Source organism: Ananas comosus, linkage group 10 (assembly GCF_001540865.1).
Source record: "Ananas comosus cultivar F153 linkage group 10, ASM154086v1, whole genome shotgun sequence".
Classification (NCBI taxonomy): domain Eukaryota; kingdom Viridiplantae; phylum Streptophyta; class Magnoliopsida; order Poales; family Bromeliaceae; genus Ananas; species Ananas comosus.
In genome coordinates this window covers 2,617,432-2,674,577 of record NC_033630.1, presented here as the reverse complement: position 1 = coordinate 2,674,577, position 57,146 = coordinate 2,617,432, and the positions used below count along the sequence as shown (strand labels likewise).

The 57,146-nt window shown below is 34.2% G+C and overlaps 7 protein-coding genes across 12 annotated transcripts; 3 read left to right on the top strand and 4 right to left on the bottom strand.

Annotated features, from left to right (window-relative positions):
- Positions 9,388 to 12,659, bottom strand: LOC109715980 (probable inactive dual specificity protein phosphatase-like At4g18593). 5 transcript variants are annotated; one of them, XM_020241240.1, is made up of 5 exons: positions 12,557 to 12,606; positions 11,247 to 11,379; positions 10,871 to 10,938; positions 10,579 to 10,786; positions 9,388 to 9,929 (listed from the first exon to the last, which is right to left on the bottom strand). In XM_020241240.1, the coding sequence occupies exons 4-5, from the start codon at positions 10,781 to 10,783 to the stop codon at positions 9,775 to 9,777; spliced, it is 360 nt and encodes a 119-aa protein (XP_020096829.1). In that variant the 5' UTR covers positions 10,784 to 10,786; positions 10,871 to 10,938; positions 11,247 to 11,379; positions 12,557 to 12,606; the 3' UTR covers positions 9,388 to 9,774. The 5 variants fall into 5 exon arrangements, with proteins under 5 accessions (XP_020096829.1, XP_020096830.1, XP_020096827.1 ...); XM_020241241.1 differs by lacking the exon at positions 12,557 to 12,606 and adding an exon at positions 11,751 to 11,853; XM_020241238.1 differs by lacking the exon at positions 11,247 to 11,379 and having other exon boundaries at positions 12,557 to 12,659.
- LOC109716815 (transcription factor bHLH30-like) lies at positions 13,449 to 16,839 on the bottom strand. The gene is made up of 2 exons (XM_020242394.1): positions 16,346 to 16,839; positions 13,449 to 14,285 (listed from the first exon to the last, which is right to left on the bottom strand). The coding sequence occupies exons 1-2, from the start codon at positions 16,577 to 16,579 to the stop codon at positions 13,827 to 13,829; spliced, it is 693 nt and encodes a 230-aa protein (XP_020097983.1). The 5' UTR covers positions 16,580 to 16,839; the 3' UTR covers positions 13,449 to 13,826.
- Positions 30,217 to 32,060, top strand: LOC109716626 (ervatamin-B-like). The gene is made up of 2 exons (XM_020242163.1): positions 30,217 to 30,547; positions 31,471 to 32,060. The coding sequence occupies exons 1-2, from the start codon at positions 30,217 to 30,219 to the stop codon at positions 32,058 to 32,060; spliced, it is 921 nt and encodes a 306-aa protein (XP_020097752.1).
- LOC109716625 lies at positions 35,967 to 38,755 on the top strand. The gene is made up of 7 exons (XM_020242161.1): positions 35,967 to 36,080; positions 36,264 to 36,537; positions 36,625 to 36,717; positions 36,806 to 36,916; positions 37,271 to 37,336; positions 37,898 to 38,175; positions 38,466 to 38,755. The coding sequence occupies exons 1-7, from the start codon at positions 35,967 to 35,969 to the stop codon at positions 38,646 to 38,648; spliced, it is 1,119 nt and encodes a 372-aa protein (XP_020097750.1). The 3' UTR covers positions 38,649 to 38,755.
- Positions 40,970 to 42,091, top strand: LOC109716623 (ervatamin-B-like). Its single transcript, XM_020242159.1, has 2 exons — positions 40,970 to 41,408; positions 41,505 to 42,091. Exons 1-2 carry the CDS (start codon positions 40,970 to 40,972, stop codon positions 42,089 to 42,091), a joined length of 1,026 nt encoding a protein of 341 aa, XP_020097748.1.
- On the bottom strand, positions 42,342 to 45,142 carry LOC109716014 (GDSL esterase/lipase At5g45910-like). Of its 2 annotated transcripts, none has more exons than XM_020241281.1 (5): positions 43,947 to 45,142; positions 43,636 to 43,851; positions 43,422 to 43,570; positions 42,986 to 43,262; positions 42,342 to 42,845 (listed from the first exon to the last, which is right to left on the bottom strand). In XM_020241281.1, the coding sequence occupies exons 1-5, from the start codon at positions 44,239 to 44,241 to the stop codon at positions 42,622 to 42,624; spliced, it is 1,161 nt and encodes a 386-aa protein (XP_020096870.1). In that variant the 5' UTR covers positions 44,242 to 45,142; the 3' UTR covers positions 42,342 to 42,621. The 2 variants fall into 2 exon arrangements, with proteins under 2 accessions (XP_020096870.1, XP_020096871.1); XM_020241282.1 differs by having other exon boundaries at positions 43,422 to 43,489.
- LOC109716015 (GDSL esterase/lipase At5g45910-like) lies at positions 45,549 to 47,804 on the bottom strand. The gene is made up of 5 exons (XM_020241284.1): positions 47,511 to 47,804; positions 47,132 to 47,353; positions 46,885 to 47,033; positions 46,088 to 46,364; positions 45,549 to 45,889 (listed from the first exon to the last, which is right to left on the bottom strand). Exons 1-5 carry the CDS (start codon positions 47,749 to 47,751, stop codon positions 45,675 to 45,677), a joined length of 1,104 nt encoding a protein of 367 aa, XP_020096873.1. The 5' UTR covers positions 47,752 to 47,804; the 3' UTR covers positions 45,549 to 45,674.

Below are 57,146 nucleotides of genomic sequence, written 5' to 3'. Positions count from 1 at the left end.
GCTCTCTCTCTATCTCTCTATCTCTCTTCTCTCTTTCTATTAAAGTAAAAAGAAATAATACGGTTAAAAAAAAAAAAAAATACTTCGAAATTTTAAGCAAATAAATAAATTATAATATAATAATATAATCTTACTTACCGTTTTAGACCAAATCCGCGGCAACACGTGTCGACCTCCCGGATCCCAAGGGACTTACCCGGTCGACCGTGCGGGTGGAGGGACGTCTCTCTCTCTCTCTCTCTCTCTCTCTCTCTCTCTCTCTCTCTCTCTCACGAGCAAGTTTTTTTCTTAATTTTAGTGGGGCTACTATAGTACTAAGTAAGACTGCATTAAGCCTATTTTTGAAATTGCCGGAAAAAATACGGTAGGTCTCAATTAACGATTTTGTTCGGACATAATTTATGCGATCGTACCGAAAAATTCAACGACATTAGATAGATTTTAGTGCCAGATGGGCCCGCGGAGGGGAAGTCGGCGCCGACTCGTTGTGGCCTGCCGAGTATTAGGTGCGGGGGCCAGCGGAGGCGCGCATGCATAACACTTTCGTTAGTCGCATCGCTTTGTTGGCAAATTAATTGATTCCATCTCAAGGGAACGCCCACATGAGTCTCGGAGAAACTGTAGCGGCAGGTCAGGTTAGACCGATTCACGTTCAAAATATCGGGAAGCTAGTTTGGATCGATATCATGTTTGAAATAACGAAGGGTTGGACTGAGTCGAATCGCAATCGAAACTCATGATAGGCACAGTGTCAATACATTTTAAGTGAATTGGTCGTATCTTTCTAACAGTGAATGGATATCATAAGTGGTATCAGAGTTACGCACAGTATATTTTAAGTGAATTGGTCACATCTTTTTAAGAACGACTGGATATCATAAATGGTATCAGAGTTAGAAGTCACGGCATAATTCTGTAATCATAACAAATTGCAGTTTATGATTACGGATGGTTGTGATTGCTTGAGTAAATATCACGCGCGATCGAACCCACGCTCTTTCTCTTATGTAAAAAATGTCTTACCTTAATGGAACTAGCTAGTGATGTATGCACATATAAGTATACATTAGTTAACTAGGATCTTGGAGTACTGATTCATGGAGAACTTATGAGAAGATGTACAGTGCTCGACACATTTAATTACTTCTCATAAAAGAGTTGATCTCCTTATCCAGGTAATAAGTGCTTATTAAATCCATAGCAAATTAATTATCAATATTTATTACCAAATTATGTGATCCTTAATGTACTCATGTACAATAATACTTTATTAGATATAATGTCAGGAGTAATGAATCCTAGTAAAAGAAAGATCCTCAGTACAAGATACAAAAAGATACAATCAACTAGTCATATCTCTGAACCACAACATAGTTATTTCTCTTATAATAAAATGGCTCTCCAAATATCTTCAGTAAATTTTTGTCCCTTTTCTACCTCTTTAAACATTTATGAGCAGGTAAATTTACATTAATTGATATCCTATTAAATCTCAGAGCATTGTAAATAGAATATTCTTTTTCGAGATATCTGAGCATTGATACAGCTTAATATTTGAAAGGTAATTAATGCCGGATATACTAATCCTCAGTGCAGTTGATGAGTCAAATTTTAAATGTGTTGTGTAGAAGATCAATAAAAAATAAAAACCTATTTGGTCTGCGGGGCCGGCTTGCAGGCTTGCATGCGCAGCATACTCGATTAGTTCAGAATTCGAATTGGAAAAATAGAAAGTTTAGTGTATTTTGAGTTAGCTACAGCATTACTATTGGAGAACAAAAAGAAAAAAAAAAAAATCCTTAGAGGAGGATCGATCATCATTGTAGTGGAGCTGCATATCACATGGATGAACCCCTATTTCGATCATGACCTTATTCTTGTGATCTAATTAACCTTAATTTATTTACCAGATTCCAATAGCACTAAGCTAGCACTTTAATTCTGTGGCTGTGGTTGGCAATGAGCTTTAATACAATTATTAATGTCCCAATTTGTTAACAAACCCATGGACCATCCTAACACTAATCACTGTATGGCTCACAAATGGATTACAAAGAAATAATACTGTGTACTATTGTCCAAGAGCAAAATGATGACAAAGAGTACTATTAGTTAGCTCCTTTATGTGAAAGAATAAACCCTAAAAAGCACATGTTAAAGCAGGATATGAGACTTTATATGATAGCACTTGCTTTACCAAATTGGTCAATACATGATTAATTCAGTGTGACCAAGTTGAGGGAGAAAATCTTAAACAAGTGGATTTTCATAATCTTGTGATGGTTTTAGCAATTAAATTAATGCAATCCACTGGCACTCTTAGATTAAATTAACTAAACAAACATTGCAAATATTTTTAGGAAAATGCTACATATTTTACTGTATGTAAAATAGTTAAATGGTCATTTATGTAATAACAAATAACGTCTCGTGTTGTTTTAATTGAAACAAGCTAAAGTTTAATGGCCCAAATAAAATTTCACTAAAATTTTAATTCCAAAAACCAAATATTTAAAGAACAATTACAAGAACCAGCTTATAATATGAGTCCGGCTTTTATACTATCGATAGTATCAAGTGCTTGGTGCTATTGAGTTTTCATCCGTTAGATTATATTATTCGATCAACCATCCGCTCAATTTTAGAAAATTATTATTATGCTAACCGCACATTTTTTCATCTAATGATTGAAAATTTAATAGCATCAAATGCTTAGTATTATTAATAGTTTAGTAATCTAATTCTCATTAATATTGGGATACTACAGGGATTATCCGAGTACATTACTCAATAATTTTTAGTATATTATAATGCTCTGTACGTCACCTCAGCTTTATTCTCTAGAGTATTTCCCTCTTATGGAAGTGTGTTGCCGTCATGCGACGTCATACTTCGCTGAAAAACTTTTATTTTTTCCTGCAGTTCTGACAGCAGCGCAAGATGGGATTCAGATCTTGTGGGAGAGCCTGCAGCAATGCTGAAAACTGAGCATTGCTAGTTCTGAAACTAGTTGTAATCTTACAATCCTTTAATCCAAGAATTCATACATCTTTACTAGTTTTACCGGTTTTTTATTAAACGTACAGAACTTATCTAAATTATAAATTATTTTGAATCGGCTATTCAATCGTTTAAAATTTTGATTTACTATCCAACGTTTCAATTTATTTGATTTGAGTCAATCAGCTGTACTTTGACTTAAAAATTTAAATGCGTCGTTTATTTTTACAGGTTCGTTTAGTATACTTTATGCAATTTTCGTAACTATAAATTTATCAAAACAAAAAATTAGTATAAATTTTGAAGTTAAAATACTGTTGACTTACTCAAATCGAACAAATTGAATTGTTGGATGGTAAAATCAAAATTTTGCAAAATCGAATAGTAGATTCAAAATGGTCCATGTTTAAGTAAGCTCTAATAAGTTTTTACCTTTAGAACAGGATTACAGTCCAAGGGTTAAGGATTGTAATGCTACAAACCCTTTTTGTTGCAATTAAACTTACCATTTCTCCTGAAAAATTTGCCCTTTTATATGTATCATCATCATGTTGAAATATAATAAAAAACATCATTCTCTATAGTCTAAACTTTTGGAGTATCGTTAGTTGAAGAAAATTAGTTGTTTCCAAGGCATGAGAGTTGAATCTAGCATAAACATCATTCTTTAACGGCATAAATTTTTAGAAAAAAAGATTATTAATTTTACATTACTTTAACAATCTAACATTTAAATCAACCCTTCACTAATTTTATTTTTATTAGTAATGATCATGAAATAAATAATTAATTAAGGTTTAAAATGATGAGTAGATAGAGCTAGCGAAATTAATCATACTACTGTTAACTCTTATTTTAAAATTTTTTAGTTTACAAAATAATCATTTAACATATATGTTTGTATGTTTTTAATTTGTAGGTTGTCCTTCATTTGTATGCTATATATAATACAATTAAGCAAACCCTAAACTATTCAAAACTCCAAGCATAAGAACTTTTCTCAAAGGCAATGAACAATTGAGAGGAAGAAAGAAACTTTGTATTATACGATTTATTGTATAGTTTGCTAACATTTTGAAGCAGAAAACAAGAACACCTATTTTTAATGGTGTAAACTAAATAGACTTAAAAGTTGCCATTTAAAGCTATTAAAATGAGGTAAAAATGTATAGGACTTATCTGAACTATTGATCATTCTTAGTTGATTATCCAACCCTTCGGAATTTTAATTTTACTATCCAAATGTTTAATTTATTTGATTCGAGTGAGTCAACGGCATTCTGACTTCAAACCTTAAACTAATAATTTATTTTAAAGAATTTATAGTTGCAATAATTGCGTAAAGCATATTAATTAACTAAACATGTAAAGACAAATGACGCATTCAATTTTTTAAGTCAAATTAAGTGTCGTTGACCGATTCAAACCGAATAAATTGTACATTTCGGTTCCCAAAAGATCAATATAATAAAAATACCTGCACTGCTGATTGAAAATGTCTTAATAAACGATGCAAAAATTGAACTCTGTGTTTATTGGAACGAAAAGAGTTCGGGCCAACTTTGATAATATGTCATCCAAAAGATCAATCTCTTAGCAATCGACTCAAAATTAATCTTCTCCTGTTCATTGCAGATTCTAATGTGCAGCAAAAATGCTCAAGGTGATTTTACACGTTCATAAATTAATTGAGAATATTCGTACACAAACATCTTTCTATATATATATAAACATTGGCCAATAAATATATATATGAACCTAATAAGATTAAAAGGAGAATTTAAAAAAGAAAATAAACAAACACACAAGTTATGTAGAGCACGACTGTGCCACACTGGAACCACATGCATGTTGGGGTTTCAAAAAGCCAATGAGAGAAAGGAAAATCTACTTGTCCAAACTTAATAGTAGTGCTGCGTCTAAGCTCCATAGTTTTGTTTTTCCAACAATTCCTCATTTTGAGCTCTCGATGAATAATTGGTGTCGGTTTCTGCTGAGCTGGAATAACATTATTCTCAGAGTGAGAATAACTTCAAAATTTTTTACTGGATAATTGACCACATCTAGCGTCGTTAGCTAAAAATTTAGTGATTAGTATTCGAGATTTCAAGGTAGAAGTGCAGTTGCTTCACATTTTAATTAACTGAGTTTAAAAATAAATAAATTTAACAAATAATTGGCTAGCATTTTTTTTTAAAAAAAATGAAAAAAAAAACTTTGTAGGATAAGATGGAAGCCTCAAAGTGGGGCTTCTCAATTGCACGTACATATAACTTTTGCAGGTGACAAAAGTTTTAGATAAAGATTCCATTAAATGTGGGACTATGTTTTGTAAGTTTGTGCACTTAGAAAAATACTTTGGTGAGAAGCTCCATACGAAGCCTCGTTGAGAAGAGATTATAATCCTCCTCTTTAAAAATTATTATTTTTTTCCAAATTTTAGTATTGAAAATCATTCACTGAATCTTTAATAAAATTCGACTTCAGTTTGGAACTTTCGACTCATCGACAGTTTCGCGGTGTGACAATTTGAAAATAAGTTTGCGGAGAAAAAATACATGTTTGTGGTGGGTAGTGAAGGGTTGGGGCCGATAGGCCCGAGCTCGTATATCGGATCGGATCCGAAATCCGTTAGGAGTTTTTTTTTAAAATTTTTGCGGTAGCGGCAACAGATCGTGGTTGGTTGTATTTTAAACATTGCATTCTCTTTTCGATAGTGAAGTTCTCTTCTCTTTCGCCCGTAATTTTTTTCTGTAAAAATTTTTTTACGTAAATCTATATGTTATTTTTTTATTTCTGCTTATGATTTATCTATTTTGTGTTCGTTATTTTTATTTTCGCTTGTGCGTTTATCTATCGTAACAGTTTATCCTGCAGTTTGGGTTGCTTGAATTTCGACTGGACAGGTTGTTCCACTTCTTTGGCGAAGCCAATTTTCTTTGCTATTAATTAACTTCGGTGGAGAACTATTTATGAACAGGGTAAGTGCAAAGTGTTTCATCTTTGATTAGACATCTCAAAAAAAAAAAAAAACAAAAAAAGGAAAGAATAGTCATTCAATGAGATGTCTTATCCATGTCCCTTAAGTAGTACTAAGGTGCAATGATTCTATTATCTTGTTTAATTTTAGAATGTAATGAAGTATTAATTATTAATAAGTAAAGTGCACTAGTCGCAAAACTATTAAACAAAGATTCAATTTGGTCTATAGACTTTGATTTGCATATTGTACGGTTTCTGAATTTGAAAGCATTTGGATCTTAATCTCGCAATTTGTTAATTTTTATTGGTCAAAAAAATTATAGTATACCAGTGCTAAGTCAAACTACGGTTCTTAAGCCGTGCGTTTATATGCCCATATTAAAGTCGCCTTGATTTGTGAAATAAAATCCTTCAAAATTCTCTGTAGTTCTTTAATTATTATGATATGACGATCATCATTTATCTCATATTGTATAATAATCCAATTTTATATTAAAAACTTTCTCCTTCTCACAATTATTGGTTGTGTAATATATATATATATATATATATATATATATATATATATATATATGTATATATATATATATATTATATATTATATATATAGAACACGTATATTCAAATTTTGTCTGTCGAGAGACTAGTTTTTTGGCCGGAAAAATTAGCGCCCATTTTTTTTCTTTTTCGTACGAAAAATTTTAAATATAAGAATAAAAATAGAAATAGAAACAGCAATGAATACGTAAATTCCATATAACAGATTACTTATGTAAAATTCTAAATATAAATTTTTCTATTTAATTTCAAAGTAAGTTTTCTATAACAGATTGACGGGGTGTGAAAATCCTATAAAGATATTTCTTATTTTTATTTAAAATATCTTTTTTAGATATTATCTATTTAATTTCAAAATATATTTTCTTTTTTAGATAACGGATTTTATTTTCTATTTAATTTTTAAAAATTATTTCCAACAGATTTTATTTTTCTATTTAATTTCAAAGTAATTTTTGCATTATAGATTATTATTAATTATTTATCATTAAAAGTATATCTTTTTAATAACCGTGATTTATTATTTTAATTTTTTAGATACATATTTGGCAATCATATAAAATATGGCCTAAATATAAAAAATAATTTAAAAAAATTATAACTTTTTCTAATATTATTTACGGCATTTGCACGTATATTTTACTATATATATATATATATATATATATATATATATATTATATATATTATATATATATATATATATATATATATGTTGGTGGGCCATTTGTATTATAATAAACTCAACGTACCCAAAAAAAAGAAAAAAGAAAAAAAAGGTATTTGAGACAAACATGGAATACCCAGAACCCAAAAAAGCTTTTGGTTCAACTTTTTCTCCAGAACAGAGCATGCATGGGTGAGGCTCAGATCTGGGGAGTGTTGTTTGAAAGGTGCATAAATGGAGGGAAGGTGGGCACGTGCGGTGGGGAGACCTGACACGTGCTCCACATGGGATGGTGTAGTTTGTGTTCATGTGGTTGGCCTTATTCTATGAACTGGAATGTGTAGGCCTTTTTTGCCCTCTATTGTAGCTTCTCTTGACATGACCACTACCACATCCCTGTTTTCATTTCACACAAACAATGCACAAATACAAACTCTCTCTCTCTCTCTCTCTCTCTCTCTCTCTCTCTCTCTCTCTCTCTAGAAACTATTTGTATATTTCTATCTCATAATTGATTTTTCACACTAATAATATGAACATATAATAATTAATAATATCATTATTCATCGACCATGTCTAGTGCAGTTCACTAAAAATTTAATGATTAATATTTGAGATCTTATCGTATTAGAATACTGGTGAAGCAGTGGAAGGAGCGGGCTGATTTTTGTAGAGTTGGGTGAGGTCGTTTTTTTGGTAAACTTTATGCTCTTTTCAGCTTTTTTAAGTTCTTCCTTTTTTTTTTCTAGTTTTTCTTTCTTTTGTTCCATCGCCTTCTGAAGCTCTAACGGTCTCACCTTATGTAATTAAATTTATTTACATAATGAATGAATCAGATAGCGTGCTACCTTTTTTTCAAAAATAAATATATTTGAGATCTCTGTCGGATCGTTGGTGCTAACCATTAATTCCAAAATCTCGAACTGTTAGAAATACGCAACCAATTCACTTAAAGCGTATAGATACAGCGCTCAAGGATCTTGATTGTGACTTGGCCCAACCAGCCTCACGCCACTTTGAATATGACTCAACCCACTCAGTCTCACGTCCTTTTGAACATGACTTGGCCCAACATAACCTTCTGCCACATGGTAGAATGCTGACCCATTTAAGTCAACAATCTCAACTTTAAACTCTTATTTCTGGGAAAAGAAATACTATTTTACAAATTTATTAGGGAAGCGACTCTTTTATTAATCTGAGTGGTTATTTTATTGATTTATTTTTTTCATGCTAACATAATTGTGAAAAGAAGGTAATTACTAAATTAGCTAAAAGTCACATCAGTAACTCCACATTAAATGTTACCCAATAATGAGGCTTATTAATTATTGCTGCTTTGGTAACTGTTACAGCATCCCCCCTGCGAATAAATCTTTCACATCAAACTGTTTATTTATAGCCAATCAAATTGCCACTTTTCCATCCTGGCCTTGTATTATATTATTATTATTAACCTTGGACTTGTTTGTATCATTGACTCAGTTCAACATGGTAATTTCCGAGTACGTTGATTCCAATTGTCGTACCAAAATGAGAATAGTTAATACAGTCAAAAACAAAATGTGGTGACCCAAATATACAAGCTTTTTCATCGTTATCATATATTATTTACAACTACTCCTATCTATCGTTGCTGCTGCTGCAACAATTATTATTATTATATCTTTTTCGAATGTTATCGTATACGGCCGCAATAATTTATTTAACCTTAGTAGTTTAATTTTATGTTATTTGATGTTAAAACACAAAAACCTGTATTTCAAGTTATTTAGCAACACTTGGCATTCCATTGCAACATTTTTAGTGACATATATACCTATTAATTTTTGCTACATACTTTTCAAATAGAATGTGAACACCAAATGTTAAATTAGTAGGCTTTTCCCACCAATAGTACTCCGTGATCCAAATAACACACGAAAAATTACAAGAACCTTTTCACCAAATCAACCTAGGCCATATACGAATTTCCTTTTTTTCTCTTTTTTTTTTTTTAACCCCTCTCACAAATCACATTATTATATTTGCAGGGCTAGTATAGCTTCACAAGGAATCAAGGAACAGCATTTTCCGTCAAAAAGAAGCTCGGTAGCTATTCGGCAACGTACTTCCCAATCTAGCAACAGATGAAAAGTCCAATCACTTAAACAGATGTGTATGATATGTCAATTATTAGATAATAAATACAAAAAGTTAAATCAAGAGACTATAATATGCATGCTTCAAACAAGAGTTTTGTCTCGGTGCATTCCCTTAGCTTTTGACCTATGCTAAGCAAAAACCCACCAAAAAAAGAAAAAGAAAAAAGTCCTATCCCTTCTTGGTTTGTACACATTTTCTAGTTTCTGAGTTTTGTTTCAGCTAACAGATGCTTCTTGAATAGAAAAGCTGTCGTAAAGCTAGACTCATAAGATTTATCATAGTCTCAGTGATGCAACCTTTGCTCTCATTTTGCATTACTATGTCTACTAATAAACCATAACCGCCATAAACATTGACATGCCGAATGTTCTAATTTGACAAACTAGTGTTTTCACAGGGAAAATGAACAAAGAAAAACCACTTCAAGAAGCGGATTCGTCTATCCGACTTTTATGTATCTGAAAAGCTGGGTTCACCCACGCTCCGCAGCTGCATTGCATGCCGGCCCAGTTGAACGAACCCAAGCGAGCCTTGCAACCCAAGCACCAAAGTTTCTCCTCCACATGCCCTTCTTCCACTGCACAGAATCAAAGTTTGCTTGCCGTGTCGCAATTCAGAGTACAACATGTGAAGGAATGTTTAAATACTCAAAAGTAGACTTCAATTAACAGCAAGAGTAGTTGGAATGAATTCAGCAAGTCGATTGAGCTATCGTCGAGTTTTTTAATGTAAATAGGCAGCTTAGTTCATTACCATCATACACATTCTACCGTGCAGAGAACTAGATATTAGTGATATTATATTCATGAGTACAAGATTACTATTCGCTTTTCTAACATTTGGCAGGGCATGATGTAGAACAATTTACTTTATCCCATTATGTTTACTTACATGGCCAATTTTATTATGGCATACTCCCACAAGTACAAAAAGTCAGGATACAAGGTGCCTTCAATAACAGTGTGGAAAATCTTATAAATAGTTAATCAACGAATTAATCAGATTCAGTCCGAGTCCTATGCTACTTAATGAGTTTAACAGAAACTGAGTGATTCTTAACAATGTCTTGCATGGCCCAAGTCTGTATGAAAATTGGCCCAAAATCCAATTGAATAAAAGTTGAAGTCAGTCGGCTTAGTTTCGAGACAAATCGACAACATTCTTAAGCACTGCTTAAGAATCCTATTTTACAAGTGAAAGATGAAAACTATGGGAATTCTGCTTACCGGCTTGCATCCACTTCATGGGCTCCACAAATATTGACGAGCATTCAGGTTTCTTATCTGTTCCCTTTGAGTTATCTCTTTTGTTCCATTTGAAGCACTTCTCACCCTCACCCTGTTCATGAGAAACTACGTTCCCTTGAGAGGCAACAATTCTTCGACATCTTTTGCAGCGGTAAATAACTTGTGGTTTCTGATCAGTTTCCATATCCTATTTGCCAATTGACATGTTAGAGATCTTGACGTATACTGACAACCGTATGTATTATGTGAAGATGAAAATTTCTCGACTTACCACAGAATCTGCTGTATGCTCGAGTCAATTTATCAATTAGAATGAACCAGCTGTCACTTCAGTTGTTCCTGCATTAAAAAGATGGAACAAATACAAGGTATTTTACACACACAAAATGTTGGTAAACTTTTGCTTATTGTAAAGGCCAAAAAAAAAAACATCTACCTTGGTATTACTTGATTACACATGAAACACAAAACAAACAGGGAAAACAAAATGATAGGAAAGAACAACTCCAGAAGATGAACAACATATTTTCAGAAAGTATCAATTCATATCAAAGAATACTTACTATAAGATTAATATTCTCTACGTCTTCGCAGGGAAAATTAATATATCACAGATGTTCTAACAGCAAATAATGTATGCATCTCACCTTTCAGCCTACTGCTTTCATTTATGAACATTCTTGCGCTCTCATCGATATCAAATCTGCCTTTTGTGAAAAATCTTCCTTGTTATTGACCCTTGCCTGTGGTCCAATTACTTTCTAAACAACAAGGGTTCACCTATTTTACAATCAGTTCCGCAGAATATGAGTTAAGCGAAGACATTTAGAGTCCAATTAGTTAGTTTCCATTAGGATTTCGAGCTGAGCTTTTGTACAACTTTTAAAATCAAGAGTAAGAGTATGTTAAATAGTTCTTTTACAAATTAAAGACAACCTAGTACCCGTCAACCGACAAGCAAATAATAAACATTCTAAATTTCTAATAGTGAATTTGGTTCAGAGGTAACACCAACTAAGGAATAAGAGTGAATTAGCATGCATTCATCAGTAGATAGTTACAACAGTTACAAAGTATATAATATCTAATACAACCCCTTATAATTTAATACAATTAAATATAAGATGAACATTTATCGCTAGAAACACCACCTCAAGGAAGTCTCTCTCCTATCATCCTATCTTCATAGGATTCATCAATCAACATTCTTGATAAACATCATAGCCCCCTCCGTCCATAAGTATCCATTGAGTCCTTAAGCAAGACCCAACCACTTCTATATATCAAATAAATACTGGCAAAAACTCTTTGTCTTTAATCGTCAAAGCATTCGATGAACAGCATGATTAATGTATCAGTAATCAAAATAGATTTAAAGTATTTGCGCAGTTTCCATTTGTGCTCAATAAATTCTACGCATATATGTCACCTCTATCTCACATGCGTGTATGTGTGTTTTTTAGCGCACGAACATAATGCCCATCCTAATTGCAAAACATAGGAGTTAAAAATTGCTAATTTTGGTTACATAATCCATTGCAATATTCCCCCAGAAGTGCCTTCAATTATCACACTCCGCAACTCAAGATCTAAAATTTGCACTTATTATAACGTCCATTCTCTATCTAATTATTTTTTTCAACAGTTTAAGAATGGTCATGTACCGGTGTTATTCACAAATCACAAGCCTATACCTCTACAAAGTTAGAATCTTAAGACCAATCTTTTCTAGGGTGTTTATAGTTCACCAACTAATTCATCACTACGTAAACCTAAAATTTACCCTAAAGATCCTCAACTCCATTCATATCCCATCCAAAAACCCTAGCTTAGAATTAAACACAGAACATTCCCATGGCGTGTAGTGTGAAAATTTTTTATCCGTAATCAACATAGAGCGATCAATAATGAAGATGAAAAATACGAGAAATCCGAAAAAAAAAAAAAAAGGATTTACCTCACGCTCGAATTCGCAGGCGACGAGAACGAAGGGGACGCGCCGCGGCATCGGATTCGACGACGCATGTTATCGCGAAAGGCGATCCGACCCGAAGCGAACTGCACCGAACCGGAGGTGTCGAGAATCCGCCCAACCCGATCCGAACCGGAACGGGGACAAACTCGATGTAGTCGATGTCTCCATCCTAAGTGGCCAATTAAGCCTATATATTGATGCATATTATTGTACTGTTTTATATCTTATACAGCTTATACATTATATAATGTGATTAGTGATTGTTTTTAATATAATTTGTATATATTATAGCACAAAATATATATTTATTTATATTTATATTTACATATTTTTTTTTAAAAAAAAAAATGGGCCTAGATAAGGCCTGATGGATATCGGACTTTTTAGCATAGGAGTGGGCTAGGTTTCATTTTCTAACCAAAATTTGGGCCACAGTATGGACAGAAGCTTACTGAATTATTATTCTAATAATATTACACTTAATTAGAAAATATTGATTGTTAGACTAAAATTAAGTAGATACAGTTTTCAAGTTTTACTTTTCATAAATAAATAGAAACTAAAATAAAAAAAATCAACCATAAATTTAAATTAAAAATTTATAATAATAAAGAAATAATCAAAAAAAAAAAAGCCAGTCTATTTAGAACCAGAACGGTTAACCGGTTTATTGCCGCAACCACCGGTTTGAACGATTTAAAGACAGTATTTGACTTATTCGGTTAAGGGTTGAACAAGAACAAATCATTTTATTAACTGGATCACGTTCGAAAACCGATAACTATCGGTTTTTAAATATGGTTTTGACCGTGCATCTGACATGCATTAAGCATGTAAGGATGAAACCTCAAATCTGAAGAAGCGAGAGAAAATGGAAGCAAAAAATGCCTTCGTTGTACGAGAAACAAGTACACTTACAAATATCCATTCACATTACATCCATTTTGTTTATTTACATCAATAGAAACCAAATACATGATCCCTAAAAACTGGAATCAACCTTTCTACACAGACAAGCAACACTGTTAATAAGCTAAAGGCTCACTTAATCCGCTGCAGCATCTTTTCCTCCGAATATCGACGACCACCATAGTAATAAAATGATATATCACAGAGCCTTTCCTCATTGTGCATTTGTATACAAAGAACACTGCTGTAACTACAACATTGTATGAACGCAAACAAACCGAAGCCCCATGATAGAAGTGTGGAATGATGTACAATTAGTGCCACTTAAAAAGCTTTTAGAGCCTCATGACGAGGAACATGAAGATTCAAACATTGAGATCCTTCGCCTCTTTGCCCGTGGATAAAAGTCAACTGTTGAATTAACCCTATCAAGAACGGACTTTAGGGCCTGGTGAACGGAGGCCGTGTAGATGTGCCTGTCAATGTCGTTGGCATTATCATCACACCTCATTATTAGTATGTTTTTGACTCGACCGCTCAAAGTAGAAATCTCTGCCCTGATTAGCTTTAGCTGTAAAGTATCTAATGTTTGTCTTAACTCGGCAAAGAGTTCGGGGCGGTCCTCGCAACAAAGTGTTGCCCTGATATAGAAGCTCCCGCTGTTTACTGCATTGGCTTCAGCTTCAACTCGCACTTCGTCTGTGTCGGAGGGGATATTGTAGCCTTTGCTGATTTCTACTGCTTTGCTCTTTAGTTCCTTCACGTGATTGATTACTTGAGCGAGTATCGCAGCTTTGTCCATCTGCAAGTGAAAACATTATCAGTTCAGTTTTTCTTTTTTCTTTCCCTTCTTACTACATGCTATGAAGTTTCATTTAATTAGAAGAAACACAACAAAAAATTTAGTTTCACAGAGTGGAAGCAAAACAAATTTATTTCCCGCAAATTCAAAAATTAAGACGCTAGTATTAGCATATAGGGAAAAAAGAAATATGATAAGAAAGAATTGGTTGCTGAATTAAATAAAAAAGTGGAATCGAAAACAAATGATTAGATATAGGATAGTAATTCTTATAACATGAATCATCACAGTTTCACTGCTCTCAGATGTATGTATAAGAAACAGGTATTTGACCTTAATGTGAAAGCCAGATTATGCAAATTAAGTGGAGAACAGAAGTTAGGGAAAGAAACCACTTAATATAACTTAAAAAGCAATCCCTGTAGATTAAAAAAAAAGAAAAGAATGTGCAGTACTCAGGCAATAGTTTTAGAATAGTCATTTCCCAAGTCACACATGAATTCAGATGTGAAGTTATGCCGCATTGCAGAGAATGCAAGGGTAATACATGAAAACTTAAGCACAATATAAAAGAGCACGAAAGAGAAGAAGGAATTAATCTAAACACTTATTTATATCCTGCCATGAGAGGATTAAAAGAAGCACAAAAACAGTTGGTAATCCAAGTTCATCTTTCTAGGCAAGCATTTTGAAGTTCAAATACCTACTAAGGCAGGAAGCTCGAGGTATAAATAAATAAATCACGTGTAAAGTATTGTTCGGCAGGAGATATGATAAGAAAACCAAAAGAAAAGACTATCTCACAACTAGCAGCAATAATCTAACCGACAAAGTTTTATGAAGGTTGCTCTCATCTAAGTCAGGTATCTTAAAAGGGAAAGTAATAACAACTAGCTATTTCATATGGAATATACTAACATCATGACAGCAAAAGCCACTGACAGCCTTTTATCTAGTGAATTGCATCTGCAAGTAACAACAACAATTTTTACTGCTTTTCAGCTGAGAATAAGAATACAAGATACAGTATACAAACAAGATAACAAATGAAATAAGTAGCAAAGCAGGAGAGAGGTAGTCAATTTTAAGTACAACTATAACCAAGTTTAGGAGCACTAAGGAAACCATTGTTTGTCTCACTGAGGAAGAAGTAGCAACAACTGAGCAGCAAGAGTTATCAATTGACCCAAAAAAAAGTTAGCTCTCCCAAACTGACCATAGAACCGGAATTATCCATAAGTTTTTCAATAAAATCTATCTCACTTATAGATATCAATAAGATCTTAACTATTGCGCAGATGCAAGGACAACTAAGAAAGGAATTGCAGTTACGGCTTAAGGCCAACTTTTAAGAACAATACACAAGAATTGCAATTACAGGGAACGCACAGAGACATTTAGGCTCAGTTTGGATGTCCGAACATATGAGGATCTTTTCGTGTGATTGGAAGTAAGGTGTTTAATTTTTACTCCTCGAAAGATCTTAACATCTATAATTTGATAGAGTAGCATATTTCACCTTTGAGGTGAAAAAAAGGATTTGAAGGCTGAATATGATACTTCATTCTAGACATCTGATCACACAGCTCAGCTATCAAAATACCGCAAGCTTCTCGAGTAAATCAAAGAGATAGGCTAAATAAGGGTAGCCTGTTCGAAGCGAACAATCAATTAGTATTGCTCAAAATTATATATTCACACGCAACCAACGATGACAAGAATCCAAAGATACTAGTCTTTTCAAGGAAAAATGTACCGGGCGCTCAAAACTCGTCCCAACAAGATATGATCAACCGAATCTTAAAAACGGAAGAATTAGCCTACACAGAACAGTTTTCTATCTGTTATTTAGACTATTCTTTCTTCGAACCATCAATCATCAGAGAGGTCATCTGATATTCAAGAGTCTTGTGACACTCACGTACTAATTTTTGTTACCGAAATCAACAATCCACGGAAGTTAGTACGGGATGGTTGATTGAAACAAATTGATTGTTCACTCAAAAGAGTTAAAGTAAATAGAAAGGTGAAGAAGAAGAAGAAGAAGAAGGAGGATCAACCTTGTCGGAGCAAGGCACCATGGTCCGGAGCGTGGCGAGGTGCGAATTGATGCGCTCCCTCCGCCGCCTCTCCGCCTCGCTGTGGTTCTTCAACGCCATCGCCGTCTTCGCCTCCGGCGCTCCCCGCCCAACTCCCCCCTTCTTCCCCACCCTCTCCCCGTCATCCACCACCAGCGACGCCGACGAGCTCTCCGTAACCCTCACCCCCCCTACACCCACAGGAACCGTGCCCATGACAAACCCTAGACTTCGAATTTAAGCTCGAGGAGAAGAAGAAGAAGAAGAAGAAGAGGAAGAAAGAAGAGAAATTAGGGAGCTATGAACCGGGAGGCCGATTCGGAGGGCAAAACCAGAAGCGGAGTTTGGGGCGGCGGAGGTTCCTCCGATGCGCGCCTACTTCGAACGCATCTCTGCTGATCCTTGTACAGCACTCAACTGTTTCCATCACGAGGAAAAAGAGAGGTGGGGTGGAGGGTTTTGAACGGAGGGGGGGGNAGTTTCATCTTGAACCTGATCTCTTTATTGAACGTAATCATCTCCTACTATCTCAATTATCCTAATTTTGCTTTTTGTTTTGTGTGTTGTAGTTTTGGGTATTGTGTTGGAAAGTAAGGGGGAAACTTTGTTAGAGAGATAGAGAGAGAGAGAGAGAGAGAGAGAGAGAGAGAGGGAGAGAGAGAGAGAGAGAGAGGGAGGAGGAATTGAGTCTCAAGTCTCAACTCTCAACAGCTTTTATGGGGAAGTTTGATGAATAAAATATTGTAAAGAAGAACCAAGTCTTATTATACTATCATATGTTTCTTTAGATTGACATCACAATTTTTTTTTTTNTAATATTAAAAATATTTTTTTTACGTTTCTAATTTTATTATTTCTATTAAATTATTATTTTGCCCTTTCAAATATACCATTCTATCAGCACCGATTGTTCTTATTTGCCCTTAAGTTAGGAGCAAAAAAAATATTTTACTTTTTGATCTTTTCAAATATGCCTTTCTATAATCACCAATATTTTTTATTTGCCTTTAAGTTAAGAGCAAAAGTGACATTTTTATTTTTTTTAACTATGGTAGATATTTAACTCACGTTTAATCCAATTTAACTTAATGTGTGATAACTGTAGGGATATTTTAGAATAACAGAATAATATAAGGAGTATATTGAAAAGAAAAAAAAAGTAGAAATAAATGAAATATTTCCGAAATTTTGAGAGGTATATAAGTAATTATATTTTTTTAATCTACGGTCCCTAATGCAAGTGTTAAAAAATCTTAATGATTGGTATTTGAGATTTCAAATTCGAAATTTAGTTACTTCACATTTTTCGAAATAAACGGATAACATGCTACTTTTCTCTCTCAAAAAAAAAAAAAAAAAAAATTCATTACACTTCTTCTTTTTGGATTGGCGAAAAACTTTCCAATTTTATTTGAGACAAATGGGGTTTTGGACTGTGAATCATCTACATTTGTTCTTAATCATCTAAAAGTTTTAATATTTTATAATCTATAATTTTAATTTTTAAATTATTATAATTAAATTTAATTTATTGAATAATAATATATCGTTAATGTGACAACGATGTGGCATTTAATTATTAAATTATCGTACAATCAATTGCCAAAACACGAGTCATATAGTAAAATTATTTAATTTGACTTAATTCTGAATTTCTCTAAGTAATTTTGAATCATGCATATTCGTGTTCGCGTGTTAGCTGGTCGTGTTTCATGCCTTTTGGGAACTCCAAACTAGGAGCCATTTAAAGGCAAAGGACAAGCTTAATTGGTACCAATACCATTTAGCCCCAGGCATTTGATATGGCCATTTTTAACTCTCTTCCTTGGTTCAAGCCTCCAATAAACTAGATTACCCTTATCATCGTCATCATCATTTTGGCTATCAAAAGCCGCCTTTTCTCATTAAAATAAAAAAGGTTAATTTTATACAGATTCCTACAAACATAGTGAATAATAAATATATTCCTATAAAGTTTCACTTTCGTATGTTGTTTCTATTAAGATCATAATATTTTCAAATATATCTCTCTAAAGTACTGTTTATTTTATAAGTGAATTGACATTTTTGCTATCACAAATATGATCCTTCAAAAATTTCAACTATTAATTGAAGAGGAGTAAAAATGTCAATTCATCTTATTAACTAATTAGGATTAAGTTTTGTATCTATGGTTAATTAATTTTTCTAACGGATCCTAACGGCAGAGACATATTTATAAACATCAGGATTTTTGCAGGAACAATATATGAAAGTTGAACTTTGTAGGAATGTATTTATAATTCTCTATATGTATAGGGATCTGTATAAAATTAATCCAAATAAAATATACGACGATCCACTCCAAACAAAATTATATATTTTATATGATGTGACTAGTAAATATACATTGATCTTTGAATGAGTGAGCTATATGATTTACATTCACTTTTAAATGAAGTACTAGTTTTGCTCATTTCAAAACATAGGATGTAAATCTTAAAACTCACCCCTTCAAAAGTTTAAATCTTTTAACTTTTTAATATTAAAAAAATTTAATAAAACTAGTAAAAAAATATCCATCATCCAATGATGAATAGGATATAGAGTTTACACATATTTTTAAATATACTGATAAAATTTCCATTATAATAATGCATAGGATGATGTTTAATGGAGATGACCTAACTTTGGAGCCAACAAGCAGCATTTATTGACCTGTTATTGAATGCTACTTAAAAGATTATTTAAAGAATAAGATTCGATTTTATTTGTTCTTTTGTTGGACTTCCACTTTCAACCATTTATCTATATATAATAGGTACGTATATTGCTCTTATATATCTAATATTCACCAACCCATCTAAGTACCAATTTTTTCACTTCTCAACACAATTAACTATAGGCTACATTTATTTGGCAATATACTCATGGATTTAATTTGTTACTAAAAATCAATCAAATGGGAAGAGTTTAGAAATTATTTTAACACTTTATTTATGTAGAATGCGAAGAATAATAAGATAATAAAAGTTTGTGTCACTAAATGGTGAATGCTAGAAGTAAATTTCAAACTTTTTAAATAGAGAAATTATAGAACTAATTCTAATATCATATTATTTGAAAAAAAAAAATTGATTCAATACAAGACAATTTCAAATATGACACATGTGCATGCTTTTTTAAATAGTGTCAAGAGAGAGTCATAATCATACACTACAAATAACAAAGAAAAGATCATCAATAGATAGATAAACAATTCTTGGTGTGGCCAAGTGGCCATGGGATGAGGTAAACCTCTATTGCGTGGGCATGGTTTTGGGGGACCCACCTGCCATGCAATCACCAATCATTTATTGCCATGCAATCACCAATCATTAGATTGTGTCGCATAAGGTGGTTTAAATTCAAAAACCATGTAGCTTAATAAGTTAAAAAGAAAAAAATATATATACAATAGTGAAAAATAATTGTCCTTTTCTATTTTTTGAAAAATAATTGTCCTTTTCTATCTGGTTGCAGTTCTAATTGAGGATGCTTATCAAAGTGTAATAATACAATGACTTTACCTAAAAGGTGCATCAACAAAATAAAATGAAAGTTTCGATCGTAGCAGTTTTATTCATCATCTAAGGAAGAGTAAAATGTATACTTTCAATCTTGATTACAAGACTTCTATCATCATTTTTTAAAAGACATTCATTTTCAGCCGTACAAGAAAACAATATAAAAAAAAAACATAAAGTTTGGTTTCAAAATATTTCAAGTGGTATAGATCATGTTTCATGATGTCAATCATCGATTTAGGGGCTCTATCATCGAAATAAATAGGTGGCAATAGAGTCTCTTTGTTACTGATAGCTTGCTAGTTTAACTCATATAGTGTAGAACTACCGTACTATCGGAAGTATAAAAGATTTGATGCTTTCGATTTTGACCCTCAGATCAAGAATTGTATGGTTGGAATGATTGTAGTTCCCCTTATAATTGAGTAGTACTCCTAGGGATGAGTGGTCCCGACATGGTAATAATATTAATCCAAAGGTTAGAAATTATTAAAGTGACTGATCTAAGGGTCAAAAAGTCAGAAGCACCAGATTCTTTATGCTTCCAATAGCATAGTAGCCCTACCATATATGAATCCGGTTATTATACTATCAATAGCACAAAGCGTTTAGTACTATATATAAGTGCAGAGCTACTATACTTTTAGAAGTAATAAAGGAGTTAACGTTTCTGGTTTTTAGCCCTTAGATCAAGAACTATACGGTTGGGATGATGGCGATCTCCCCTAAGGTCGAGTGGTCCTCCTAAGATTTAGTAGTCCCCCTATAGGAATAATATTAATCTAAGGATTAGAAATGATTAAAAGATTGATCTAAGATTTGGAAGTACCAACTCTTTTATATTTTCAAAAACATCATTATCGGACTACATATATATATATATATATATATAGAGTGGACTGGTATGCTTATGGAAGTATGGAGCCCTCTGTGCTTCCAAGTTGTTTTTGATGTTCGGACTTTCCAATCAACGATCGGCTCCGTTAGAGTTGATCTAGAGTATTTGAAGTACCTAGAAAATAAATTTTGTGATTTTTCAATATCATTTGCCTAGTGATCGAAGGGGTTCAAAATCAATAATTTTAATAGCCGTGGTGAGCCGGTTGCAAGTTTAACGGTGTAGAAATATTCAAATCACATGAAATTTTGATAGAAAATTCTTTATACCATATAAAACAAGATCAATAACTTTGATCTAAAATTTTAATGTCATATCATCATATTTTGTAAGATTTTTATTTTCAGCCGTTGATTTTGAGCCACTTCGTTCCTTAGGCAATAATATCGGAAAAATCCCGAATTTATTTTGAGCATACTTTCAAGTTATCTAGATTCAAGTTCTACGAGCGCCGATCGTCGCATGAGTCCGACTCGAAACAAGTGGAAGCACGGAGCCTCCGTGCTTCCCTAGCATTTAGCCGATCTCTCTCTCTCATCTCTCCTCTCTCTCTCTCTCTCTTCTCTCTTCTCTCTCTCTATATATTTATAATATATTATATATTATTAGATGAACTGCGGCTACTATTAGTAGCAAATCCCATTGTTGCTATAGTTTTTTAGCTCTTGAGTCAATCTCTTTTTTTATTTATTTTCTAACATTGGATTAAATACTATACCGAGTGGAGACCACTACTTAACTGACTAATTATCTCATATTCTATAATTTTTCATCCAGGGGTTAAAACTTGATAGAAAATAGCGTTTTACTTATTAACTTATTCAGCCTAATTCTCTCTCTCTCTCTCTTCTCTTCTCTTCTCTTATATATATATATATATATATGAACACACACTTTTGAGGAAGTTAGGTAGTTAGGTAGTCCAATATATCAAATTTTGCATACTTTTTGGACAAGTTAATTTCTTTGAATTTATAAGTGACTGTTCATACCCATAGTTGGAATTCCATGCTAAACCACAAAATAATAATGATTTAAAAATCGGGCTGAACACGTTGGTTTGCCTGATCTGACCGTGATTCAATCTAACCGACGGTGATTCAATCTATGAAGCAGTTCAGGTTATACTCTCTGGATGGAATATGTTAAAAAATTATTTTAAACAGTTCGAACCAATTAATGGATCAACCATCAAACTAGTGAACAGGTACGATTTTAATTAAACCCGGCCAGATTTTTTTTTTTTTAATCAAGTCACATTTCAACGGCTTAAAATTAAGTTAGCTAATTTTATTTATATTAATTTTATAAAAAAAAAATGAAAACTTTAATTCATTTAATTTGACCTGAAAATTAGTATTTTATAATTAAGTATGTCACGTGAATAATAGTATATATATAATTAAATTAAAATAATAATTAAATATTTATAATATCATGCTGATAGTACTGATTCAAACCCGTTGTTGGTTTACTTTAAATGGAATTAGAGACTGTTAACTTAGTAATAGTTTCAAATCACTATTTAATCATATTTTTAAAACATTACAAAATGGTCCTTTTTATAGAATAATTGCCTCAAGAAAACTATCTTATCAAATTAATAATATGTACGGGCAAGTGTTACGTGTGACCTTATGCAAGCAACTCATTATTCAAAGAAATGACGTGTTAAGGAGCCAAAAAACAAAAAACCTATTAAAAGTGATTGTATTAGTTTATTGAGCCATAAATACAGAATAATTAATGTTATGTTTGTTTATATTTACTTTTGATAAGATATTATGATGAAGCGATCAATCACTATCAAAATTTAAGATCAAAAATTAAAAAACTTAGTACTACTGATGAATCATATCAATCACGATCAGTTCATCTTGTTTGATCTAAAGTAATTAAAAAAGATAACATAACATGAAAAAAAAAAATTTCACAATAAAAATGCTGCTTTTGGATAATGTTACGCTTATAAACATCTTACAAATTTTTACAAAGACATAATCCAATTTGACTTGTTATAGGATTTATTGCTTAGTTTTGTGATTTTATGAACATTCATCAATAAAATGCAGCCAGTTAAGCTTGTTTGTAAAAAGTGCATAAAAAAGTTTGTTAGGATTTTTTTTTGCAATTTAGTCCTCTCAAAAAAAAATATTTTTACAAATAATCTCACTAAATTTATAATTATAATTTTGATCTTGTCCCCGCCACGCAGGCACCATGCAAGCATCACGTGAGTAAGAAAATAAGATGAACATGGTAATTCATTCACTGTATCTAAATACGGTGAATGATTCACCGTATCTAGGGAAAGAAAAGATATATGTATTGCGAAATGTATTGTGAAAAAATATAAATATTAAATAGGACAAAAGGTAAGTATGGAACACGATCAACCTTTCACCGTGTTTGAACATGGTGAATGGTTTAATGTATTTAACTTAACGCCTCAACGCACTTACGTGGCGCTAATGTGACGTCTGCGTGGTAAGGATAGAATTAAAATATAATTATAAATTTAATAAGGCTATTTATATTAAAAAAAATTGAGAGGGCCAAATGCAAATAAAGCCCAGTTTGTTAGTAATAGCGTTGCTGTTGGAGTAAAATAATGCTTTAGAGGAACCAAAAAGGATTGACTTGAACATGGAGAAAAGTTATGACCCCAACCAGTTAAATTTAAATATTGAAATTAAAATAAAAATAAAAATTTGAAGTTTAAATTCAAAATTTAAATCAGATTTCAAGAAGAAACTTTTTTCTGCTTTTGATTCTGTGGCCTTCAAAATTACTTTTCTGATTTTAAAAAACAGAATCAGATTTTAAAAATGAGTTGCCAAACACTCTATTGAGCAGAAAATTACTTTTCAACCCAAAAGCGCTTTTTAAATTAAAGCTAGGCCAAACACCCCTTACTCACTCACATGGCTTTTCTATGGCCAAATACATTTACATTTATTATCATCAAATAACTTCGCTTTCATGGGGCATTTCAATTTCACAATTTGGGCCCTCATGTAAGGGGAATTAATCAAAAAGCAAATTTTTATCAAAGATATAAATTTTGGCTTCTTCGACCAGCAATTTTGTGTGATCCAAAAGGCACAAATCGACGAATAAAAGTTGCAATTTTTGGCTTCTTCGATCTCTACAAAGAGTGCTTTAATTGTCGTGCCAGGAAGTCACTATACATAAATTTCGTGTAACATGAAATTCGACGAGTTGTATTTCCCAATATTTAATTAGTTCACTGTGTATGTACGCATCTATTGCTTATTGAAAATTTTATTTTGTTTATTTATTTATTTTCAATAGAATTGGGGGAGTTGGGCTCCTTAATTAGATTCCACTCACTTTTTTTCTCCCCCTCTTGAACTCATTTTTTTTGTGATTGGATTCGTAGGAAAACGACGCATTAAAATATTTTATTGAATATTAGTTTTTATTTTTTATTTTTTTTTTTGAGAGATAGGTAACACGCTACCCGCTTCGTTTATTTCATTTAAAAATAAACTTTGCTGAAAATATGAATCAACTAGGATTCGAACTCGGGTCTCGGGTACCAACCATAAAATTCTTTGCCACTTGCTTTAGGGACGGTCGGTTATTAGTTTTTAAAATTAAACACACTCTCTCTCTATATATATATTTTATTAGTTTTTAAAATTAAAAATATATATAGAGAGAGAGTGTGTGTCTATCTCTCTTTTTTTTTTTTTTGAGAAAAGGTGTCTATCTATTATGTATCCTACCTCTATAAATTTTCATTCAAAAGCCAAAACCTATAAGCAACAATAATTTGGTGTTTTAAAATATATAGGAGCTCATCGACCGTCTCTAGAGCAAGTGACAAAGGGTTTGGTGGCTGGAATCCGAGACTCAAGTTCGAATCCTAGTTGATTCATATTTCCAGCTAAATTTATTTCTAAATGAAATAAACGAAACAGTTAGCATGCTACCTATCTCTCTCACAATATATATATATATATATATATATATATATATATATATATATATATAGAGTTGAGATAGAATACTTGTAAAAGTATTATGTGAGTGGTGCTTTTGAGTTTTTAGCTATTTGATGGAGAGATGTGAGGTTGAGATGATGGTGGTAGGTGATGGTAGGTGGAATAGTGTTTGATCCAAGGGCTATTAGTAATCAAGGAGTAGATCCAATGGCTAAAAACCTAACAGCATCATGGGGGTAATACTTGTAAAAGTATTTTAGCTCAATTCATATATATATAGCCTGACTAGAATACTTTCGAAAGTATAAAAGAATTGGTGCTTTTAAAATTTTAACCCTTTAATTAACCCATTTGATAATTTCAAATTATTAGATTAATATTAGTTTTTTGGAGGACTACTAAATTCTAGAAAGACCACTATCATCTAACCATACAGTACTTAATCTAAGAGCTAAAAAGTTAAAAAGTCAAAAGCATCTAGAGAGAGAGAGAGAGAGAGAGAGAGAGAGGTTGGCTATGATACTTTTAAAAGCATCAAGCATTTAGTACTTGTAAGTTTTTCGCCGTTAGATCTATTCATTTGACCATTTTTATCTGTTAAATCGTACTATTCTACCAACTACCCACTTAACTTTAGGGGACTACTATCATCCTAACAGTACATCCTTTAATTCAAGGGTCGAAAATCTATAAGCATCAATGAGTTGATACTTTTAAAAACATAGGAGCTCAATTCTATACATAAATATATACTGTATATATGTATATCAAAATAAGGCCAAAACTAATTTATTTCAAATGTTCTTTATTACCATGTATAGTCTTTTTTTTCCCCCCTATTATGATGATATATATCGGTTAATTACTACAGATCACAACTGAAATGTTCAAAAACTCATATTATCTTTCTTGTGACTTGAGAAGCCTTCTATTTCCATCACACTCAGCAACCTACACAAATAAACTCTTTAACTCCCAAGTTCTTGATTCCATCTTATGTCACACTAACAACTATAAAATATCACTTATTACCAAAGCAAAAAATATAATCAAATATTCCGACGAAGCTTCTGCGAAGTTTCCAAATAGAACTAACTGTTGGTTTGTTAACTAATTTTTCTGCATACACAAACCCTAGATAGTATTCTTTTTCCTGTACTTTTATACATTATCGGTTCTACATGTCATGAATATTTTGATGTGTTCAGTGACAATCTAACCACCAATCGATCACTGTGAATCAAACATTCATTTAAGATATATACAAAGATTATGGTCAAGATGATCAAAGACTCAGTCTTAAGTTCCAATATTCATTTTATTCTTTTTCAATTTTTGTTTATGTTAAATGAATCTTTTGACCTGTTTCTCATCAGATTGATTTTTTGAATTTAGTATGATATTAAAATTAATTTTTAATCTCTTTCACTCTAAGAGGTTATGGGTCATTAGAGCTAATTCTAAACATACTAGCATTAATCTTCATATTACCGGAGATAAAAATTGAAAAAGGCTCAGCTTCAAAATTATGAACAAATTAAGTCGAAGCATATTTGTACCATTAACCAAGAAAGAAATTGCGTAATACCTCAGGAACAATTATATAAAAAGTGGAGCTCTATGCGAACCGTATCTAACATAGTTGGCGAAGAGCTTGATGATTAATTGGTAAGTTTATTATTATTATTTTTATTTGCTGACACTCTCTTAATTTTATGTTTTTTTTTTTTAAATATTTGAGTGGTTATGGTTAGTGGAATCTAAAATTCCTACAAAAGATTATTTTTTGGGAATTATGATTTTATAATTGAATTTTTTAAAGTATGTAGGATTATATCATTTCCCTATTTTATTCATGAGAATAATTGGGTTATATTATTAAATTAATTTACAAATAGTATACTTTTTAAATAAGATAGATATTATATATTATTGCATATTGAATATGATGATAAATGTCAAAATTAAAGGAAGTACTTTAATAATATAACTTGAACAAACAACAAGCCGATCGAGGTCAACCCTTTTTTTTATTTTTTAAAATTTTAATATTTTACTATATATTAATATTTATTAAGTATATATATATATAGAGAGAGAGAGAGAGAGAGAGGGAGAGAGTTGAGCTAGAATACATGTAAAAGTATTATGTGAGCGGTGCTTTTGAGTTTTTAGCCATTGGATGGAGAGATGTGAGGTTGAGATGATGGTGGTAGGTGGTGGTAGGTGGAATAGTGTTTGATCCAAGAGCTATTAATAATTAAGAAGTAGATCCAATGGCTAAAAACCTAATAACATCATGGGGGTAATACTTGTAAAAGTATTCTAGCTCAATTCATATATATATATATATATAGCCCGACTAGGATACTTTCGAAAGTATAAAAGAATTGGTGCTTTAAATTTTTAACCCTTTAATTAATTAACCCATTTGATAATTTCTAATTATTAGATTAGCATTATTTTTTTGGAGGACTACTAAATTTTAGAAGGACCACTATCATCTAATCGTACAGTACGTAATCTAAGGGCTAAAAAGTTAAAAAGTCAAAAGCATCTAAAGAGAGAGAGAGAGAGAGAGAGAGAGTGAGTCTGGCTATGATACTTTTAAAAGCATCAAGCATTTAGTACTTGTAAGTTTTCCGCCGTTAGATCTATCCATTTGACCATTTTTATCTGTTAAATCGTACTATTCAACCAACTACCCACTTAATTTTAGGGGACTACTATCATCCTAACAGTACATCTTTTAATTCAATGGTCGAAAATCTTTAAGTATCAATAAGTTGATACTTTTAAAAGCATAGGAGCTCAATTCTATACATAAATATATACTGTATATATGTATATCAAAACAAGGCCAAAACTAATTTATTTCAAATGTTCTTTATTACCATGTATAGTCTTTTTTTTCCCCCCTATTATGATGATATATATCGGTTAATTACTACAGATCACAACTGAAATGTTCAAAAACTCATATTATCTTTCTTGTGACTTGAGAAGCCTTCTATTTCCATCACACTCAGCAACCTACACAAATAAACTCTTTAACTCCCAAGTTCTTGATTCCATCTTATGTCACACTAACAACTATAAAATATCACTTATTACCAAAGCAAAAAATATAATCAAATATTCCGACGAAGCTCTGCGAAGTTTCCAAATAGAACTAACTGTTGGTTTGTTAACTAATTTTTCTGCATACACAAACCCTAGATAGTATTCTTTTTCCTGTACTTTTATACATTATCGGTTTTACATGTCATGAATATTTTGATGTGTTCAGTGACAATCTAACCACCGATCGATCACTGTGAATCAAACATTCATTTAAGGTATATACAAAGATTATGGTCAAGATGATCAAAGACTCAGTCTTAAGTTCCAATATTCATTTTATTCTTTTTCAATTTTTGTTTATGTTAAATGAATCTTTTGACCTGTTTCTCATCAGATTGATTTTTTGAATTTAGTATGATATTAAAATTAATTTTTAATCTCTCTCACTCTAAGAGGTTATGGGTCATCAGAGCTAATTCTAAGTCTCATTTTATGGATGTGATAGTTTTAGGGGGGTAGAACGGGCCGGGCAGCCGGGTGGCCTGTGGGCCGCCCGGCCCGGCATGGTCTTGGGCAGGCTGGAGCACGGCACGGGTGCCGTAGCATCCGTTCCGGCCCGGCTCGGACAGAGTTTAAGGGCCGTACTGGGCCTCTCCTCTTGGGACCGACGGTTCGGCTCGGCATGGCCCGTAACGGGCCTGGGCCGTGCCGGGCCGAGGAGAGCCCAGCACGGCACGGCCCATGCCAGCCGGGCCAGCACCGCCCGACCCAAGGGGAGAAGGGCCTTGGGGTTGGTGGATCCCCTGAGGAGAAGGGCAGATCTCCTCCCAAGGTCTGCTCACAAGGTCTGCTGTGAGCAGACCTTGGAAGGAGGTTTTTTCGTCCAATAGACCAAACATTTTTGATCCACTAGACCAGAAACACTTGAATTTTTTTTTTTTAAAAAATAAAATTTGATTATATATATATATATATATATATATTTATATATATATATATATAATATATATATATAATATATATATAGGATAACAAAATTTAAATATTTGTTATATTATAATTATTTTGATAAATTTTAAAATTTTAAATAGAAATAATTATTTTTTATATTTTAAATTTTATATATTTTTTAAAAAAATAAAAAATAAAACTTTTTAGGGGGTCGGCCTGGAGCACAGCTTGGCCCGACACAGCCCAAGCCTGGGTCATGCCGGGCCTGAGATTTGGTAGCTACGGCCCGTCATGGCCTGGCTTGAATTTGAAACCGGGCCCGACCGGGCCGGGCTAGCCCCTAACCCCAATTGGCACAAAAAATGTGGGACGTGCTGGCCCGGCACGACCCACATTACACCCCTAGATAGTTCCTAGGTCGAATGTGATGTTTCATACATTGAGCTTACCGACCATTTTAGAAAATATCCAACAAATGATATAAGTACATTCTCTTTTAAGGACGTGTTTGGTTCAGATTATACTATCAGGATTACATGCAATTTTGTTAGAATTACTGTATTTAGTTCATTCAGTTTATAATCTGGTCGATTATGTAGCATTACAAATGGTGCAGATTTATTCCGAAAATATTACTAAGTGGGAGAGTGGGTATCTCGTATTACCGATTACAGATTATCTTGCATGTTATATAAAATTACAAATTTATCTCTCCAACTGTTCCAAACCTTTTCAATACATCAGTTTTAAAATTTTAATTTAAAATATTGAATTATCAACTTTGAAAATTGAATTTTAAAATTTTTAAATTTTAAACCAAATTTAGCTACAAACTATGAGTTTACTAGGGCCTCAAAGAAACCAAAAAAAAAAAAAAAAAAAAAAGAGAAAAGATAAGATAAAATGAACAGAGAACAGACGTCATGTTGTAAAGAGATTTAGAGTCGGTGTACTTAGCAGTGGTAATTAAATTAAAAAATTTGAATAGTTAGTAAGAGGTAAATAAACAAAAACCCTAAAATATTAAAGTGAAGGAAAAAAAAAAAAATTGTGTGGAACAAGTCTCATTTTATAGGTATGATAGTTCCTAGGTCGAATGTCACGTTTCATACATTGAGTTTAACGACCATTTTAGAGAATATCCAGCGAATGATACAAGTACATTCTCTTAATAGTTCAATTATTAGATTACTATCCAACTTAGATAAAACTCTTTTGCTCTACTTTGTAAACTCAACTTTCGCATGCCTATATATATAGGAGAGTACAATCATCTAATTAAGTGATCTTATAACTTACAAAATAACATTTGATTAGCTAATTGTAATCATGGCTTATTCATTTCATTACATTATTCTCATCATATCAGCCGTTGCTCTGCATTGGCCTCAGCACGCTGCCTCGCGCGGTGAACCGCATTGGTCGATGGCGAAGAGACACGAAGAATGGGCGGCGGAGCATGGGCGAGTTTACGGAGATGCGGATGAGAAGCAGCGCAGGTTTGAGATTTTCAGCGACAATGTCAGGTATATTGACTCCTTCAACATGGAGAGGAAGTATAACTATAAGTTGGGCATTAACCAGTTCGCTGATATGACGAACGAAGAGTTTGTGGCGACCCACACAGGGTCTCGCCCTCGGAATGGTCCAAGATCGATGACGGAATTTCAATATGCTCGTGTGAGTGATTTGCCCTCCAGCATCGATTGGAGGATTACAGGTGCGGTTACCGATGTAAAGAATCAAGGCTCCTGCGGTAAGAATATTAAACAAGAGTTTTACAAATATACTGACCTTTCCTATCACAAGTGGCAAAGGATTTGGTAATTGATATCCGATGTTTTAAGTTCGAATCTTAGTTTTGATTCACATTAAAACAATAAAAATGTGTTAAACTCATGTGACATTGATTTATACTGCGTAGCTGATTTTGCTGTAATTATTAGTTTTGTGGGCCCAATTTGCTTCCTGTTTATCCTAAAACAAAAAAAAAAAAAACATAAGCCCAACTTTTTCGATAGTTTTTGCCTGGCCAAGCTGTTCAAGCCCACCGGGCTTATTCCTTGTCCTATTTTAATAGAAAGAGGAGATTATCGTTATTAAAAAGAAAAAGAAAAAAAAAAGGCGTACCCATCATATAAAAGCTGGTTAATTTTTTCAATGCCCTCCTCAAAAATGATAATTTCATAAATGCTCTTTCAAAGTATAAAATATCATGGGTGTACCTTCTATACATATAATAAATTATATTATATAGAATGATTTAGAAGTTAGATTGAGGGTTTGAGGTCTTATATGTTTAGATTGGTATTTTTGATAGGTTTATGTGTTTGGAGAGGCATTGATGATATTTTAGATTTTGAAGAAGCATCTATAATATTTTGAAGGCGGGGAGATTGTGTTACGTGCGGTGAGAAACGACGATAGAAAAATATCGCTTATTTCCGTACGTAATATTGCGTTTCGCATATTGCGATTAGTCGGTTACGATATATTTTCTGCGGTCTCATTGTAGATCGCAGAAGTATATCCCTATTATTTTTTCTCTATTACATTCTATCTAGTAGCGTTAGATTGATCTCAATATCAAACTAAGCCTGATTGAAGTTATCCAAAAGCCATTCATGCACGCATTGGTGGGTGTACAACCAACACGATCTTCTCCATTTCATGAAACAGGATCGTGCTGGGCATTCTCTGCAATTGCAGCTGTTGAAGGGATCGTTCAAATAAAAACAGGACAACTGATATCTTTATCAGAGCAAGAGCTCGTCGACTGCGACTACACCGATAACGGATGCAACTGGGGCTGGGTCGACAAGACCTTCGACTTCATCGCGCGCTTTGGCGGCGTAAGTTCGGAGGCCGAGTACCCTTTTACTGGAGCTAAAGACAATTGTAACATTACAAAACTGTCGCAAAATAAAGCGGCTTCCATTGGCGGCTACGAATACGTGCCTTCGAATGACGAAACCATGCTCATGAAAGCCGTCGCTAACCAACCGGTATCGGTTAACATCGACGGCAGCGGGAGCCCCTTCCAACACTACAGTGGCGGTATCTTCGACGGGCCTTGTAACACTACAATGAATCACTACGTTACCGTTGTCGGTTACGGAGAAGATGAGAGGGGCACAAAATATTGGATAGCAAAGAACTCGTGGGGCGCGACGTGGGGCGAGAATGGTTACATAAGATTTAAGAAAGATGTCGAAGCGAAAGAAGGGGTGTGTGGTCTTGCAATGTATCCTTCTTACCCCACATTTTGAGAAGAAAATTAATGACCGAAAAAAGCAAAAAAGAAAAAAAATGGAAAACTATTAATGTACACATCTATGTGGATTGTTTCTCATATTTTTGACGAATATATCTACAAATAATGATCATGATCGTGATTAGTTAATCATGTGTTTTCCCAAGTGATTAAGATTGTATTTATTTTACGGTTTTAATCAATATTAAATTGTCACAATGTAAGATAAGCTACGTACAAGGGATAGATGAAAGAAACAACTCTCTCACATGTAGCCTCGACCTGGGATGATGTGACGAGCTTGGAGACCACCGAGCTTGGAGATAGGGGGGATGATGTGACCTCGACCTGGAATAAGTGGATGACGTGGAAGGGATCACAGAAGCCGAGTACAATTTTATCCAAATTGGTAGTCTGTTCGTGAATTATTTGGAAGGTTAGGAATGACGTGATCTTTAGGAAGACGCTACCAGACGCCATCCTTGCAGCCCACAAGATTAAGCAGCTGACGATGTTTTGGAACGAAGTTTTGTCTGCCCTTTTTTTCTTTTCTTTTTTTTTTTTCGCTCCCTTCGAGGCCTAGGTTGCCTCATCCATGTAGCCTAATTCATCATTTCAATAAATGAAGCGGGTAGCGTGCTACCTTTTTCTCAAAAAAAAAAAAAAAAAAAAAAACAACTCTCTCTCTCTCTCTCTCTCTCTCTCTCTCTCTCTCTCTTTCTTTAATAAACACTCTAGAATGCTCTTTTTTTTTCTAATTCTCTACTTGCTAATGGAGTATTATAGAAAACTCTAGAAACAAGTACTCTCTATTTACTAATAGAGTATTTTAATTAGAAAGTTCTAGAAATAAGTGTTATAGAGAATTCTTGAATACTCAAGTTGGTGGGTTGGGGCCTATAAATAGGTGTGAGGTTCCTACACCAAGGAAGCGTGAAATGAAGTGTGAGATGAAGTGAGTGAGTGAAGCAAGGTGGGAGTGGTGTGTTGTGAGGTGTAGTGAAATAATGAGTGTGTGAGGCTTGTAGTCTTTTAGGTCAATATATTAGTGAGTGTGTGAGTTAGAATAATTTATATGTGAGAGTTGTTTTATCTGTAATAAAGAGAGTTTTATTATTAGTTTGGTACTATCGAGTTTTTCGCCGTTAGATTTAACTCTTTAACTATTTTTACCCATTAAATTATATTATTCAACCAATAACTATTCAACCCTAGAGACCACATAATTCAAGCTATTGATAGCATGTATATATATATATATATATTTATTTATTTACAGAGACAGAGATTGATATATCTTATATTGAATCAAATAATATTGTATGTAATCTTTAATTCTTATCTAAATCCGATTTAAAGTTATCCAATAAACTTCAATTCTAGAACATGATAGAGCAGTACGCGAGTTATAATTTTTTAAAGAATGTAAGATCATATTTATATATAATTTATTTAATTATAAAAAGTTAGATTAATTTATTCACACGATATCTTATCAATAAAGAAATTTAAATATAGATTCAGAAAAATATTAAAACGTATATCCCCACAACTCAAAAAGAAAATAAAAATAAAATCCAAAAAAAGACAAGCAAAAAAAAATGATAATTTCTCATGATCTATTACAATCTTAACTGCTATAAAATTACTCCGTCCTATCTAAACTTTAATTTAAAATTAGATTAAATTATATAAAATTATTATATTTTGGAAGTCACAATTATTTACGGCAAAATTTAATTTTAGTGATAAATTTTTTAAAATAATAAATTATGAGATAGAGATATAAAAAATAAAGGTAAAAGATTAGTTTAAATAAGATTACACAAAACAATCTTGGATAAAATTTTGAATAGTTCTATATAATTTCAATTAGAATCTAATTTTTTACCCTCCCAAAAAAAATTCTCTCTATGTATTCCCCTCGTGCAATTCGGCAAATTTTTCTTCGGCTTCAAACTTTCAATTCGGTATTTATATTTATTTTGCTTTAAATATTTATTCTTCTTTCTTTATATAAATAGTTGTTTTCTTAAATTTTTTTTTTTCGTGTAAATTATATATTTATTGCATTTTTTTTATTGAAATTGGTTAGTATTAAGCACAACCACTCTATGCATGATTTATGATCCTGTAATGAGAAAGATGGATTTTTGCTCAAAAAAATTAAAATTAAATTCAGAGGATTGTATTGGTTGTTTAGTTATGTTAAAGCAATTCACTTCCTTCTTTGTTTTTGTTTGTTTGTGTTAGTAGTTGTATTTCAACAATTTCGGTGTTCTAAAATATTAATTCGAAATTTGTGATTATCATGGATTCAAGAAAAGGAGTTAAATTGCGATATGTGATTCTTTTTTCTTTTTTTTTTCTAATGTTTTCGTTGTAGTGAAAAAAAAAGGAAATAAAGAGAAATCATGCAACACTAGGGTTTAAGATCATATAAGTTTGTTTTCACTAAAGCTTTTCTTTTTGTTAGGATTTGGTTAGATTTGTAGTTGATTTTCTAGTTGGATAAAAATTAATATTTAAATCTATTGAAGATAAATTAAAATTTAAATATTAATTAGAGCATAAATTTAACTAGATTAGAATAAATATTTAAATCTATCGGAGATAAACTAAATATAGATGCTCCATGTATGCAAATGGATAAATGTGCCTAAGTGGTGTACGGATGAGAGAGAGCTATTTATGGTGGTGACTATACCGTGGAGAAGCCTAGGCCCGGTTGTTTGCACCGAGTGCACGGATGCATGTGAGAGAGAAAAAAAAAAATCTTTTTGTGAATTTATAGAAAACGAGAGAAGAGTAGGAGAGATTCAAAAAGAGAATTCAGGTTGTAGCTACTCTCTTACAATAGGTGTAATCTTTTCTTATTTAATAAATTTTATACGTACATTTTCTATTTGGTTATTTTCTCCCTCTTATGATTGTATTAATTTTTACTGAGAAGACGAATTTATGATAAAAATTCGATTCAACGCTTTCGTTGCAGAATTCTTGTTTTATATTGAGAATTCGACTACTAAGATGTATAGAAAATCATACTCTGAATCATAGTTCTAGGGTTTCATAAGAAAATCTTCGAATTTTTAAGAGATCTCATCAGGAAAGAGAGAAAAAGTAGAGTACTATTAATAATAAAGAAATAGTATTTGTTATCATCTTCTTTATCCTTTGGATGGATATGGTTTACTATACGGTGGTTGTACGTACTGTTATATAGTCAAGCTAAGTTGATAGTAAATATTAATTAAACAACTATCAATATATACTATCAACTCCGCATGAATTCATATTATCGTTATGTGTGAGGAGTTCTCAATCAAAATTTTTGAGGACTAAGTTTCAACTTAACTCAAAATTCAGGACTAGTAGTGCGAGGCAACGTACAAATTGCAATGGCCATGGTTTATCAATATACATGCCAACTGATTGAATCGTAATATTTCTTTTGCATGTTAAGTAAAATTTTCATAACTGAGAGGGCAAATTGTGTAATCCAAATTTAATTAGAATTTAACTCAACATTTAAAATTTGATTAGAATTAGATTCGAGTTTATCTTTAAGATTAAATAAACTATCATCTTTTAAATTTTGTTCTATGCCTAGTTGATTAATAAAATATTGATATACAATCTGTATCATATCATCACCAAGTCCGATTCCAACAAGTAATATCAGAGCCGAAAAGTACGAGACGACATCAAACCGAGACGACAACAGAGCCAGAAAGACGCAGACAGAGCTAGACAGAACTAGTCAGAAATTTGCTACGTTAAAGTCAGGCGGCTCATAACAGAGTTGTGCGTCTTGTCGCCTTATTGACCATGTTCAGTTTACTATGTAGATATTCATTATATTTTTCATTCTTATAAGCTAAAGTTTATTACAGTTTAAAGCTGCGAAAACATAATGGCAATGGAACTTACGGAGGTGGTTTTGCTCGATCGTCCTAATTTTCTAGAGGAGATTGAATCTGAAGAATTCGGAGATTTTTGCCGGAATTTGATAAACATGAATGAGATTATTCAGGTATGTATGTCATAATTCTCATGACAGGTTCTGTTTCAATGAGTACTTTATTTTTCTTCTCTCTTTCTCGATTCTCTTTGCTGTTTCATTCATAACGAACTAGGATTTTTCACACTTTAAATTCTTTTCTTAATTCGGCAATTCGTTTTTACGTTTCTAACACTCTACTTTCCTATTGGATAGGCCCCGCGCAGATGGTTCAATTCTGTCAGTGACATGTTTTCAAGGCTACTTGATGAGGGAGATAATTCATCTGCTACTGCTTCTGACGGAAGTGCAGACCAAGTTGTTGACGGGCGAAATGATGAAGAATCTGTCGCTGCTATCTGTAATAAGCCTGAAGACGAACCTGCCGAAGTTATTCTCGATAAAACTTCATCCGGTAGTGTCGAAGCCGACGATAACACGAGCGCATGCGATGACGAAGGAAAGGAATTATGTCCACTCAACAATCCAGGTATTCTGGTTTCTTGGCTTAATTTTAGTCATCGAAGTTTTCTTCTTTTTGTTTCTTAACTTCTTGCATATACGCTTCGTTTGCTAGACAATGAATTCATTTTGTCTGCTGACGCCGAAGAAAACGAAGAGAGTACTGACACAAACTCGTCACACTGCTCGTCGCCAAAGAAAACTGATGGTATGCATTGTGTTCTACCTATTCTATGGTGTTCACTTGCTGTTCTTGGACTTGTTTTACCTTCTCGAACTGATCGATCTCATGGCAGAAACCTGCGCATCTCAGGAGTCGGCATCTGTTCAAGTGTGCAGTAGTAATGAAGGTGATGAGCCAGCCGAAGTCGACAATTTAGAGCCTTATGTGCAGCCACAGAAAGACGGTCAGCATTTAATTCCTTTTAATGCTCATGTTCTTGTAATGTCTTTTGCTTATATAAGCTCTGTAATATTCTTGTGCGGAATTTGCATATCGTTAGCCCCGTTTTACCTTTGCTGTTTTTCTTTATTCTGTTGCCGCTGAAGCTATTTATGCTCTTTTCAGATTGAATTTTAGCTGGTGAAATATAGTTTAATCTACATCCTCTATTTAACAATTTGACCTGATGGTTTAACAGTTTCGTCAGATTGCATGCTGTACGCATGATTCATGATTGAGCATGATCTCATAATTATTGTTCTCTCATTAGTTAAATTGAATATTTTCACATTTCTTAACATCTATGCTGCTTTGCTAGGCGATGTCCTTTCGTCAGAAGATGCAAGCTTGATAGAAGACTATGCGTCACCGAATAAAATTGATGGTATGCAGTTCTCTCCTCATTTGCTTTCTTCTTTTTTCTTTTTCTTTTTTTTTTTTTTTTTTTTTTATATTGCTTTGTGGAATCTACTTCTTGAATCTGTACCAAAGATCTATTTCTGTTGTTTTCTTAAACATTTCCTGTTGTAGCCGACTCTACTTTTCTTGTTCGTAGAGGATACATGAATTAAAAGCCTAATCTACATCCACTTCTTGATGAGTAGACCTTTCGATCTTCCAACTCCGTCAGCTAGTTATGCTGAATGCTTCATTCTGCACTGAGCATATGTCTTACAGCCATTGTATTCCAATTAACTAATTGATACTTCGATATTTCAGCTTTGATCCTGCCATGTATGGACTGTAAAATTTCATGCTTAGACTTTTTCCTTCTTAATCGATTTCCGCTTTCTGATTTGCTTATAGTCTTTATCACATCGTCACGCCGAGTTCATGCGGCCTATAGAATCTACTTTTGTTGTTCGCCTATCATGCATATCAGAGTGTGTTATGTATTAATGGCTGTCCTGTCCTGATAGGCTAATAAGTGCTTTAACTTGTGCAGCTGCTCCGGAGAAAATCAGCATGTTAAATAGTGCTGATGTTGCCGATTTGGAAAACGAAGTCGAGCACGAATTCGAGGATGTTGATCTGCAGGATACTGACGATGAAGATTATGATCACACTCTAGAGAATATCGACATTTCAAATAGTGCTGATGCTGCTTATTTGGAAAACAAAGTCGAGCACAAATTCGAGGATGTTGATCTGCAGAATATTGATGATGAAATTTATGATCACACTCTGGTGTCATACAGTGAACACAAGCATAAGCCATACAAGGTAATCGTTACATAAACCTGAAAACGAGCTGAAACAAATGGAAACAAACCAAACTTAAATTGTTTCGGTTCGTTTGAATCTTAACTGGCGACTATCTAGACTTTTTCTGAACCCTGGCCTTATAATTGTTGTTATTACATGAATAATCTGTATAAGATAGCCAAAATTGTTATACCGCAAACATGATATAGTATGTTCATAAATTATTTGAAGCTATCTATATATAATCACACACACCTATTTGAAGTTTTCTATGTAAGAAATGCTAAAGATGATTTTATTTTCTGCAGTTAAAATTTGGGGCATCCTTGATCTCGAAACTGCGATGGCTGAAGGCCAAGAAGCATGCTGATAATAATGTGCAATATGACACAGACATGGAAACACACGGCACACATGGATTCGCCCGATCTACGCCTTTAAATATGAAACTTCTTGATGATTCCTTGGACTCAGAATGGGAGCTCTTGTAAATTTCTGAGTGAGTTTTGCATGTTCATAGTCTTAGTTCTTGATTAGCTTCATAGGAGAGATTAGGGTGCTGTTCAAACTTAACCACGCAGCCCGATTAGTTCGATAACACAGCTTTTTTTTTTTTCTTTTCTTTTTTTCTTTTTTTTTTATTTGTGAAGTACGTATAATTAATGTTGGAATATTGGACTACAGCCATAACTTTTTGTGATAGAGGGTACACAATCATTCTAGTTTAGTTTCTTTGCTTTCATTTTGTCTGTGTTGCAGCCACTTTATTCTTTAGTTCATCTGATACCTGAGAAATGCTCTGCTACCTATTTGATGCCCCTTTTTTTTCCTTTTTTTTTCTAGCAATATGTAACTTGTAGGTATTATTTCTTTAATTTTAGCTTGGAATCAATGGCTTTGGTGCCTCGGGGAGGCATGGTTAGCGACTTAGTTTCTGTATCTTTTACTAAAAGGTTTTAGTGTTGAACTTTCGCGCATATTACACTTTAGTCCCTATCTGGTAGGGGTGTAAACGAGCCAAACACGAGCTGGCTCGTTAAAGTTTCGAGTCGAAAAATTCGTGTTCGCGAACACGAGCTGGCTCGTTAAAGTATCGAGTCGAAAAATCCAACTCGTGTTCGGCTCGTTAATAAACAAGCCGAACACGAGCTAGCTAGCTTGCCAACGAACAATAAGTTAAAAGGATTAGATTAAATATATATATAAAAAATAAATTTATAAAATCTTATCCATTAGACTTTGATCTAATAGTTGAAACTTTACATATAAATGAATTTTTTTATAATTGAGCTCGCCTTTATATTTTTATTTTGCTAAAAATTAAATAATAAAAATATATATTATATATATAATTATTTATTTATATATAAATATAAATTAAATAAAATTATATAAATATAAAATATATGTATTCGAGCTGTTGTCGAGCCGAAACAGAGCGAGCTTACCCCAACTCGTGTTCGGCTCGTTTATTAAACGAGCCGAAAAATTCAGCTCTTGTTCGGCTCGTTTACTAAACGAGCCGAAAAATTCAGCTCGTGTTCGGCTCGTTTACTAAACGAGCGATCGATCACGAACTTATTTCGAGCCGAACACGAGCCGGCTCGCGAACGGCATGCGGAATGAGAGAGTAATTATAGAGAAGGAGAGAAATGATTATTTTGTCAAAAAAATATTATTGTTTCTGCTAGTCAACTTAGGTGCAGGAGATGAATGACTAATTTCCCAAAATATATCTGACAGTACAGAAGCCCAAATGTATAAATCAAAATCTCTTTTCCCAGAGCTGCAAAAAGCTCTAGGCAGGTGTAGTCAGCTGGAATGTTAGACTACCACCAAACTAACTTTGAGTTCAATCCAAAAATGCATGATCCATGTGCTGTCTTTCTGTGCCTGCATCTTTTTTGACCCCTCATATGATACCTACTGTCTTTCTTAAAATATCTGGCATTTTTATGAAACGTTCCACCAAACTCTTTTAGAAATTTTAAAAGTCAATATCAAGGTCAACCGTGGGCTGCCCATTACCCAACCATAACCATGATCATTATGAGCATGTAGGAAGAATTTTATTGAAGTTGATACAACTTATTTCGTCAAAATAAAGTGAAAATTTAGAAATATGGGATACGATTGACACAAAATACAAAAATTAGAAACCAAATTTTAAAAAAATAAGCAAAAAAAAAAGCATTTGGCACATAAGGTTGCCAGTTACATCAAGTCGTAACATACTTAACCCTCTTAACCTCTTGAGGCTAACTATCACTTAAAATACTAGAGCCGAATTAACAGGTTTAGTTTTACTATATCTTATATATAAGATTATCTTAAATTATAGGGCACTCAAGTACTAACCGACGTGAGACCGTGCTTTTTCCGTTGTATATCGACAGATTTTGTGGAAAGTCACGCTCCATCTATAACCATCGTCAAGGGGAGCCGCGCACTGTCTGGTGTCTATCGACAAATTCAATTAGAAGAACCACTTAATCGCTTAAAATTAATCCTTTTTTTTAAAATCTTTTCCTTGAAGGTGAAAACAAAAAAAAAAAGAGAAAGAAATTCTCTATCATCATAATTTCACCTGATGAAGAAACAAGCAGAAGAATCGGCATGAAGCGTGAGCAAACGGAATACACGCTTTATGAGACAACTGTAAACACAAAACAGCTTTTTCTAGCTCAAGTACTCCTCCATTGTCACCCGTGGCTTTTTTTTTCCATTGCTATATATATATATAAAAACCAAATCACCACCAAAAATTAAGGTTAGGACTCATAGAATTTGATTCATAAAATTAATAATTAGCATGGCTTCTTCATGCCATTTCATATTCCTTTCGATCATCGCAACTACTGCTCTCCTACGGTGTCTAGAGGTGGCCTCGCTTGACAAACCGGAATATTGGTTGACGCCGGAGCGGCACGAAAAATGGATGGCGCAATATGGCCGAGTTTATAAAGACGCCGATGAGAAGCAGCGTCGGTATAAGATATTCAAGGATAACGCGAACTATATCGAAGCCTTCAATAAGGAGGGGAAGCACAAGTACACTCTCGGCATTAACCAGTTTACTGATTTAACGACCGAGGAGTTCGTGTCTACCTACACCGGCGCTCGTCCCCGTAATGCCACTTTGATGAGGCGCCCGAAGCCGCTGCGAAATGACGGTGCCGTCGATCCACCGACCACCGTAGATTGGAGAGCCGCAGGTGCAGTAACTTATGTCAGAGACCAAGGGGCATGCAGTAAGAATCAAAATATAAGTAAAACCTCTCTCATTTGGAAGTTTTAGTATGTTATTACTTTTGCGACTGGTAAATATTGTTCTATGTTCAAAATAGGTTCGTGTTGGGCGTTTTCTGCAGTAGCAGCAATGGAGGGGATCATCCAGATAGTGACGGGACAATCGACACCTCTGTCGGAGCAAGAGATCATAGATTGCGACTTTACGGACCGCGGATGTTCGCCGAGCTGGGTCAACAATGCCTTTCGCTTCGTCGTCTACGCTGGCGGCATCAATTCCGAGGCTGACTACCCCTACACCGGGACGCGGAAGTGTTGCGACGTCCAGAAGTTGCAGAACGGCCGAGCAGCTACAATTTACGGCTACGAGGACGTGCCTCCGAATGACGAAAACGCGCTCATGAATGTGGTGGCAAATCGACCCGTGTCTGTCAACGTCGATGCCGCTGCGATCCAGCACTATAGCGGTGGCATCTTCGACGGACCGTGTGGTAGTTCTATCAATCACGCTATGTGCATCGTCGGGTACGGACAAAATGACGATGCGGGAACGAAGTATTGGATTGTGAAGAACTCATGGGGAACATCGTGGGGAGATGAAGGATACATATATTTTCAGAAGGATGTGGCTGCACCTGAAGGAATGTGCGGTCTAGCGACGTCTCCGTCTTATCCGACAATGTAACGAGTAATCGTTTCGCAAAACAGGTAGTTGAGATTTTTGTGTTTGGTGCTTTCTTTTGAGTGAGTGATCGATCAATTGCTGTAAATTAGATGCAGTGGTTCTTTTTTAGATTGTATAGTTCTTAAGCTTGTAATAATTATCAACAAATTGTGTAGTAGACAATGTTGCAAATGTAAAATGCAACTCCCTGTGGATAAAAATTGAATCGTGCACAAAATGTTTGATGTGTTTGTTGTAACAGGTGCAAAAATTGAAATCAGTGAGAACTTTTAAAGAATTTCATTATACAAATCAAGATAATTTTTACATATCCTTGCATAAATAACTATGACGGGACTATCATTAGAATGTTTCGTTGGTTCGACCCTTCATCTCAATGCAAGCTGTCGCACCTGATAGTAGCAAAGCACACTGCTATCATTTTAACCTTTCGTATATATTAACAGAGTCATTTTTACTATAAATAGATCAAATTTACATAATCTGTTTTTTCAATAAATAATGACCAAATTTGATAAAACCGCCCTTTATTACGAATTTTGTTTCATTAGTGGCGGATGAGTGTAGGGACCGTGGAGCAGATTGGTTGCGATAGAGCGGTAAGCGGCTTCGGTTAAGTGAACCCCGTCCCAGTTAGCATACGAAGACGGGTCCGAGCAAACGCTTGAGCCCTGGTGGCCGCACCGGGCCGCAGGGTTGAAGTTGTAAGGGCCGCCGCCGCCGCAACATGATGTTAGAGCACCGTGTGTGAACCCTAGAAACAATTTAAAGAGGGAAAGAGTCGGATAAGTCCAGTTTTCTATTTAGAAATCAGGTTCATTGAATTTGGTCAAATTTAGTGCGGGTAGAAAACTATTCCCCTCAATAGTGAATGACTTTTGAATGTGATCTCACCAAAGTGTTTTGGTGCGTGCGAAAACGGAATCGCCGCGCCATAGTAGTCGGCATAGATGATCCTCGCTCTTTGGTACTTCCTCTGTAGCCTCGCCAGCGCCCGACGAAGCAACGCATTGTGGTACTTCGCGAAACTGTTGAACTTCTTTAAGCACCCGTTCCGACGATCGTAGTCGGCTTTTCTCACACTTCCGAACAGCGTTAGGTACACCGACGAGCAACCAAAGGGTAAATTCCCGGGCACCATCAGGTGAATCGCGCCGTTATTGATCAATCTCTGAATAAAAAGAAAAGATATTAAATTAACAGTACAATAAAATATACATGTTACGACCAAATGTTTTGTGTCAACTCTAAATGTGTAGTAAAAATTACTGATCTATGTCAAATTTTAACATTCGACGCGAATTATATGAATTAATTAGGTGTTACATACTTCAGTAGCTGTTGCGATCGCACCGGTCACGTTCGGAACATAAGATCGAATTTCCTCCATGCTCTTCCCTACAGAAAATCCGTAGTTGTAATCGTTCCCTCCAATCTCACCGACGAGAAACAGAGAAGCACTAAAATAGTCTCTGCAATCTAAATCGCATTTAAAATAGTTTAGTAATTTACGCGCGAAATTTCAGTCGTATTGAGACTATCACCTTTTGTCGTGTTGCAAAGCAAAGGCAATAATTCCTCGAACCACCTCAATTGCGCGCTTAATGAGTTATTAGTCCAAAGAAGCTCCCCAACTCCAATCTCTTGTAGAAATTCCGGGTCTAGCGCGGTGGCGCCTCCGACCGCAAAGTTCGCGCCGTGCCGGAAATCCGCCCCGCGGGCTAAGTAAGGAGGAAGCATTGGTAGCCCAAATGCTTCAGCTGCATGAAACAGTACATATTTTTGTTTTCGACTTCCGAGGGACTAATATGTAGTACTGAAAGATTTTAGGACTGAAGTGTAAGAAAAAATGTACCGATAAAATCGACAATTAAACGGCCGTCGGAGCAGCGACCGGTGGGGTGCCGGAAAAAGGTAATGCCATAAGGGAGATGGCCGATTGAAGGGAAAGGGAGCGCGCCGGAAAGTAGGAGATTTCCGGTATCGGCTAATGAATCACCAAAGCTAAATACGGAGGTGTAGTTTAGGGGTGTGGATTGAATAAGGGAAATGTAGGAGGACAAAAGCGCAAGAATGAGTGTTAGTTGATTCATGGGAGAAGGAGAGGCAGTGAAAGAGACAGTAACAAGTTGAACTAAGGCCCTCCCCATTCCTACATATAGTTGCAAAATTCTGCATAAAATGTACGGAGAAGTCCCTGTACTGTCGCCATTTACAAATTAGTTCCTGTAATTTTCCCTTTCATTTGCAAGCTTTAAATCCTACTTTTGCTGTAATTGCCTCTTTAATCCTGCTTGGGTTGAATTAAAATCAATCAAGCATTTTACGGAAGCGGTAGATTAAATATTCATTTCAAAGAAAAGTTATTTCTTTTACGTAAAAGGTTGTGACTGTACTAACATTAAAAGGATAAGGACCAACTTGCAATATCAGGATCGTTGAGGGACTACCTAGACATTTTATTATTCATTTGATTTTTTTTTTACCCTGTTATTGGTGCCTAACTTATGTGGACAAAATTTCCCTGTAATTAATGTTCGCTGTAAAAGTATGACAATGTAGGTGCCAATAAATTGCAGCATACATTGTTTGGTGACCGTTGGGAAGAATCAATTCTTTTTTACTAAATGTAACTCTAAAAATATTTGATATGTTGTTATTTATTTTAGAAATCAACTGAGCTAGAAATGTAAAACGACAGGTCTTCGAATTTGAAATCTTGGATACAAATCATTAAATTCTTAGCTACCTGCATTATGTACGACCAGTGATATGTTCTTGTTTATCATGCAAAACTACGAGAGATTTTTGTCTAAGTGGACATTTTTTTTTTTTGGAATGGAACGAAAAGTATAATAATTTACACAAGTTAATTAGCGGATAAATTAGAACAATTAAAAAGATACGCTCGCTATCTGAAAAGAGTCACTTTAGGAACTTTTGTTTTGGCAACGGAATTAAAAGATCTAAATTGGAACTTATATTTGGACTTTAGAATGGTAGTTTCGCGTTCCACGGTAATAGAATCTGCGCACTTAATAGTTTGGTAGACATTTTAATTCTGCCAGAGATGACTGCAGTTGAAAACAACAAAGTAAATTGGAACTTATATTTGGACTTTAGAATGGTCGTTTCGCGTTCCGCGGTAATAGAATCTGCGCACTTAATAGTTTGGTAGATATTTTAATTCTGCTAGAGATGACTGCAGTTGAAAACAACAAAGTAAATGCTAGCATGTGAAACTATAAAATGTTGTGAAGCAAATGCTAGAATGCGAAAACATGTCCAATCCACCTAAACTGGAAGCTTGCATAGTGTGTGACACATTTATTGGCACCTAACTTGGGCTTGGGCCTAAACTCATTCTGTATGAAAAAGCAAATCCATCGAACACATATTAATTAGCACCCAACAGTTATAAGATAAAAAAAAATATATAGAGGACAACCAAAAGAAAAAGAGGGAATCACTCCAAATCAAACATTTTCATTTTGAGCCCCTAATTTAGTCCTCTTAATTTGGCAAAAATTTATGTTATTCGCTACAGAAACACATGAAAAAAAAGAGATAAAATTATTAGGATTTAATGCATGTTTAATATAGACGGCTCAGCGTCGGAACCGTTGAGCCAACCGGTTGCAATGTGACTGTAAGCGGCTTCGGTTAAGTGGACTCCATCCCAGTTAACATAAGTCGAGGGATCGTTACATGAACTCGAGTCCGGTGAGCCGCATGGTTCACTAACATTGTAAGGTCCACCTCCCCCACAACAAGCCCTGAGAGCTCCATTACTAAATCCTGCAACAAAAAAGAAAAAAAAAATAATTATATTGTCTATAATAAAACAAATTTAAGTTTAATATATGAGTATATATATTTTCATTATGTTTTCAATTATATGCTCTTGATGTTTCACAATCACTTTGACTAAACCTGATTCGAAACTGCAGGTACATAAACCAAAGACATTTGCTGAAGAACAGAGCAGCAGCTCACCGAAGTGTTTAGGCGAGTGCGCGAGCCGCTTCACTGGACTGTAGTAATCGGCGTAGATGATCTTCGTAGACGGATACTTTCGACCGAGCTCTGCTACCGCCTGACGGAGCAATTCATTGTGGTACCTCGCCAAGTCGTCGAACTTCTTCAGGCACCCGGTCCGTCGATCGTAGTCATCTCCGTTAGGGCTCTGGAATGCCGCTAGTATCACCAGATTGCACCCGGTCGGTGGATTTGACGCCACTACGATATGCTTGGCCCCTTCGTCGATGAGTCTCTGTTAGGAAATTATAATGAAGCGGTTTAGCGACACTACTACGGTTCTAGTGTCTGGTTTCTTGCAAAACTATTAACTACCGTTTGGTTCGGGGTTAAGAAAAAACTAGTTATTCCAGGAATAGGGTTAAGTTTAGAGTTAAGGTGAGGTTAGAGTATTTTTGTGTTTGATTGGGGGTTGGAATTAGTCCAGAATAGTGAAAAATAGTGTTTGGTCGGAGTAGGTGGGATAAGAAGGATAGTAGGTTATTATGAATAAAAAATAGTATTTATTTGGAGTTTGGTGGGATTAGATGAGATTAGCTAATCCGGGATAATCCATTTGAGGTGGGGTTAGAGGTGGGGTTAGCTAACCCCACCCGTTTTTAGAAGTATTTGGAAATAAAATAGGGGTTAAAGGGTTATTTCACCCCCTAACCCCTAACCAAACAATAGCTTAAAAATTTACGATCATATGTTAGTATACAGTGCTTTCGGTATATGTAAAACTATTTTTCAACAGAAAAAATATATTTTCGTACCTCCGATGCCGTAGAAATAGCTTTGATAACTTGGGGCGCATAGGACCTCACTTCATCTAAATTACGTGTTGCGAACAATCCTAATTGATAGTCGTTGATTCCAAATTCTCCTATTACAAAGAGGGATTTGCCGAAGTAGTTCCTACAATCTGAAATAATGGCATTAATTAATTTTTTTCTATTTTAATTAATTTTATTATTGCTTTTCGGAATAGAGAAGCTGCTGAAGAGACAAGATGGTCGCAACCTTTGGTTGAGTTGCAAAGGGTAGGCTTCAGCTGCTGGAACCAACCAAGCTGGGTATCCAGCGAGATGTTGAGCGGAGCCGCATTGCTGCTCAAAATACCTCTACTTTGGAAGAACGAAAGGTCGAGCGTCGTCGCACCTCCGACAGCAAAGTTTGCGCCTTTCCGGAAGCTTTTATCGTGGCCAAAGTATGGTGGAATCAATGGGAGCCCGAGAGCCTCGGCTGTATATACATATACATATACACGCACACAGATAAAGAAAAATAATAACTTTAAAACTTTTCTCATAATAGAAAAAGAAAAATTATTTAAGGCGGTCTCATTTTAAGTAAAAAGCAAAAAAAGAATTGAGATAAATGAAATGAGTGAAATACGTACCAACGAAATCTATGACCAATCGTCCATCAGAGCAACGACCATTAGGGTGGCCGAAAAAAGTCTTACCATACGGTACATGACCTGCAGGACTCTCCGGTGATAAAATGGCCAAATTACCTGTGTCTGTGTAAGAATCACCAAAGCTAAATATCGACCCGTAACGCCGAAGAGGCAGAGGAGAGGAGAAACTAAAGCAAAAACAAAATAAGAGCACGAGGACGGATAGTGCTAAGAGCTTCATTCTATGGAGTGGGATGAAGTAATTTACACACTAGGTATGGTGAGAATGGGCTTATAATTATGTGACTATTTATAGGAGAATTTTCTTTAGTATATGTCACATTTGAATGTTTCTTTGGAACATCACGTATCTATTACGGGTCGAATTGACCCATACTAGTAAATTCTACAGAGAAAAAGGGTCTATTGGGTTTACCTTTTAACATCACAAACATGACTAATAAAAGTTGAGCGAATGAGATTTAAACCTTTTTCGTGGGGTGGAGAAATAAAAGCCTTTTTGTACACGCAACTTAGAATTAAAGATTATCCCTAAATGGTCACGAAATTTTGAGCGGAAACATCTCTGGGGTCAAGTAATATGAACTCTAGCATGAACTTCAAAAAAAATTTAATTTTTCTTATCTAATTTTATATTATATTATTTTTTTTTAGAGATAGATAACACACTACCTGCTTCATTTATTTCATTTAGAAATAAATTTAGCTGGATATGTGAATCAACTAGAATTCGAACTTGAGACCTCGGGTACCAACCACCAAGTTCTTTGGCACTTGCTCTGGAGACGGTCGATAATTTTATATTATATTATTGTATTTGATTTAAATCTGTTGCTGTAGAGATTGTGGAAGTATGCTACGTGCGAATAACATGAAAATTGAGGCTTTTCTGTAGGTCTTTAAGATGATATTCAAGAGTTATGTGTGTGTTGGTGTCCTAAAAATTGCGCCACATGGTGAACTAAAATGCACCGCATGAAAACAACTTTGAAGCGAGAGATAAGTAGTATGCGGTGCACCAGTGGTAGAGAAGAACACACATAAAATCGAAAAATAGTTTTTTTTTTTTTTTTTTTTTTTTTTTTTTTTTTTTAGAGATAGGTAGCACGCTACCCGCTTCACTTATTTTATTTAGAAATAAATTTAGCTAGAAATGTGAATCAATTAGGATTCGAACTTGGGTCTCGGGTACCAACCACCAAATCCTTTGCCACTTGCTTTAGGGATGGTCGGTAAAATCGAAAAATAGTTAAAACTTATGCTGTTAGAATCGGCTGATAGTGGCACACAAAATCAGAAATGTGATCGATTAGGAAGAATAACTGAACAACAACGGGCGAAATTATAAATAGATAAGAAATGCCTAACAGAAGAGTATTTTTCCTTCGAAAATGAGAAGACTAACTTATTTTCCTGCATTTTTCGCTTTTTAGAAATAGTCTATTTAATTGGACAGCAAAATTAAAATTTTGAAGAGCCTTTAAATAAGTTCTACACAATTTCACCTTTTTTTTCTTTATGAGGATGAGATCACTTTTAGGGAAAGGTGTAGAGCAGTCAAGCAGGACGGTGAGCTTCACAGTAAAGACTAGAGAAAATAGCTTTTGTGGTTGTGGGGCGGCAGAGCAATCCCTGCCTGTTATTTGTTTCCCTTTTTCTTTTGTTTTGTTTTGTTTTGTTTTTTTTTTTTTTTTTTTGTTTAGGTAGGTTTTAGGAACATTGCTGTTTCAAACATTCGCGTAATAAATAAAGCAGATAGTTTACCATTTTTTTTTCAAAAAAAGTACTTTTTGTCGTCTTTTTAATTTGAAATCACCATAGTATTATTGATGGAATTAAGTTTGTGTGATTTCAGTTGGTTACTCGTGAGTCGTGACCTCGTTCAAGATATGAGACTAAATAAAATAGCATAATATAAGAGAGCGAGGAATAGAAATTTGATCGATTTAGAGGTGTCGGGTGTTTAGAAATGTCAGGGATGGAGAGCTTATGGAATAAAAACAAATTTTTGTAACCATGTTCAATCGTGAACATTTCAAACTGGATTCCGCTTGCAACCAAGTTATTGAAACTCTCCGCTACTGTCTTTTCATCTTTTCATATAAGAAAAAATTAAGAGTAAACTTTAAATACCATCTTTGTAGTTTTACACTTTTTTATTTAGTACTCTATAGTTTAAAGTGTATCAATTTAGTATCCTATTATTTTATTTTTTTTTTTCGTCAGCTCATCCGTTAATATTTCGTTAAATTATATACAAAAAACTTTAAATATCCGACCTAGATTTATCAAATATTCACTTTAGTACCTTTTAATTTTAAGTTTGTCACTGATTTAACGAAAAAAATAATAGAGGGGATAATAAAAAGAGAAAAATAAAAACACGGGATATTAAAGTGATACACTTTAAATCACATGGTACTAAAATAAAAAAAATGCGAAACACATGGGTGGTATTTGAAGTTTTTTCAAAAATTAATCTTTTCACATTATAATTTCGTATAAGAGAAAACTTGTTGCGAAATAGTGAACGAGGGTGACACAAAATAAATGCTAACCTGCGAAATTTTTTCCCCACGCGTCTCGTTGTACTGGTCCAAAGTAGAAGCAAATTTGCGTTGTTGGGCTATTTTTCACTTGACACTTGGTTTTCTTTTCTGATTCAATGTATTGGGTCTCGTTGAAAGTAAAACTTAATTTCATAAAAGTAATGTTCTAGAGTAGTTTTTTTTTTTTTTTAACCTAACAAAGGAGAAAAATTCAACAGGGACTGGTACCAACTGAGAAACACTATTTCTTAATAAATATCTGTTGTATATCTCGAGCAATTTTCTACATATAGAGAGCAACGTCCTCACCGATTATCAACTATATTATCCATCCACGCTATCTAATCTGGACCGTGCGAAATAATCTCGCCGCTCATTGGCAACAAGATTCACAGGACGACGATTTTAACTGCACTTCTGGGTTAATCACATTAAGGATCGATTTCGATAGGCGCAGCGTGGCAGCAGCTGCACCTATATGGTACTCAACATAAAAGTTCAGAAGTGACCCTGAGTTAAGAACACATCCGACGCACGCAAATATGTCATGCCTGTATCATTATCTTGTAATCAAATAATGAAAAAAAAATATAACTGTGTGAAGAAAAATATTACGTGCAAGCCCGTTGGGTATGTTGTAGTTATAACTTATAAGGGACACCTCGATCCCCTGCGGTCCTAAGTGACCTATTGGTAAATCCTGGGAACAAATGAAAGAGACATAGCCCAGCTCACGATCTATTAATTTGTAAGCATAGTAACAACTAATTATGTCTCAAAAATCACACGAACGTGTGTCCAATTAGCTAAAAATTTGATTGTTATTAGAGTTAATTGTATCGTCACTCTCCATTTTGCAATGTTAGCATAATGCATACCGCATCAGCATCAAATCTTCTTGATCATATGACGATTTTTCTCCAGTTAAAAGGGCATTTTGCCACGGCCAAACTTAATTGCAATAAAACAAAAATAATTAATGGTGCAATTAACCCAACTAAGCATCCATGTGGATTCCACACCCAGACCAAATTTTCCTAGTTGATTCTTTAAATTGAAGGTTACTAATAATTGATCATGGTCCAAATTTATCGCTTTCTAAAGTGTAGCTTCTTCTTTCGGTCTACAACATTATTTTCAAATATGAGTTCACTCTAGTATGGTATGAATATATTATATATATATATATATATATATATATAGAGAGAGAGAGAGTATATATATATCAGGCACGAGGACTCTCGTGTCGTCGGGACGAGAGAGAGAGAGAGAGAGAGAGAGAGAGAAAGAGAGAGAGAGAGAGAGAGAGAGAGAGAGCAGGGCTGCTGTGCTCTCAGGAGCACGGACTATATATATATAGTACCAAGGGCTTGATACTATTGATAGTAAGTAAGCATTATATATATATATTTATAATATATATATATGGTGCTATTAGTTTTTTAGCCATTAGATTGAGAAATGTATGGTTTATATATATATAGTACCAAGGGCTTGATACTATTGTAAGTATAGTATACATATATATATATATATATATATATATATATATATATATATATATATATATATATATATATATAATAGATATATATATATATATATATATATTGGTGCTATTAGTTTTTTAGCCATTAGATTGAGAAATGTATGGTTAGGATGATGTGGGCCCCCTAAGGTTGAGTGAGTGGTTGGTTAAATAATATGATCTAACGAATAAAAATAATCAAAGGCACTACAACAGAATTAGGTTATAGCGACATATGTTTGGGACACTTTTGTGTAAGTGTCCTATTTATGCCAAAACTTTAAAAAAAATCTACTAATGCTTAAGTATAAAGCCTAATCCAACAAAAAATAAAAGGTTACTCTACTCAACCGATCCCACCCAGCCCATTGGGCCCGACTACAAACAGAAAATAAAAAAAAAAAAGAAAAATCTATTGTCATCTCCCCTTCCCCCCTCGCTCAATCCACTGAAATCTAGACGAAGAGCCCTTCCCTCTCCTCCTCCTCCGCCACCGCAGCCAATAAGGTAGAATTCCGGCGGTTGCTAAATACTTAAATGAGTGTTAGTAAATTAGCAGCACTCTTTTTATGTTATAGCGACACTCTTTAACTGTCACTATATACCTAGCAACCCTACATATAGCAACACTTTTTAAAAGTGTCGGTAATTTAGTCAGCAGCACTTTTTTTGACCTGTAGCGACATTTAAAAGTGTCGCTATAGACCATTTTTGTTGTGGTGAGGATTAAATCTAACAGTGAAAAACTCGATAACACCAAACCTTTGGTACTATCGATAGTATCCCAACCGGACTCTATATATATATATATATATATATATATATATATATAGTAATTAAGTGGAATAGTTACTCTTGTAGTTTTTTTAATGGCCAAAGCCACATGATAAATAGTTATGAATACCAATTGTAAGCTTAACTGGTACATAATATCAAGCTTAAATTTAAATAATTGACAAATTGGATGCAAAAATCAAAGGCATATTCGATGAAGAAGCGCGAAGCTCATCGAATTGGTTTGAAGAGTGCACCAGTTGATCAACTGCTCCATGGAAGTCGGCATAGATGATTGTCATGGAAGTCGGCATAGATGATCGTCGCTTGCGAATATTTGCTATAGCTGCGCTAGAGATCGACGGAGCATCGCATTTGTTGGAAATCTCGTACTCGTTCTGATACCAGATTTTGAAAATTTTCAATCCGTTCTGGTACCGACTACTATTGATTCAATACTAATTATTAGGATTACGCAACGAAAGCATCAAATAGAATTTTTATCATAAATTCGTCTTCCTAGTAAAAACTGATATAATCATAAAAAAAAAATCCAAATAAAAAATACAGATAGAAAAAGATTAATTAAATAAAAAATGACTATACCTAATTCCCTCTTCTGCAATAAAGTAGCGTCTACTCGAACCACCCTTATGGATTAAATAATTTATCTCTAACAGGTTTATATATTAATTCTAATCCAACGAGAATTCAACTACAAATCTAATCAAATCCTAGCATCATTATGCTATTTTGCCAAGCCGTTGAACTTCTTCAGGCATTCAGTCTGCTTGTTTTTTTTTTTTGAGAAAAGGTAGCACGCTACCTGCTTCATTTATTGAAAAGATAAATTAGGCTACAAAAGTGAGGCATCCAGGACCTCGAAGGAGGGGCGTAAAAATAAATAAATAAATAAATAAATATCACGTGATGGTAGAGCGACTAGAAGTATATGCACATAGCTCCCAGGATTTCAGCAGCTCCTTGAACCTGTACACCGCCACGAGGGGGTCTAGTTGGATGTTTCGAAAAATCATATCGTTCCTAGCCTTCCAAATAATCCACCAGCACGCAGCCAATTCAGGAAGGCTATACCTCGTATTCTACGATCCTTTCTTAACCATCCACTTATCCCAGATATGAATAACATCGTCTCCCAGCTCTGTCGCTTGAATACTCTCTACGCCCATCACCAAGATAAACTTAGTGAAGACACATTGAGCGAGTAGATGGTTCACGGTCTTGTCGTGTGACCTGCACAGCGTGCATGTCATATCACCAGTCCAACCTCTTTTCGCGAGGTTATTAGCTGTTAAGAGCCTCTTCTTGAGTACTAGCCAACAGAATACTTTAACCTTAAGAGGTATACGTAGATTCCAAATTGTGTTAGTACGTCAATCCCTCATTCCCCTATCATTCAACATGGTATAGACCGATTTGACCGAGAATATTCCGTTGGTCGACCATCTCCAACGTATAGTGTCCGGACTTTGTGTTACGTTGTATCCAGTAACCCTATCCTTGAGTATCGAGAGTTTTACTCCTAACCCGGACTTTGCGTTACGTCCATCCGGTCTGCTTGTTGTAGTCATCTTTATTTGGGCTTCGGTGTGTCATCGAGTGCATTCGAATCAACGAATTCGACACCATCTCTAGATGCATAGCCCCATCATCTATCATTAGGGGTGTAACGTGGGCCGTGTTGGGCCGGCATAGGCCACATTACGTGGGCTGATTCGGGCCAAGAGTAGGCCCGCCCCGACCAGGTTATAAATCCAAGCCGGGTCGTGCCGGCCTGTTTTCTCATAGAAAAAGGCTCGATTCAGCCCCCTGGCTCACCCGGTGCGCACCGGGCCAGGCTTCGTGCTAGCCGGTAAATAATTGTTTTTTAAATTTTTTTCCCAACTATCTTTCGTTATATTTTTTTTTTAAAATATGTTTTCTTAAAAAATAGAATAAAATTTTAAATTATAACTTTTTGACTTATAATTTTTATTTTATACAATTGTACCTAACTTTCTTAAAACTCTTTTAAAAATTTTAATAGATGTAAAAAATTTTGGAGATTTATAGGAGTATTTTATAGATATAAAAATAATTTATTTTTTAAAAAAAATTAACATTTTATCAAAATGCCCTCTGTAATAGTCAAATTTTTGAATGTTAGTGAAGTCTTTGTGATCATTTTAACAAAAAAAAAAGTCTTTTCTATTATTTTTTTACCCTTTCTTTTAAAAAAATAATAAAAAAGTTTTTAAAAAAAAAAAAAAATTTCCAACCACTCAACAGCCATTGGGCCACCCTCCAAGGGTCTGCCATGGACTTGGGTAAAGGCCTGGCTGATTCCTAGGAGTCAGGCCTAAGATTTATATTTGCTTGGCAGAGCCTGGCCATATAGGCCTGCCCTAGCAAGGCCTATATTTTTTAAATCAATAGGCCTATAGGCCTAATGGCCCTTATTGGGCCGGGCCCCGGGCCTACCTTCTAGCCCGGTAGAGTCCGTGCCGTGCCCAGCTTTCGGGTCATGAATGGTCGGCCCAATACGGCCCGGAAAACCCCGACCGGGCTGGGCCGCGGCCCGACCTGGAGTCGTGCCGGGCAGGGCGGTCCACGTGCCGCCTGGCCTGTTTTACACCCCTATCTATCACACTCTATCCAAAGAAAGCATACATAATAATTAAGTGTTTTACAGATTGTCCCTAGAGCAAGTGGTAAAGGATTTGGTGGTTGGTACCCGACGCCCTAGTTCGAATTCTAGTTGATTCATATTTTCAGCTAAATTTATTTTTATTTGAAATAAACGAAGCGGGCGTGGTACTTATCTCTCAAAAAAAAATAATTAAGTGCATTAGTATCCATTTTTTAAGGGTAAATTTATATTTGGATAGTTCTTGTACCGTTCAATGAACCTCAGTAGCTATTGAAACGGTGTTGATGACTTCGGGCACGAACGACCGAACTTTGTTTAAACTTTTGTTACCCAATAATCCAAACTGTTAATCGCTGATTTTGAATTCTGCTACCATAAAGAGTCATTGACTAAATTTATAAAGCCTTACTTATTAGACTTGATCAAATGGCTGAAACTTTATATGTAAATAAATTTTTTCATAATTGAGCTCGACTTTATATTTTAATTTTTTTAAAAATAAAATAATAAAAATATATTATATATATAATTATTTATTTANAAAATATATGTATTCGAGCTGTTATCGAGCCGAACACGAGCGAGCTAATCCCAGCTCATGTTCGGCTCGTTCATTAAACGAGCTGAAAAATCCAGCTGGTGTTCGGCTTGTTTACTAAACGAGCGCGCCGATCTCGAGCTCATTTCGAGCCGAACACGAGCTAACTTACGAACAACGAGCTGAATTGCCACCCCTAGTTGGTATACGCGTACGTACGAATGAATTAAGATTTAAAATTTACTATATAATAATAATAATACTTAGAATTTAATAATAACATTTGAAATTTAATAAGTAATATTTAAAGTATAATAATAATATTATCATATCATCAATAGTACCCGTAAGATGTACTAGAAAATATCTGTACTTAGTAGCACTCAACTACATATCTGTACTTCATTACTGAATTTTCTAGCGCAACTGATAAAAAATTTAATGGACTTAATGGTTGATATCCGAAATTTTAAATTTGAATCCTAATTAATTCACATTTCTAACTAAATTTATTTCTACCCAGTGGCTAATTGTTATTTGGACCGGAAGGTTTGATCCCTATTTATACAAAAAAAAATAAATAAATAAAAATAAAAATAAAACTCGAGCTCCTAGCTTTTTGGGTATTAAAATAGTATATGATGTGGGGATTCTGGATATTAATTTAGGAGCAAACCCAAAAAAAAGAAGGACACGTTAATTGTTGGGTAGTTCTAATTTCTATTGTAAGAGGATTATAATTTGTTAACTTATATATATATATATACTAAAAAATTATGTGACGATTAAATCATCATGTAAATTACATACGCCACTATTGGTTGACCTACCAAATCACCTGCGGAAGATAATACTATAGTTGAAGAATGATAGTTTGGAATTACATAACGACTGAATTAATTAACGAGTCATTATTATTTTGTTGTAAAAGGTTTTAAAGCGCTGGGATGTTTTCAAACAACTCAAGTGAAATAGAAATTAATGGTCTGAATTGAAGCGAAGTAATTGAAAATAATGGTTTGAATAATCTACTCTGGCAGGGGAACCACATCTTATCTTCTTATATGTCATATTCGTGAAAACTCAGCTTTACTGTACAAGGATTGATATTCCTAAAATTTTATTCATGCTTTATTTAAATTATTTTAATCAGTTGAATTAAATGTTTTCTTTAAATTAGTAAGTTAGTGTTAAATTTGATTAAAAATTTTGTTTTACTGAAAACAGGGTACTTTTGACACGACTACTGTCACATGAAAAATGCCAAAAACGTTGTATAATGTAATTAATCGATAAATATAGCTTATTACCGACCGTCCCTAGAGCAAGTGGCAAAGGATTTGGTGGTTGGTATCCGAGAACCAAGTTCGAATCCTAGTTGATTCACATTTCCAGCTAAGTTTATTTCTAAATAAAATAAATGAAGCGGTTAGCGTGCTACTTATTTCTTAAATATATATATATATATATATATATATATATATATATATATATATATATATATATATATATATATATATATATATATCTAAATATGGTATTCCAATAAGTCACAATAATCAACCTTAAGGCACTT

Coding starts and splice junctions, on each gene's coding strand:
- LOC109716815 (XM_020242394.1), bottom strand. CDS start 16,579: ATGGGCACGGTTCCTGTGGGTGTAGGGGGGGTGAGGGTTACGGAGAGC. Junction 14,286..16,345: donor TGGTGCCTTGCTCCGACAAG/GTTGATCCTCCT, acceptor TTTCACTTGCAG/ATGGACAAAGCTGCGATACT.
- LOC109716625 (XM_020242161.1), top strand. CDS start 35,967: ATGGAACTTACGGAGGTGGTTTTGCTCGATCGTCCTAATTTTCTAGAG. Junction 36,718..36,805: donor GTCGCCAAAGAAAACTGATG/GTATGCATTGTG, acceptor ATCTCATGGCAG/AAACCTGCGCATCTCAGGAG. Junction 38,176..38,465: donor ACAAGCATAAGCCATACAAG/GTAATCGTTACA, acceptor TATTTTCTGCAG/TTAAAATTTGGGGCATCCTT.
- LOC109716623 (XM_020242159.1), top strand. CDS start 40,970: ATGGCTTCTTCATGCCATTTCATATTCCTTTCGATCATCGCAACTACT. Junction 41,409..41,504: donor CAGAGACCAAGGGGCATGCA/GTAAGAATCAAA, acceptor TGTTCAAAATAG/GTTCGTGTTGGGCGTTTTCT.
- LOC109715980 (XM_020241238.1), bottom strand. CDS start 10,783: ATGGAAACTGATCAGAAACCACAAGTTATTTACCGCTGCAAAAGATGT. Junction 9,930..10,578: donor CATGAAGTGGATGCAAGCCG/GTAAGCAGAATT, acceptor GATTCTGTGCAG/TGGAAGAAGGGCATGTGGAG.
- LOC109716014 (XM_020241281.1), bottom strand. CDS start 44,241: ATGGGGAGGGCCTTAGTTCAACTTGTTACTGTCTCTTTCACTGCCTCT. Junction 43,852..43,946: donor TTTAATTGTCGATTTTATCG/GTACATTTTTTC, acceptor TGTTTCATGCAG/CTGAAGCATTTGGGCTACCA. Junction 43,571..43,635: donor GCTTTGCAACACGACAAAAG/GTGATAGTCTCA, acceptor AATGCGATTTAG/ATTGCAGAGACTATTTTAGT.
- LOC109716015 (XM_020241284.1), bottom strand. CDS start 47,751: ATGAAGCTCTTAGCACTATCCGTCCTCGTGCTCTTATTTTGTTTTTGC. Junction 47,034..47,131: donor CCTTTGCAACTCAACCAAAG/GTTGCGACCATC, acceptor CCATTATTTCAG/ATTGTAGGAACTACTTCGGC. Junction 46,365..46,884: donor CTATTTCTACGGCATCGGAG/GTACGAAAATAT, acceptor ATTTCCTAACAG/AGACTCATCGACGAAGGGGC.
- LOC109716626 (XM_020242163.1), top strand. CDS start 30,217: ATGGCGAAGAGACACGAAGAATGGGCGGCGGAGCATGGGCGAGTTTAC. Junction 30,548..31,470: donor AAAGAATCAAGGCTCCTGCG/GTAAGAATATTA, acceptor TTCATGAAACAG/GATCGTGCTGGGCATTCTCT.